Below are 72,089 nucleotides of genomic sequence, written 5' to 3'. Positions count from 1 at the left end.
AGATATCTGACTAGCCACGGTTTTTACGTTATTGGCCACACTCTAAACCGTGGCTAAATGACAACATTGTAACCAACAAGTATAGCTTTGCCACAATTTTTCCGTGGCTAATATTAGTAAGCTGGGCTTTTTTGCCACATTTTTTCTATGGCTAAACATTGTTGGGTTATTTAGCCACGATTTTTCCGTGGCTAATCATAAAAGATAAATTAAAAAAAAATATATAATAATAATAATAATAATAATAATAATAATAATAATAATAATAATAATAATAATACTTAGAACAAAATTATATCATACAAAATTAAAAAGATTAGCCATATCCATATAAGTAGTATTTTTAGTAATAAAAATATGAAATTTAAGTAACAGTGTTAAAAAGCAAATATTCTGAACTAAATGAGTTTAAGCTATTACAAAATCAAGTATCAAAATGTATCATTATTAGATCTCTAACATCTTCATTGGAATACCTGCAAAAACATTCAAATAAGATTGTGTTATCTCTTAATTCATGAAAAAAAAGTTCCAAGACATTATTTAAAATAATATTTTAATGTACTTAAAAAAAAGTAGGAATGCATACCCAATAATGCTGAGTTTTCATTTTCACACCATAAAACATCTTATTGAACTCGTCATCAATGAATATATATATTACTAGACTTGATATCCTGGTGAACAACTTTCAATTCAACTTGAGATCCCAGCATGGACAAGAGCCAAAGTTGCAGTATTGATACACGCAGATCTTGATCTAGTTCCTACACAGGAATATTGGAGAAGAGTTAGTGAATAGTAAAAAAATAGTCTTTTAAATAAAAAAAATAAAGATTCGAGAGAATATTAGATAAACATAAAAAGGGACTGCTTAGGGTTCCTTCCATTCTTCTTTGTAATTCAGGATTACTTGCAAAATCTTGATTTTTGCTATTTTGGGACCTTCTTTGGTGACTCAATGCTGAATTTACTAAAGATACAGAGAAACTGAACAATAGTATGAACCTGTGAGGGAGTTCTTCCGATTTTTTAGTGAGTGGGCTTTACTTTGATGCTGAGTGAAAATTACTTTTAAGTTTTCCGTCTAAAATTTCACTTGTATTATTGTAAAAGTTCATTTGAATTTATTTCAGTAATTGAGATTTTTAATTTAAATTAATAGTTGTTCATACACTGGCCCAATAATAAAGGTCCAGGTCCAAACGAAAGGCCTAGTCCAGAGGATTGAGCCTTGCTGAGCACCGACCTTCGTACTAAGAAGTCAGTCTTGAGTACGATTTGCTCTAAAGAAGTCGGGACAGAGAATAGTTGGCAGATTAACATCAATCCAAATGAGTAACTGCCCCTAAAATCTCTCTAACCACTTCCGGGAGCCATATCTTAACCTCCCTAAGATAAAGGGACGGTTATCACCCTAAAAGGGTGGCACTACTGCAGCGGTGGTTATGGGCTCACCACTATAAATACACTGACACTCTTCAGGTATCTCTAAGCCCAATACATTCTAAACCTGCTCACACCCTTGCTAACTTAGGCATCGGAGTGTCTTTGCAGGTACCACCCCCATTCACTCACGTACACAAGTCGGAAGGAGGTTCCAGCGTGCAAACCTACTCGGAGGCTACCATCCGCAGACGATTGGGCCGGCCAAATACAGTCCAGTCTATTAATCTTCGGTTACCCACCGTAACATTGGCGCCGTTGCTGGGGACCCGAGAGATCAGCCACCGATGGCGGACAGATCCCACGAAGAAGGTCATGTGGAGACAGATTCTGAGCAAGAGAATCTGGACACAGGCAATAACGATGCGGACTTCACCCTCCACCAGGAAATTGATAATCAACACAGGGAAGGTACCTCTGGAGTAAAAAACCCGAAGGTAAACTCCTCAGAAGGGCGCGAATCAGAAAAAGAGGGACCATCCCATGTAACTGAACTCATGGGATTAGTCCACAGTCGCCTAGAACAGTTAGAACAAGAACGGGAGCGACAAAAGGAAACCGAAAAGAGCCTAAAAGAGGAGATGGAACGACGAAAAGAGTTAGAAAGAAAACTCTTAAAGTTAGAATCCTCCCTCAAAGGTCGCAACTCCCGTGACGAAAAGGAAGAGCCGCCTTTAGGTGGGGAGGATCCTTTCAGCGAAGACATAATGAGGGCAAAAGTTCCGAGGAACTTCAAAAGCCCTGATATGGACCTCTATGTTGGAACCACGGATCCAAAGCATCACCTGAGCAACTTCAAAAGTCGGATGTACCTAGTTAATGCTTCCGACGCTACGCGATGCAAAGCCTTCCCGACCACTCTATCGAAAGCAGCGATGAAGTGGTTCGATAGCCTCCCCCCGAGGTCGGTTACCAGCTTTGAAGACCTCTCAAGTTTTTGATGAGGTTCTCTATCCAGGAAGACAAAGTGAAACATGCACCGAGCCTCCTGGGAATAAAACAGGAGGTCGGAGAATCTTTACGAGCCTATATAGAAAGGTTCAACAAAGCATGTTTGGAGATTCAAGACCTGCCCACCGAGGCAGTAATAATGGGGTTAGTCAATGGGCCTAGAGAAGGTCCCTTCTCGCAGTCCATATCCAAAAGACACCCCATCTCCTTGAGTAATGTGTAGGAAAGAGCTTAAAAGTACATCAACATGGAGGAAAATGCTAAGCTGAGAGACCTAAGTTGGCGACCTGGGCACCCTCCCTCAATAAAAGAGAGGGAGAGGGAGACCAAGAAGAAGGAAGAACTCGGTCTCGACAGACCAAGGAAGTACCGCTCTTATACTCCTCTAAAAGTTTCAATAGTGGATGTGTACAGAGAAATATGCAACACTGAAAGGCTGCCACCCCTAGACCCATCAAAAATAAAAAGGGGGGAAGCCGCAGCGACTACTGTGAGTACCATAAAATATATGGTCACTCCACGAACGATTGTTACGACCTTAAAAATGTGATAGAAAAGTTGGCTAGAAAAGGTCGGCTTGACAGATATCTCATAGAAAGGTCAGACAGTCATGGGAAGAGGAAGCGAGATGATATCGACAGAAGAGACCCACCACCGTCGACTCCTGAGAGACATATCCATATGATCTCAGGGGGGTTCGCGGGAGGGGGACTCACAAAATCCTCTCGCAAAAGGCACCTCAAGAGAGTCTATCAGGTCGGAGGAGAGTCATCCGATCTCCCCACCATCTCGTTCACTAAAGAAGATGGGCAAGGAATAACCCCTGGCATGATGATCCAGTAGTAATAACTATGATCCTAGCCAATGCCCACCTCCACAGAACCCTAGTAGACCAAGGAAGCTCAGCGGACATCCTTTTTAAGCCCGCTTTTGACAAGCTAGGGTTGGATGAGAAAGAATTAAGAGCCTACCCTGACACCCTATACGGATTAGGGGACACGCCAATAAAACCACTGGGATTTTTGCCCCTCCACACCACTTTTGGAAAAGGGGAAAAATCAAAGACTCTGAGTATAGACTTCATAGTCATTGATGTCGAGTCAGCATATAATGCTTTAATCGGCAGAGCTACCCTTAATCGACTCGGAGCAGTGGTATCCACTCCCCACCTCTGCATGAAATTCCCGACCTCAGTGGGAATAGCAACGGTAAGGGGAGACCAAAAATTGGCGAGGAAATGCTACAATGAAAGCCTAAATCTGAGAGGAAAGGGCAGAGAAGTTCACACAATAGAGCTCGGTGGTGCAAGGGCCAGAGAAGAGCTGCGACCACAACCGGGAGGAAAAACCGAGGAGATACAGGTCGGCAAAGAGGAAGGGAAAAATACTCACATAGGAGCCAACCTAGGGGAGACCCTAAAACAAGAATTGACTAAGCTCCTAAGAGATAACTCCGACCTCTTCGCCTGGAAGGCCTCTGACATGCCTGGGATAGACCCCGAGCTCATGTCCCACAAGCTCTCGGTTTATCCGGGATCCCGACCTGTACAACAAAGAAGACGCAAGCTCGGCCCAGAACGAGCCCTAATAGTAGAAGAACAAGTACAGGCGCTCCTGGAAGCTGGCTTCATCAGATAAGTCAAGTACCCAACATGGCTAGCCAATGTAGTGCTAGTCAAAAAACAGAATGGCAAATGGAGAATGTGTGTCGACTATACCGACTTAAATAAGGCATGTCCCAAGGACCCTTATCCACTGCCAAGTATTGACACCCTAGTGGACTCCAGCTCGGGGTATCAATACTTATCATTTATGGACGCCTACTCGGGATATAATCAAATCCTAATGTATGAGCCAGACCAGGAGAAAACATCATTCATCACACCCAGAGCTAATTTCTGCTACGTGGTCATGCCATTCGAATTGAAGAATGCAGGAGCCACATATCAAAGGTTGATGAATAAAGTGTTTTCCCCTCACCTGGGGAGTCTAATGGAAGTATACGTCGACGATATGCTGGTAAAGACCAAGAAAGAAGTCGACCTCTTGTCAGACTTCTCACAAGTCTTTGACACCATAAGGCTGCACGGGATGAGACTAAATCCCGCAAAGTGCGCCTTCGCGGTGGAGGCAGGGAAATTTCTAGGATTTATGCTAACACAAAGAGGGATCGAAGCCAACCCCGATAAGTGTAGAGCCATCCTAGAAATGAAAAGTCCGACTTGTTTGAGAGAAGTCCAGCAGCTGAATGGCCGACTTGCAGCCCTCTCCAGATTTTTGGCAGGATCGGCACTAAAATCCCTTCCACTATTCTCCTTATTAAGAAAGGGATGCCAGTTCGAATGGACTCCTGAATGCGAGGAGGCGTTCCAGGAGTTCAAAAAGTTTTTAAGCCAACCTCCTATTCTGACCCGACCAGTATCTGGAAAAGACCTCGTCTTGTACTTATCCGTAGCGGACAAGGCTGTCTCATCAGCCCTGATAAGAGAAAATGAGGTCGGACAACATCCAGTTTATTTCATCAGTAAAGTTCTACAAGGCCCTGAGCTAAGATACCACAAACTAGAAAAGTTTGCCTACTCCTTAGTAATAGCCTCACGAAGGCTACGACCTTACTTTCAGGCTCACACAATAAGAGTCCGTACGAACCAACCCATGAAGTGAATCCTCCAAAAAACGGATGTTGCAGGGAGAATGATTCAATGGGCAATAGAGCTCTCTGAGTTTGACTTAAGATATGAAACTCGGACGGCGATCAAAGTCCAATGCCTCGCCGACTTCGTTGCAGAATACGCAGGGGATCAGGAGGAAAAACCAACTACATGGGAACTCTATGTAGACGGATCTTCCAACAAAATAGGAAGCGGCGTAGGCATAATATTAGTAGATGAAAGAGGAACCCAGATAGAGGTTTCCCTAAAATTTGAATTTCCAGCTTCAAATAATCAGGCAGAGTGTGAAGCCTTGATTGCTGGATTAAAGCTGGCAGAAGAAGTCGGTGCTACAAAGGTGATGATATACAGCGACTCACAAGTGGTGACCTCCCAGATAAGCGGAGAGTATCAGGCAAAGGACCCAAATATGAAGAGGTACTTGGAGAAAACTCTGGAGCACCTTGGACGCTTTGCAGAAACAGAGGTTAAACACATAACTCGGGATCTAAACAGCAGAGCGGACGCCCTATCCAAGTTAGCAAGCACCAAACCGGGAGGGAACAACAAAAGCCTGATCCAAGAAATCCTCCAAGAACCCTCAGTAGTAAAAATAGAAGACAAACAAGAAGTACTTGAGGTAGTCGGTTTAAACCTCGGATGGATGAACCCCTTGGTCGAATACATGAAATTCGACATCCTCCCTAAAGAGGAGAAAGAGGCTAAAAAGATCCGAAGGGAAGCACAACACTACACCTTGGTGAGAAATATTCTCTACAGAAGGGGGATATCAACACCACTATTAAAGTGCGTACCGACCTCAAGAACCGCCGAGGTATTAGAGGAAGTACATAGTGGGATCTGCGGAAACCATCTCGGAGCAAGGTCACTAGCCAGGAAAGTAATCCGAGCTGGATTCTACTGGCCGACCTTGCAGAAAGATGCCACAGAATTTGTGAAAAAGTGCCAACCATGTCAGATGCATGCAAATTTCCACGTGGCTCCACCAGAAGAGCTCATCAGTATCACTTCTTCATGGCCCTTTGCAAAATGGGGAATGGATTTGTTAGGTCCTTTTCCCCAAGCGCCAGGACAAGTCAAGTACCTGATCGTGGGAATAGATTACTTCACAAAGTGGATAGAAGCAGAACCATTGGCCATTATCACCGCTCAAAGAAGTCGGAAGTTCCTCTACAAAAACATCATCACAAGATATGGGATACCTTATTCCATCACTACAGATAATGGAACCCAATTCACCGACTCTACCTTCAGAAGCTTAGTAGCCAGTATGAGAATCAAACACCAGTTCACCTCGGTAGAGCACCCGCAAGCCAATGGGCAAGCCGAGGCAGCCAACAAAGTTATACTGGCAGGGCTAAAGAAAAGATTACAAGAAGCAAAAGGAGCTTGGGCTGAAGAGCTCCCCCATGTGCTATGGGCTTACAGGACAACACCCCAATCCGCCACTGGAGAAACACCCTTCCGACTAGTCTATGGCGTAGAAGCAATGATACCAATAGAAATCAATGAACAAAGCCCAAGGGTAATTCTCCATGACGAGATCGAAAACATACAGGGGCACAAAGAGGAGCTCGACTTGCTCCCCGAAGTCCGAGAAGATGCCCAGATAAGAGAAGCAGCGTTGAAGCAAAAGATGACTACAAGGTACAACAAAAAAGTCATTCGAAGAACATTTGCCCCGAACGACTTGGTCTTGATTAGAAACGACATTGGAGTCAACAAATCAGGGGAAGGAAAACTTGCTGCTAATTGGAAGGGACCATACAAAGTCAATGAAGTTTTAGGAAAAGGTTATTATAAAGTAACCAACCTGAGCGGCACTGAGTTCCCAAGGTCGTGGCATGCTTGTAATATGAAAAGGTACTACAGTTAAAAGCGAACTCTACTCCCTGATGTACTCTTTTCCCAACTTCATGATTTTTTTCCAAAATCAAAGGATTTTTTCTGGAGAAGGGTTTTTAACGAGGCATCATAGTAGAGGCTAAGGGAAAAAAGGCTATTAAAAACCCTTAGTAGCAAGAAGGTACCTCCCCCATCAATAAAAGATCTTTTTTCGTTCACAATATCTCTTATAAACTCCTTTCTATTTTCTAAGTCTTTCTACGAAACGCGCCGACTTAAGCTCGGCAAAACGTGAAAATCCCATGAACCGATCTAGATGGTCGTCAGGATAAAACGACGAGATACAAGTCGGTGTAAAGAGGTTATATGAGTTGATCGTAAAAAACTCGGGAACAATCCGACTCATAAGTCGAAATGAAAATCCGAGTAGAAAAGCTCGGAAATACTACGACCCGTAAATCGGAGTGAAGAACCGAGTAGAAGAAAAACGCATCGCAAAAATAACCTAAGTCATAAGAACTCACTAAAGCAAAGTTGAGTATAAGGAATAATAAAAAAGAGATTGAAAAACCTAGAAAAAAGTTTAAAGGCTGTCCTAAAGTCCTTAAACAAAAGGCTCAGAAAAACAGACAAGTCAAAGGGAAAGGTTTTCAGAAAAAGATCAAGGGGACTTCGAGAAATCAAAATCAGAAAAGCATACACGCATAAGGTAACCTAAACCCTTATCCAAAAAAGGGTATTTATTTTGTTAATTTAAAACCCTTATTAAAAAGGGTATTTTTTAATATTTTGCTTACGGCCTTGAAAGGACAAAAGAAATTGTTCAAACAAACACCACCAACCAAAAGTAAATAAAAGAGTTTAAAAATAGGGGACCCATAGACCGAGCCCCCAAATAGTCCACAATCATTTTTTAGGAAGAAGAGTAGACGGATCACCACCACCGGAGTCAGGAGGAGCGCCACCAGGACCATGAAGAGAGGCATCCATAGGAGATGAAGAGGAAATAGGAGGAACTGCTGAAGAACTCGGAACATCCTTTCCACGAGGAGGAGACTCAATGATCCTCTGCCCTCGAGTCTTCAACTCTGATTCAGAAACGATCACAGGGACAAGGGGATCAACTATGGCCCCGTCAATAACAACTTTGTCAGGATGTAAAGGAGAAAGATCCAAGTCGGGAGCAATAACTCTGACTTGCTCCAGGAAAATCCTCCAAGACTCCTCGGCGTCATCAGCAATAGAGTCCTCCAACTCATCATATGCCTTCCGAGAATTCAGCAGATCATTCTTCACAGACACAAGATCATTGAATAAACTTTGATAGCTGGCCTGTGCTGTTTTCCTCAAATCCATCTCCATGTTGCATTGGGCTTGCAAAACCTTCCCCCTCTCCCGGAGGGCATCTCTCTCCTCCTTCAACTCCCTCTCATGCTCTTGGTATGAGCGAAGCCTTCCTTCCAGCTCCTCGACCCTCGAGGCATCCCTAAAGAGCTGAGAGGAGCCTTCTCAAAAATATCCAAGAGTTTGCTGCAAACCCCCGCCACCTTGAGACTCTCCTCAACCATAGTGGTAAGGTGGCTCTGAACGGACATATCATCCATGCTTATATGAGCATGGGGGTAGATGTTCTTTCGGACGAACGCAAGAGCATCCGCCTTAACCTCACCAGAAGAGCCAAACTCTAAGGTCTTGCGCTTCTTCTTCTCTGGCTCAGGGGAGGGTCGGACGACGGGGAGCGGTTGAGAGGAAGCTGAAGAAGAAATTACAATGGGCTTGGAAAGAGTCCCAACGTTCCGAGGAGGAGGAGGAGGAGAGATAACCCTGGTACCACCAATCCTGGCGCGAGACTTTGCTTTGGCCTCCTGGACCCTCTGGTAAGATTCCTGAGCATTCGTCTTCGCCATTTCTGAAAAATAAAACAATAGCTAAGGAATTAAACAAGTCGGAAAGTTCAGTTAACGAGTCAGGAATCTAACAAACAAATGAAAGCTACCTAGCTGTGCATGGATAAAGGTCGGAGACCCTTGGAGAAACTTTTTAGTGTCCAAATATGGGGCCCTCCCCCACACTTCTCGGAGGAACCCCACAATGGCGGCCTCTACTTCATCCAGGTCATCCAGACCATATTTCTCACAAGGAGAGGCCTCCAGCCAGTATAAAGGGAAGCGAGGAGAAGAATTATCATCCAGGAAAAAGGGGTGGTGACCCTCTACAGCTTGCACTTTGAAAAAATAATTTTTAAAGTCGTGGAAGGATTCGTCAAAAAGGGTGAAGATTCTCCGACCTTGTATGGCTCGGAAGGAAACCCATTGTTGTTTATTGTTTAGCCCACTGAAGGGTTTGGTCATATGGAAAAGATGGAAAAAGATTTTCAGAGAGGTCGGGAACTCCAAAGCTAATAAATTGATAAATTTTCAAAAAACCCCAAGAGTTGGGGTGAAGCTGGGTAGGGGCAACCCGACATTGTTGCAAAACAGACATCTCAAAGTCTGAAAAAGGTAGAAAAACGCCCAGACGGGTGATCATGCATTCATACATAAAGAAGAAATGAGGGGCCGTTCCGTTGGCCCTCCCATGGCAAACTCGGTCCTCTGAACTTGGGATAAGCAATTCATACTTAGGCTCGTTCTCATCCGAGGTACAGAGCCGGTGGTGAGTACGAAGATGGGTAATAAACTCAACATCAACCAACGGCTCCTCCCCTAGGACAGTAACGTCAACCCAATCTACGGAGGCCATTTTCTTTTCCTAAAGAAGATGAGGAAACCTACAAAGGGAAAAAGAAAAGAAAAAATCAAAAACAAAGGTCTCTAGAGGGGAGAAAAAGGAACCAAGCAAAAATCTACAAACCTACTTATCTACAAAATAAAGGCATACGAAAAATATGAAAGAGAAAAAGAAACTAACCACTCTCTGAAGACGAAGGCTGCAGGAAGTAAAAGCTTCGAGATACAGAAATGTGACACGAACGAATGAAGAACGAACGAGGAAAAAATTAGAAAAATCGCAGAAAGAAGATAATGAAAGAGAGGAAAAAGTATTTATAAATACTCTAGGGGCATAATGGTAAAAACGGGGCAGTCATTAATAAAAGTGCACCGTTACCAAAGCCATTAATCCCTAGGTGCATCCCTAACGGACACGACGCTTGAATAGACGTAACTGTCAGAAACAAAAGGTCGCGAAAATCACGTCGGTTTAAAAACCCGTGCCTCCTCCAAGAAAGTCGGCTACGAACCCGAGTAAAATACTCGAACCCAAGTCTTAGAGAGATCTTGGGCTCAAATAGGGGCACTGTTCATACCCTGGCCCAATAATAAAGGCCCAGGTCCAAACGAAAGGCTTAGTCCAGAGGATTGAGCCTTGCTGAGCACCGACCTTCGTACTAAGAAGTCGGTCTTGACTACGATTTGCTCTAAAGAAGTCGGGACAGAGAATAGTTGGCAGATTAACATCAATCCAAATGAGTAACTGCCCCTAAAATCTCTCTAACCACTTCCGGGAGCCATATCATAACCTCCCTAAGATAAAGGGACGGTTATCACCCTAAAAGGGTGGCACTACTGCAGCGGTGGTTATGGGCTCACCACTATAAATACACTGACACTCTTCAGGTATCTCTAAGCCCAATACATTCTAAACCTGCTCACACCCTTGCTAACTTAGGCATCAGAGTGACTTTGCAGGTACCACCCCCATTCACGTACACAAGTCGGAAGGAGGTTCCAGCGTGCAAACCTACTCGGAGGCTACCATCCGCAGACGATTGGGCCGGCCAAATACAGTCCAGTCTATTAATCTCCGGTGGGTAACCGTAACAATAGTTAACTATAAAAAAATATAAATTATAATATATACCATATTTCAAAGACGGTACATACTACTTACTGTTTCAAAAATAAACTTACGTTAATTTATGTTGGATATTTTTTTTATTAAATTGATAAAAAGATAATAAAAAAATAAAAAATAAAATTTAGGAAAACTAATGCATATTGTGAATTAGAGACAAAAAAAAAGAGTACTCTTTTTTATCATGAATTTTATATATACTTTTAACATTTATTCTCAATTAATTAAAGCAATAAATATGTACTCTTTTTATACTATTTCAACTAATGCATCTTCCGGTCACAAAAAATTAATGCATCTTCGGTTACTCAATGCTAAATTTACTAAGGATACGAAAAACTGAACAATAGTCTGAACATGTGGAAGAGTTCTTCCGATTTTCTATTGAGTGGGGCTTTACTTTAGTGCTAAGTGAAAGTTATTTTTTTCGGCCCAAAATTTCACTTGTGTTATTGTAAACGTTCATTTGAATTTATTTCAGTCACGTAATTGAAATTTTTAATTTAAATTAATAGTTAACTATAATAAAAAAATATAAAATTATAATTATATATCATATTTTAAAGACGGTATATACTAATTAGAATTATGAATTTTGACTCGGATTTAAAAAAATAAAAAAATTTCCGGAGAAAAAAAAATTAAAATTTTGTAACTATTTCAAAAATAAACCTACGTTAACTTATGTCGGATATTTTTTTATTAAATTAATTAAAAAAATAAAAAAATAGAAAAATAAAATTTTAAAAATTAATACATATTGTGAATTAGGGACAAAAAAAAAATACTTTTTTTATCATGAATTTTATACTTTTATCATTCATTTTCAATTAATTAGAGTTATAAGTATGTACTCTTTTTATATTATTCCAACTAATGCATATCTTATCAATTGAAAATGACTGGAAATGAGAGAGAAAAAATCATCGACAAACTAGATAAGTTTGCACCCTTAAAAATTGAAATTTATTATTAAGGTTTAAATTTGGAAAAAGGAGGAACTGCATATAAAATTTTTGAAAGGGATGGAAGGAAACACTAGAAGCGCGTAATTTGAAAGTAAACATCGTTTGATTTCGCCACGGTGAGCATTGATTTTGTGGCAATTGAGAGAATCCAATTCAAATTAGCCACAGATAAACAAAAACGTGGGAAACATTCGCACAATTTAACCACGGAAAAACAAAACGTTGCAAGTGATTACGATGATCATAGAGATTTGCCACTATTTTTTGTTCGTGAATATTTTTTCGTGATAAACTACCGTGTTTCTGGTAGTGCGTATATTAATAGTTTTTCATTGTATAGATTCTTAATTAGTTTGGTTATTGTTTTGGTTTTCGTCCCGTTATTGATGATAAAATAATGAAGTAAAAAAATAAAATATATTTAATAGAGGTTTTTTTAATTATTGAAAATTAAAAATTAAAATATCAATATTAGAATTTAAATTTAAATATATTTTTTCTCATCAATAAATTTATTATTAATCTAATCTTATCGATCTTTTAAGTTTGTTTGATATACAATTATTAGAATCATTTTCTTTATATTTAATAAAATTGATAATATATAACTCGTTTAATATGTTTTCATGATATATTTTTTGTTAAGAAGGAAAACCTGCAAAGTAGTTGTTGTGTTTTACGTAAGAAAACATTTTATTCATATAATTAGTCATACAACACTTAAATTTCTAATATTTTATATATTAAACTATAAATTAAAAATAAGTCTAATATTCAATTTTAAAAGATTTTAATAAGTAAAAACAGACAAACAAATCTAATAAGCTTCTATAATTTCTAAGGTGAATTCTACTCAATCTTTTTTAAATTAGAGAGTAAATTATCCCTTGTGATATATTATTTTATTATTAAATAAAATAAATTGACTTATTATAGTTAATTTTAATTTTTAATCTAACCTAAATCTTGTTAATTTAATTAATTCATCATGATATAACTTTTTTTGTAAATTATAAAAATCATTAAAAAAGTTTAATTTTGAAATTTTATATTTTTCTTAAATTATACATTGATTAATCAATTTTAATCACAAAATATAAAAAATTTTGAAAGACAAAGAATAAATAAAAAAATTCAAGAGCTACACAAAATTTAAAATTTTCAAGATTTTTTCTCTTTTGCTTTCTAATTTAAAAAAAAAATAAAATATAAAATAAAACTTCTCTAATGATTTTTAACTGTGATATAACTCTTCTTAATCTAACCTAAATTTTGTTAACCTAATCAACTAATTATGGTATAACTTTTTTATAAATTATAAAAATGATTACAGAAGTTCTATCTTATATTTTATTATTTTTTTCAAAAAATTTAAGAAATCAAGAGAGATAAAATTTTAAATTTTTTGTGCCTCTTGAGTTTTTTTATTTGTTCTTTGTTTTTTGATAATTTTTTATTTTGGATTGAAATTGATTAATAAGTGTATAATTTGAGAAAAAATAAAAAATTATAAAATTAAAATTTTGAATAATTGTTATTAGTTGAAAAAAAAAGTTACATCGTGATTAATTAATTAAATTAACAAAATTTAAGTTAGAATAAAATTAAAATTAATTATAATAAATTCATTAATTTTATTTCAGTTAATAATAAAAAAACATGTCACAAAAAATAATTTATCCTTTAATTTAGAAAAAGATTGGATAGTATTCACCAATTTCTAAATATATACAAAAACTATTATATTCATTTTTTCTCTTCACTTAAATCTATCCCCTTCTCTAATGTGAAAATATTTCCATGACAAAAGAAACAAACCTTAATATATATTTATTTTAAATTTATTTGACAAATTTGTATTACTATATCTAAATTTGACTATGTTATGTGTATATTAAAATCAGTTATTAAAATTAATAATTAATATAAAATATATATTAAAATATAAATATATATTAAAAATAAATTAAATTATATATATATTAATAATTAATTTTAATGATTAATTTTAGTGTATAAATAATAATATTTTTGACCTAAATGAACCCTAAAGAAAGAAAAATAAAACACCAGAAAAGGATAGACCCTCAAATAAAGTAGTTAATGCTCAATAGTGTGAAAGCTTGTAAAAATGGAAGGGGGAGGTGGGAGAAAACGTAAACGTGAAACACGGTTTGAATATGAATATAATTAATTATTATGAATTTATGATGCATGTGGCATGTCGCGTAATATAAGTTTGTGCTTTGAGTGCAAAGTACACTACTCCTACCTCATACTGCTCCCATATGCCTTTAATTCTTTCTTACAGTAAAGTATAGAAAAGTTTTTAGGTATTGAAAAAATATGGAATATGATAATAATTTTAGTCATTAATTTCAACCATAAAATTTAAATATAATATATGACTGAAATTAATAACTAAAATGACTAAAATATATAAATATTATTTAAATATTTGAAACTTGAAAGTAGGGATGCAATACAATTACTATATAGACTAAGAACAACGCATTTCACTACTAATTTGCTATCAACGGTTAAATTAGAACAAATTATATAAATAAATAAATAAATAAAGTATAATTCAAAATTACTTAATTATAACATTACTAAAATAATTAACATTTTGATTTTATACTTATTCTATATAAATAATTACAAAATGTAGGAATTTTAAATTTATACATAAACTACCGTTATAGAAGATAGAGATTTATATAAAAATTGACTAAGGTCATAAATCGTTAATTAGGGTTAATATAATTGATTAAATAAAATTTTATTTATATAACATTTATTCTAGTCAAATTAAAAAATTAATATAATTGATTAATTATGGTTAATATAGTGAAATAAAATATTAAATAATTTAATATTTATTTCAAACAAATCAAATAAATAATTATTTATTACATTTTTAAAAATTATTAATCAAAATATATAAGATGAAAAACTTAATGTAAATTAAAAACAAAATTAATTAATTTATTTTAGTCAAATCAAATAATTAATTAGTTAAGTAGCGTTTGAAAATAGGGATTGGGAATTATAATTCAATATTGTGTTTGTTAGTTAGAGATAATAACTAAAATTTTAGTCTTAAGATATAAAATTTCAGATTTTCAGTCCTTTCACTACCTCTAAAAAGTAGGAATACATGCAATTGAATTTTTTAAAGATAAAAACTGAAATTTTAGTAACATTTATTTTTAAAATTAACTACATTCAACTTTTTAAATTCTAAATCTAATTCTACTTTTCTTTTTTCAATAAAATATTAAGACATAACTCAATTCTAAATATTTTATACTAGATACAATACAAAGATTTAGTTTAGTCTATATGTTTTAATTTATGTCTTTTAGTTTTTCTTCTAAACACAGTTTTATAGCTTAGTTATTGAAATCAAACAAAATATTCAATAATTAATACTTATCTCAATTAAATTAATTAATTAATTAATTAATTAAAATATATTTAAATGAATCAAATAAAATAAATCAATAAATACTTTTAAAAATATACTACGTCAACTATATTATTAATTGAAAAAAATCTAATTTTAATAACATATAATAGATAATAGATAAAATTTATCTATTTTATGTTCTAAATTTATAAATTAAAAATTTTATATTAAAAATATAAAAAATTAAATTTATAATATATTTATTCTGTATTTATTAAAAAATTAAAACATTTTATTAATAATAAATTTATTATGCGTCTTATAGAAATATGTTAACTAAACTCTAATGGAGAATAGAAGGCTTTTAAATAAAGTTTTCTCTGATGAATTAATTGATTGAATTAAGAAGTGTTCGAATACTCATTTTAATTTAAATTTCACAATTAAAAAAATTACAATATTATCAAGAGATTATTATTTGCATTCAGATTATATACATGGACATTTCTTTTCCTAAAACTCTCCATTTATTAATTTCTTGTTCTTCCCATATTTTGATGGCCACGATTGTGGTAATCTACAAGTTTTCTTCAACATCATATGAACTTTTTCATTGATTCGTTAAAATGACTGAAAATGGCACCATTATGGAGTATGTGGTCAGAGAATTTAAAATTGAAAGTGAAATATGAGGCACATATATCTAGTAAATTATGTTTACATGCATATAGCTAGTTATTAAAAAAAGGCTTTCTAAGTCAATGTCACTATAAAAACTATAAATATAGTTATGAGTAGTATATTTTTTGTTTTTAAATTATTAAAAATTTAAAAAATATTTTTAAATTTTATTTTATTTTATTTTATTTTTGTTCTAAAATTTTTTATTTGTATTAAATATATTTTTACAGTTAATTTTTAGAAAATTTAATATTAATTTAATAATAATACATGAAAATTATACTTTATTTATTTGTTTTGAGAGTTGTTCTTATAAAATTATTGTTGTTGAATTGGTCTTAAATTTTTTAAAAAATTAGTCACATGGATATATTTGATGCAAATCAAAAATTTTTCGAACAAAATTAATACAAAATAAAACTTAAGAATATTTTTAAAATTTTTACCAAATTTCAAGAATAAAAAAAATATTTTTTACTCTATAATTTTATATTTGCATTTAATGATGTAATGTTATATTAATAAAAATAAAAACAAAAAATATAATTAAATAACTATATGAAACTTTTTGCATTATTCATTCCTGCCTATATATTATGTTTTGTTATCGCTATACCCACTTGAGAATATAAACAAAATTAGTGCACAATCATTTTTTTTAAAATACCCTTGTAAAAAAATTTATTTTTCCAATTTCATCAGTAAATTCATAATATTTTAGTTTTAATATAACATATTTATCATCTTAACTAATATTAAATTTATTATTATTCATATTTAATTTATAAAAAGTAAATTAATAACGTATTAATTCCTATAATGCACTACTTTACATAATTCAAATCAAATTCTATTAGAAGATCAAAATGCATACAAAAATATATTCTCTCTGCTTTATAATATATATTCCAAAACAAAAATAAAATAAAAGAAAAAACAATATCTTAAAAATAAAAATAGTAGAAAATTACACGAGTAGAAGAAATTCATATCATATAAAAAATAAATTTTAGTTTTTATTACACTTACTTTATATATTCAGCAATGATATAGTTTACTACCTTTTTTTTAGAAAAGAAAAATCGATTTTTTACCTATCAAATATGTCACATGTTAAATTTGCTTAAATTTTTATGTTTATTTTAAAAAATTTAATTTTGATGTACCGACAATGTAAAATAAATTTTATATAGTCAAATAATCACATTTATCTTTTATGATTATTCATATAATTATTATAATTAATATAAAAATAATTATTTTTATCGACGTGACATTATATAATTAGATATATATATATATATATAATTATTTTATAATTTTAATGTATCAAAATTAATTATATTTAAAAAAATATAAAAAATAATGACATTATTTTCTTACTTCCTTTTTCTTAGAAAAAGAAACTAATCTGCCAACCTTACCACGTGTCAGAAACATAACCTGCCAACACAGGGAAGAGTACAATACAACATGTTACACAGTAACAGTACTAGTATCTGACACTTGTCTCCCACAAAATGAAATTACAATAATACCCTCAACACCATCTGAAAATTACACTTATACGCCACTTAGTACATTATGCTCCGTATCTTGTACGTTTTTGGATAAGGAAACAACGCAACACAACAAACACAAGCCAAGCACCAACCCTTTTAGCTTTAAGCTCGCTTTAACCTTCAAAAACCTCTCCAAATTTTTCACCTTTCTCTCTGTGTCGGTGTGCAGGATCAAAACACGCTTATATTATAATTCTCTGTTAGTACTGTGTCTCAAGTTTCCATCTTTCACCTCTCAACAACCTCAAAAAGTGTTCTTGTTGTGGCTTTGGTGTTCCAGAGCTTCGATCCTTTTCTGGGGTGAGTGAAAGTTTTCCAAAAATGAGAGCTTTTTTGTTGCAAGGTTGGAGCTTCATTACTTCATGATCAAGGGTTGTTGTGGTGGCTATTGGTTCTGTGATTTTGTGAGCTTTGTGCTGGAATTGGAGTGCATGTGGGGTCTCATTTGGATTCTATGTTCGTTGAGGGATTTGGGGAAGAGAATAGTGAGTTCGGATTGTGGTCTTGTGATTCGAAGTAGGGGTAGGTGGGGCAAATGTGGCTGAATTCTCTCTGAGGAAACAACATTTTTTTTCAGAAGCTTTGTGTTTTTCGTTCTATAGGGTCATCCTTTTTTGGAATTGGAAGCTTTTGTAGGTGTTCCCACTTGCCATATAAGAATGCAGCAAGATCAAAGAAAAAAGGTGGATTTTTTACAAGTTTTTATTACATATTTGAGTGAATGATGAACAATCAAGATAGCTTTTTATTGTTTTGATTAGTTGAATTATTTAGAGGATGATGAATTATTTGTTTGTGATTGTGTTTGATGTGAATTTTAAGTACCTTGGAGTATGTGGTTGAGGTTTAGGAACATGTTTCTATATATGCTGAGCTGGTTCAATGTAGGGGCCATGTTATCTCTTTTTTTCTGATATTAAGTTTAAGTACATACAACACGTGATGTAATTTTTCTGTCCCCAAAGTGTTTGTTACTGTAGTAGGATAACGGCATGTTTGGCAAATCTTATATTTCACCATCGTTATTTTTGTTAGAAATTACCATCTATGTATGGTGTTCATAGGAGGTTGTTCTTTCAACTTCAATCTATCTACCCCTTTTGCTTTTCTTTTTTTCTACGTCTTGTGTTATGCACTTATGTGCTGTACACGCTTGAGCTGCATTATCATCATCATCATCAATTCAGCATACATGTTTGACTCTCCAAAAATCAGATTGTAGAATGAGTGAAATGAGAAGAACCGGTTGATTGTAGAAAGAGAAAAAGCTTTTGGCTTTTTGAAGTTAGAGATTGGTTTGTGATATATATTTAGTGGTTCTAATATTCTATGTGCTAAAGTTTGTGCTTCTTTTATGGGTTGTTATGTTAATATAGTTAGTACATTGGAGTGAGGAGTTGTATTGAGACAATTTTTCTCTTTATGTTTATTATTTACATTGTTTATTAGTTTGTTTAAGTTATTCAATTCTATCATTCTATGCTTGACATGATCTTGTTCCTGCATATGTAAATTTTAACAAACTTACAGATTTGTATTATGTCTATTAACTTTAATGGCGAGTCCTGAGATATCTCCAATATAAATTTTCTGGACAGCCAAGAATACTTACAGTTTTCGTTTTAATTTCTATTCATCGCTTATGAAAATTTGCAATTGCTTTGTTGCTGTAGCTTGATTGGAATCAATTTTGGATTTGCCTGATTTTGATTTGTGGAAGAACTTGATTATCTTTGCTACAGAGTTCAATGGAGATGGAGTTTTTCTCTGATTATGGGGATGCCAGCCGGTACAAAATTCAAGAAGTCATCGGGAAAGGAAGTTATGGTGTTGTATGTTCAGCTATTGACACTCATACCGGTGAAAAAGTTGCAATAAAAAAGATTCATGATATATTTGAGCATATATCGGATGCTGCACGCATTCTCCGGGAGATAAAGTTGCTTAGACTTCTTCGACATCCTGATATTGTTGAAATCAAACATGTCATGATGCCTCCTTCTAGGAGGGAATTTAAGGACATTTATGTTGTTTTCGAGCTCATGGAGTCGGATCTACATCAAGTCATTAAAGCCAATGATGACTTGACAAAGGAGCACTATCAATTTTTCCTTTACCAGTTACTTCGAGCATTGAAGTATATTCACACCGGTATATTTTAATATCTTTTAATATCTAATAGTTACTTCTTCATGACTGATCTTATCTAAATGCACATCGTGTTGTTAATGTATCATTGCTCAGGCACTTGTCTTAAGAAAGATGTTAGGAATGTGCAAAATATGGTTTCTATCTGCAGTTGATGATGCTTTGCTTTTTCTACAAGTTTCTGCCTGATGTCAAAATTGCTCATCTAACACTTGTGTACTCAATGCAGCAAATGTCTATCATCGAGACTTGAAGCCAAAGAATATACTGGCCAATGCAAACTGTAAACTTAAAATCTGTGATTTTGGGTTAGCAAGAGTCGCTTTCACCGACACACCAACGACAGTATTTTGGACGGTATTGCACTTTCCACATGATCTCTGTTCACTTTCTACCTTTATTTATACCTATACCTTGTTGGAGAAATTTTTTTCATTTTTCATATAAAAATTCCTGGGGAAGTATGGATGATATTTTCTAACTTTATTCACATCTATAGGATTACGTTGCGACAAGGTGGTATAGAGCACCGGAGCTTTGTGGATCATTTTACTCAAAGGTATGACTTTCTCAAGGATCCTTTTTGATTGTGTATAAGTCGGAGAGAAAGTACATATGTGTAGTCTTGTTTCGTTATGCCGGCATTCATACTCATTAGCTTTGTGTGTAGAAATTGCAATTGCTTATCAACCCATGATTCATGCTTTCTGTTGTCTTCTTTTCCATCATTAGCTAAATGTAAGCCCTGAGATCAATCTATTATTAATGGATAATCTACTAGCTCTATCTGTTTCTGTTAGTTTTTTATCGCATAATGAGCTAACATATTGCGTGCAGTATACTCCGGCAATCGACATATGGAGTATAGGTTGCATCTTCGCAGAAGTATTATTAGGAAAGCCACTTTTCCCTGGAAAAAATGTTGTCCATCAGTTGGATCTGATGACCGATCTGCTTGGAACTCCTTCGCTGGATACTATATCCCGAGTAATTCTCCCTCCATAAAAGGACCTCTGAATTTCTAATTGTATTGCTTATTTGTTTCCACTAACAGTATTGTTCTGCTCGTGATTCTGTTGGATGTAGGTACGCAATGATAAGGCTAGGAGATACCTAACTAGTATGCGGAAGAAGCAGCCTGTGCCATTTGCACAGAAGTTTCCTAATGCAGATCCTTTAGCACTACGACTACTTGAAAGATTACTTGCCTTTGACCCGAAAGACAGGCCTACTGCTCAAGAGGTTTGTTATATTGTGCTCCATTTCTTGTGTGTATGTTGAAAACGAATTTAGTTTGATAATCGACTGCTTCATGATTTTCTTTTGAAACTCTAGAAGTTATGAGAGTGATGTAGAGCATCCACATTCATAGAATTATGTTGACTAGCTTGCTTAAGATTTTTAAAGTCTTTTGGTTTTTTCAGGCATTAGCTGATCCTTACTTCAAGGGATTAGCAAAGGTGGAGAGGGAACCATCCTGTCATCCTATCACGAAAATGGAGTTTGAATTTGAAAGGCGAAGAGTCACAAAGGAAGAAATCCGAGAGCTAATTTTTCGTGAGATTTTAGAGTACCATCCCCAACTTTTGAAAGACTACATAAATGGAACGGAGAGGGCTAATTTCCTTTATCCAAGGTTAGTTTATGTTACCATTTTTCATTGGTAATTTGGTATTCATATTTGATACTTCCTTCCCGAATATTTTCTCGTTAACCTTCATTTGGTATAATATATCCTACAGTGCTGTTGATCAATTCAAAAAGCAGTTTGCTCATCTTGAGGAAAATAGTGGCAAAAGTAGTCCAGTTATGCCACTTGAACGAAAACATGTATCGCTTCCAAGGTGATTTGTTAATGCAGTATCTCATTTGAGTTTTACTGCTTATTTGTTTGCAACAATTAATTGTCAACACAATGTTACTTTAGTTGAGCAGTATCTACTGTGATAAATTTTAAGATGACTAGATTAGATTCTTGTGCATATGCAACAGGAAACCAGTCTAGAGCATCTCATTCTAACTATGCAATTTAGCTCTAATTCAATCGAATCCGGATGCTGTTACATAGCAGTACATAGTGTCATAGTATTGTTTATACCTTATGGGACATTGCTGTTTTTTCTATGTAGATGTTGATGCACTTTTCTAAGATTAAGTAAATACAAAATGACAACCATGGTGAGCGAGCGAGTTGTGACATGCGATAGTTGTGCATGTTCCCTGTCTGCCAATGTTTGTTTAAGAAGCTAGGTTTTATACATGGTATGGAGGGACAATATCATTCATAGGAGGACCTAAATTATCCCTCATTCTCTTAATGCCGTCTCATGATAACTGTTCTCATTCAATTCATAAGGATCATAACTTGATAGTTACTTGTTCATACTTAGGTGACTTCATTTGATTTTACCATTGATAGGTCAACGGTTGTTCATTCGAATACGGTAGCCCAAAAAGAGCAATCAAACAATGCTTCGAGCAAAACCCGGCAACCAGCCGAGGAATATAATAACAATCAAAGAATTCCACCAGGTATGTGATTGCTATCATCATAGTTTATAACTTTCTCCGTCCCTCTCACTATATATATATCCAGAGATACATTGATCTGAGGATATACCAAAAATGACGGCGAAACCATCAGTAATATAATCACTATTCTCGACGTTTTTATCTTCAGCAAAACCCGGGAAAGTAGTTGGTCCCGTTGTCCCGTATGAGTATGGTAGTATCGTCAAGGACTCTTTCGATCCGAGGACATTCATCAGAGGTTCTTTTGTTCCTTCTCAAACCGTTCCTCCCACGTACTATTACCAAAGATCAACCACCGGACACCAAGACACCGAAAAGGGGGTGCCTTTGAAACCAAAACATGGCCCTCAGCAATGTGGAGTAAATGCGAAAATAGCACCAGACATAGCCATCAACATTGATACTAACCCTTTTTTCATGACAAGGGCAATAGGAGTGAACAAGATAGAACAAAATGATAATAATAATAACCATAGAATAGCCATTGACACGAACTTGCTTCAAACAAAAGCTCATCAATATGGCGGCATTGGTGCTGCGGCCACGGCCGCAACCGGTGCCACTGCTCATAGAAAGGTTGGACCTGTTCAGTATGGCATGACAAGGATGTTCTAAAAGAAAGGTTTGTGTTGTGAATATTGTGGCTCTTTGTGTAGAGAAAAGAAAAAGGTTTCTTGTTAATGTAGTAACTACAATATTTGGTGGTGTTTTCTCCTTTCTTGCTTCTTTCTTTCTGTGTAAAAAATGATATGAGTTAGTGCCTTCCCTAGAAAGCAAAGCTTTTTTTCTTCCCTAGAAATGATGTAAACTTTGGTTACAACAATCTGAATAAATTGGGATGTTTTCATCACTTCACACTGCATACTAAGCACATCTAATGTGTTCTTTGGGAATATTAATGACTTAATTTGTTGCTTATGTGTATTTTTGAAGTATTATTATATAGAATTTAATTTTGATGCACTCAGTATAGAACCGTTTTATACGTGCATCTAATCACATAACGTCATATTAGCAAAAATAATTATCTTTCATATTGACGGTGTAAATGGTCATCCAGGAGGACGGTTGTGATTGCACGATTGTATAAAACATTTTATACTGTCAGGACATCAAAATTAAACTTTTATTATATAGTAAAAATAGTGATTGTGAATGATTTTGGAAGTGTTAGTTTTTTCTTAGGAAAATAGACAAAATAAGCTTGAGTGTGAAGTCAACACAGGAAAATTTATTCTTTTCATCATGGCATAAGGAAAAATCTTGAATAGACTTCTTTTTTCTGCCTAGAATTGACATATTTTGTTCTTGTTGGGATATTTGGATCTTGTGGCTGATAAGAAAAGTCAGCTATCTCCAAATGAGTTGAAAAATGGTACATTTATTCTAATAAAACTAAATAGAGATTGAATAACATTGTTAAAACAAAGTAGACGCCTAATAAAACCAATAAACCATGTACATTCCAAAACAAAATCTCTAATAATAAATAAATTTTAATTTACTATTATTATTTTTTAAAATGGCTCAAATTATACTAAATTTTCTCACTTACCTATAAATATATTTATCCTTGAAATTGGTTTGGTATATGCTTATGCAACACTATCTTTAATAATAATAATAATAAAAGAGAAAACTCTTGAAAACAGTCATTTTTAGTATTTTTTCATTATTTGGTCAATATAAATACTAAATTATCTTTAACAAATAAATTTTATTAATTCATATGTACAAATTTTGAAAAACGTGAATGTAAATTGTATTGATTTATGTGTACAAAATTTTAGTAAATATAAGTGTAAATTATATATTTTTTCTGTACAAAATGTCTCTAAGTATAAATAATAATAATAATAATAATAATAATAATAATAATAATAATTTACTTAGAGTTGTTAAGTGCATACATTGCTGATATTTGATCAAAATTTACAATTATATGAAAATTTTATTTGCATTTATTTTTGAAAACTATATATCCCCTCTTTTCAGCAGAAAACAAATTAAAGAATGTCAAACAAATAAATAAAAAATAAAAGAAAAAATGAAAGAGAGTTATTTGAATGTGGATACATTTTGGCATTTACTTCATATGCAATGGAAGCACCATTGCTGCAAACTGCAGACAGCGGGACCTCACAGATTAAAGTCTGAGTGAGTTCATGTGCTCATCATTAATTAAGAGATTAATTAAACTGCTTCAAATTAAAATCCTCATTCCTACTTTCTTTATTTTTTGCACTGAATTTTTATTATTAATATTAACTGCTATTATTGTAGTAGGTTTTGTTCTATTGATTAATTAATGTTACTTGTTTAACTTCTCTAATCTTGTTTTAAACGTTTTTGTGGTGTTCTTCTTTATGCACAAACAGATTGTTCTTAGATTTAAATAAGGTCATTAATTCAATATCAATATGTTCCATATATATATAAGATATGGTATCATATCATCATCATTATTTTGTTTTTTTACGGGGCAAATTTGAGTTCTATTTAAGAGTTTATTATTGGCGAATGAATTACTGCATGGACAAAATTCGGTTTAAATGAACTAACAACTTAATTACTAGACCAATCCAAGTTGATTCATATTATCATCATTTTAATCGTGCTTAAACATGCATGTCAAATAATAATTAGTTTTTCAAGAGTTTAATTTTGTGTACCAAGTTACTAACAATGTAAAAAATTTTATAAGCATCTAATTAAATTTATATATTTAAATTTTTTTAAGTAATGAATTTTAATATTGGTAACTTTTGCAGATGTGATAATATATAATTAAATGATTATTGTATACAATTTTTAACCTTTCTTCTCTTTAAACATCAACTGGACAAAATAAATAGAAAAAAAATATATTTTTGTTTTGCCTCTTTTAAAAGAAATAAATACTTTTTTTTTTTATTTTGTAATTGACCCTAAATGTATGGATGCATGTATAAACAATAATCTTTAATTAAAAAATAATGAACACCAACAGTGAAATGTAATATATAAATGTATGGATGTATAAATTATAACCTTTAATTGAAGCAAAAATTAGACATATATATTATTCCATTTTAAAAAATTTAAGAATAAAATTTTGGCCCCACTATAGTTTGTGTCTAGCTTCGCCCTAGCCTTCTATGTAATAGTCGGAGGAAAAAAAAAAAGGAAAAAAAAAAAGAAGAGTATTTCATGATGCTCCACTAGAGGCCTACCATGTGAAAGACTTTGATTTCCTTCATAAAGATGATTTTGGGCATCTTTAATTTCTTACAAACAATGGTAAGTAAGAATGAATAATAGATAGATATAAGCCATAAATCTTATTCAAACATAACCATCATTACATCATATGATGCTACATTAATAAAATTTATACACTATTTTTCATAAAAAGAAAACTAATATGTGAGTTTGAAATAGATGATGATAGCTATATGTTAAGAAAAAAAATAAATAAATAAAACAAACAAACAAACACTGGTCCAATAAGTTAACATACAGACAAACTCACTTGAATATCCACACATTTTTTATTTCAATAAGATTATTATTAGACACAAAGTAGATATATGTATGTATGTGATATTAATTGAATTATAAATGCATGGCTCTCTGATCAGAATAACATTTTTCGTACAAAGAATAATGGGAGGTACGGATCCTCATTAGCACCAAGGAAAGAAGAAAAGATCGAGTATTACAATGGAAAAACAAAAATAATGTAAATATAAAATAATTTTATTATTTCAAAATTACCTAAATTTATAAATTTAACAAAATAATTATATAGCAGAAACTCTAAGAAGTCAGTAGTTTTTAATAATTTTAACAATTATTTAGCCAGTATAAATATTAAATTATCTTTAACAAATAAATTTTACTAATTTATATGTATAAATTGTATTGTCTCATGTGTATAAATTTTGATAAATATAAATATAAATTATATGTCATTTGTATACAAATATTTATAAATATAAATATAAATTATTATTAATTAAATATAGACTCAAAATAATAATATTTACTAGTCACATAATATTACGTAGTATTATTAATTATATAATTTTTTATAATATATATAAGAGTAAAATAACAAAAAAATCTTTAAAATTTACACTTTAATCAGATAAATTTCTAAAAAAATATATTAATAAAATTTTTTAAAATTAGTAACACTACTTTTAAATTACTTTCTAATCATTAGGATAAAAGATCTTAACTAAAACTACTTTATACATGTTTATTATTTTAAAAGACTTTATTAATATATTTTTTAAAAAACTAATCTATTTAAAATATAAATATTTTAAAATTTATTTATATTTTATTCTATATAAAATAAAAAAAAGAGGGTAATGGTGTAGTGTGTGAATGTGACAAGAAGAAAGGGATAGGAGTGGGAGTGAAGCACATGGAGTCCCATATGGCCAACACAAAAATGAAATTTGATATCTCTAAATGCAAAAAATATCAATCACCCAATCCATCCTCTGGTTTCCTTCTTGGAAACATCACCACCTCCCTCTTCTGCCTTCTCCACTACCACATGTTCTTCCATACATGACAGAAAATTAAATTGTTAAATTATAAATTTTATAAAATTAATTAACTCATTTAAAATTATAATATTAAAAAATTTTAAAATTTAAATCAAGATTTTAGCTATTATGATACATATATACAATTTTAATTTTTTTTAATATTTCCATAAATTCATAAATATAAAATAAAAGGTTCATTAATGTTATTCATCAAAATATATTTGTATAAATTATTGGATCTATCTCACAAATTTTTCGTGACTGTATATATATAAAAAAGATTTTGCTAACTAGGATGTTAAAGATATATATTAGATAAGGTTATTTATTTTAAAAAGATTTTATAATCTCTCATATTTTTTGTACAACTTAATACTTTAGCATACTTATTAAATAGTGTAAATATTGTATCCCTCTGCAATCTGTATACAACAACCATCATGTTAAGTATATGTTAAAAATCGACTATTAAATTAATTACTCATATAAAAATATATTAAAAATAAATTAAATATATATTTATACAAAATACATAATAATTAATTTAATAACTTATTTTTTTATACATAAAATTTTTATATAAGAATTCCCCAACCTTTATTACACACTATAGGCTTATAAACAAACATCAATCATCTTTTCACTAATACATCTTAATTAGTATATATTAGTGTCTTTTTCTTTCCTTTTTTTACATTTGTATCTTAGTATTTAGTTTATTTATTTATTCATTAATATTTTTCCCCTATTTAATCAAATCTTTATATTATTAAAGCAAACCTACTCAGACCTTTTTATTGTAACAATTTCTAGTATTCCGCTTATATTTGTTATTTTCTGTAAATTTTTTAAATGCTTTTTATAATTGATTCTTAATCCTTTGAAGGAACGAAAGATAATAAGAAAAGAAAAACTTCATCATTTGAAAATATATAATCTTAACATTTTTTTTTATTTTTGTTGGGGTGTGTGTTTTAAAGCTAATATATATACACTTTCATATCATTATCCTATGTCTTTGGTTTAGCAACATTTTTTTTTGTTTAAATTCCGTTTATTGTATTGATTATGTTTGATTTGTCACATGTATGTGTAACAGTTCTATCATCAATTAAGGCAATTGAATTGATATCAATATCATCCATTTAGTATGTCTGATTTGGTGCAATAATTACGTACGTGTCTTTTTAGATTATTTGATTTTAATTTTTCTTTTATTGTAAAAGGATTTTAATTTTGATCACAATAATAACAAAAAAATTATTTATTCTTTTAATAAAAATAATACAAAAATATCTTTGTTCTTTTATAAATTTTTTTAAAGATTTCGTTATTATATATTTTAATATAATATTTTTTAAAAATAAATAAAAACAAATAATTGATCGAAATATTCCAATTGTCATGTTTTTATTCATCCATATATTTTATTATATCAGTATGTTTATAAATTAATTAGCGTATCAAAGTATGCACAATAATATAAATAATAATTAACAAGTACAATGCACTATACGAATTTTTAAAATTTAATTTGTTTTACGTACTTACATAAATCCATTCAATTTATATTTATATATATAGTCTATTTTATTGTGTAAATAATTTTGAATTTTATATATATATGAAATTCGTATATGATTTAATTTATATAAATAGCCACTATGTGTGAATCTATTATTCCATAAAAGCAAGTTGCATGTCTGACATATCTCGTGCGAAAAATACTTATAGAATTAATGTAAATTCTAATTACAATCGTAATTACTAATTACCCATATTTTTATATAAATTTTCAGTAGAATAATGTTAGGCAATCTAATTTTTTTCAGCCAACTTTAATTAAATTTTATAAATTATTTTGTTTATCTTCAGTTTTATATCAAAATATTAGCTTAATTATTCTGTTAGTTTTTATAGTTTTACAAAATTTTTAATTAGATTTTTATATTTTTTTTCTTTTAATTGGGCCTCTGTATCAAATTTTTTTCTCAATTAGGTCCTGCTTGATAGTAATTGGTTTCATTGTATAGGGATCTAACTAAAAAAAATTGGTGCAGAAATTTAAATAAAAAAAAACATAGAGACTCAATTGAAAAAAATTTAGTATAGAGATTCAATTAAAAAAAATATAGGAATCTAATTAAAAATTTTGTAAAATTATAAAGATTAACAGAGTAATTAAACTTAAAATATTATAATCATAAAATTTAAATTATATATTAAATTCTAAAGTTAGTTAATTTGAATTAATTAATATTAATTTCCTATATTTATTTAAGTATTGTAGATATGATTTATGATTATAATTAGTTTAAAAACTAAAAAGACACATGCACGTTAAAACATTGAATAATTTAAAGCAAATGAAAAAGGTTAATGAGATATTAGTATTGGGATTGATAAGAATAAAAATTGATTAAGAAGCGGCTAATAATAATAGGGGAAGGGTTTTGTGGGGCTCAAGGGTGGGGTCAGTGGAAAGCATACACGTGGCATTCATGCGAAGATTCATATGAAAGAGAATGGAGAGGCACATGGGTGAGTCTTAGCTTCAAGGATTCCATGTGAGCACATGTGCTTTCTTCCCCTTCTTTTCTGTCTTCTCGGACTAGTGGGACCATTTTTTTTAACTGCTTATTTATAATCAAATATTTTTATATATAAATATAATAATTTAATTTTGATGTATCGAAAATATAAAATATTTTACTAATAAACTATAGTTTAAATGTCCTTTTATATTTATTTAGAGGTAAATTCGGGTCTTATTTTTAATTTAAAAAAATATAAAATATTTTATACACATATAAAACAATTAATATTAAATAATAAAAATAATAGTTAAAGTGTATATATATTATTTTAAATATTTTAATTAATGAATTTTTATTTTTCACTCATATTTACACTTTTTTTGTATATGTGTGTGCTTCTAATTATTTATACCTCTTAAATAAATATAGAAAAATTATATTATTTGAACTATAACATATTGGTAAGATATTAGTAAAAATACTTACATTATTACAATAAAAAATTAAAAATATTATCTATATAAATCACTAAAATTTGTTTACTTTTTAATTTAGATATGAAAAAAAAATAGTATAAAACACAGTTATAAAATATATGAGTACTTTACGTAATTGTAGTGTTAAAAGTAAATTAAACTTTTCGATTTGTATTTAAAAAAGTAAAAAAATTGCAATACACAAATTGAACTGTCTGATTTATGTTTTAGATAATTAAAAAAAATTAATATTAAAATTGGACCATCTGATTTTTATTTTTAAAATTAAAAAAATAAAAAATACAAATCAGATCCTCCAATTTTTTCTTTCACACAAATCCGATTCGAATTGTGTTTTTAATTCTTTTAATAAAAAAATTAGACAGTCTGTTTTTTTTATTTCATAATTAAAAAAAAAACTGTTTCCATATTCATATTTAGTACTATCCACTTCTATAATTATGCATAATACACACAATTTACATATCAAAAAAAAGGGTAAAAAACCATATTAAGCCAAATGAGTCAAAAAATAACGTAAATACGCCAAAGCAAAAATCGTTTCAGCAATAAGCCAGAAGCTATTTTTATATAATTCGAACCAGCTTGGTTCGAACTCCATTTCTACATAATTCGAACCAGCTTGGTTCGAATTATATACAAACACATACACACACATAATTCGAACCAGCTTGGTTCGAATTACACATAATTCGAACCAGCTTGGTTCGAATTACACACAAACACACGCACACACTAATTCGAACTTGGTTCGAATTACACACAGTAATTCATGGTATAATTCGAATTATGCTGTTAAAAAATTAATAATTTATTAAAAAAATTTATTAAAAAATTTATTAAAAAATTAATAATTAAAAAATTAAAAAATATATTTTTATTTCATACGTTAAAAAAAAGTTAACAAAATATTTAATTACGAGACTTCTTTAAAATATTAATGAGCTATCAATTTGAATTCCATACAATACTTTTCTGTCCATTTTTAATAGTTCATGAATATTTTTTAATAAATTTTTTTAAATTATACTACAAAAAATATTTTATCATATGCAAAACAATTTAAAAAAATGGCTTAAAAATGTTAGGAGTACTATAAAAATTTGTAATGTTATAATAACTTAGGTAAATACATGCATGTACTCAAATTTTAAATAAAATACTCTACATAGTCAATAATAATTTAAAAATGAAAGAAAATATTTTATTCCATACAAAATAATTAAAAAATATATTTTATTCTATACAAAATAATTTTAAAAAATGGCTTAAAAGATGTTATGAGTACTATAAAAGTTTGTAATATTCTAGTGATTTAGGTAAATACATGATAAAAATATTTTTCTTTAATTTCTAAATTATTAGTGACTATGTGGAGTATTTCTTTAATGTCCTAAGTCATTAGGACATTACAAATTTTTATAGTACTTCTAACAGCTTTTAAGCCATTTTTTAAATTATTTTGCATAGAATAAAATATTTTTTGTGGTATAATTTAAATAAATTTATTAAAAAATATTCATGATAATTTTTAATAAAATTATTTAAATTATATGGTGAGATATTACATGATTCGAATTACGCATAGGGAAGTTCGAATTACTCTGATTCAAATTATATGGTGACCAATTCGAATTCTATACATACTCTTCTGCCCATTCTTGATAGTTCATAAATATTTTTAATAAATTTATTTAAATTATACCACAAAAAAATATTTTATTCTATGCAAAATAATTTAAAAAATGGCTTAAAAGCTGTTAGAAGTACTATAAAAATTTGTAATGTCCTAATGACTTAGGACATTAAAGAAATACTCCACATAGTCACTAATAATTTAGAAATTAAAGAAAAAATATTTTTATCATGTATTTACCTAAATCACTAGAATATTACAAATTTTTATAGTACTCATAACATCTTTTAAGCCATTTTTTAAAATTATTTTGTATAGAATAAAATATATTTTTTAATTATTTTGTATGGAATAAAATATTTTCTTTCATTTTTAAATTATTGACTATGTAGAGTATTTTATTTAAAATTTGAGTATATGCATGTATTTACCTAAGTTATTATAACATTACAAATTTTTATAGTACTCCTAACATTTTTAAGCCATTTTTTTTTAAATTGTTTTGCATAGGATAAAATATTTTTTGTAGTATAATTTAAAAAAATTTATTAAAAAATATTCATGAACTATTAAAAATGGACAGAAAAGTATTGTATGGAATTCAAATTGATAGCTCATTAATATTTTAAAGAAGTCTCGTAATTAAATATTTTGTTAACTTTTTTTTAACGTATGAAATAAAAATATATATTTTTTAATTTTTTAATTATTAAATTTTTTAATAAATTTTTTAATAAATTTTTTTAATAAATTATTAATTTTTTAACAGCATAATTCGAATTATACCATGAATTACTGTGTGTAATTCGAACCAAGCTGGTTCGAATTAGTGTGTGCGTGTGTTTGTGTGTAATTCGAACCAAGCTGGTTCGAATTATGTGTAATTCGAACCAAGCTGGTTCGAATTATGTGTGTGTATATGTTTGTATATAATTCGAACCAAGCTGGTTCGAATTACGTAGAAATGAAGTTCGAACCAAGCTGGTTCGAATTATATAAAAATAGCTTCTGGCTTATTGCTGAAACGATTTTTGCTTTGGCGTATTTACGTGATTTTTTGACTCATTTGGCTTAATATGGTTTTTTACCCCAAAAAAAATGGACCAAATTTATAATATATATTTTATATTTTAACACGTATGTTACGCCAATAACTAATTTTAGTGCACAAAAATCTTAGTAGCTATACGAATCCTTGCAAGTACAATGGAGTAATGTGAATACATATATTGATTATATTCTCACTCCAACTAAATTATATAGCTCATACTTTATAAGAGTATCTTCATATTAAATAGAAATCGTTCAGATGTCGTCTTTGAAGATCAGGCACGTATTTAGGATACAATTAGTGAATCTTTTCAGGTTTATCGCATGCACTCAATACTATATATATATATAAGGAGTAATACTTTGCTTTTAAAATATGACATTTTAATCTTAATTCTTATATTTCTTAAACACAAATTAACTTAAGTATCCAAGTCTTTTATAAATATCTCACATCAATCGATCAAAATCCAGAGTTTTAAAAAAAATTCATGTCTCCCTCGTAGAAGAGTTCGATCAGATAGATAACCCCTGACTAAACACTTTCAAATTAAATGCAATATATATCATGCATACATGTCTAAATATGATATGATTTAATTTATTGTTAAATATAATAATTAATTTTCACTATTTAGCATTTTAGCTTGTCCACAGCTGCTAAAGACAAACCACGTAAATATAAATACAATAACGTAACATCACACATAATTAAAAGAGAGTTACTTAGATAAAGACATTTAAAACGTTTTTTTTAAAAGATATTTTTTAGTAATTAAATTTTAACACATATAATCGATTAAATTATGTTATTTTTGTAAAAGTTAGGTCAGATAAATTAATTTGATCAAAAAAATTGTGAATCAAATATTGAATTAGTCTAAATTAATATTATTCTTTATAGAAAATAACTACAATACCCTTATTATAAAAAATGACTAAAATACTCTTATTATATATATTAATTTTGAGAATCCTAAATTATAGTTCTTTACTTCTCTGTCATTATATATATATAATAGGAGTATTTTAGTCATTTTCTATAATAAGAATAGTATAGTCATTTTTTATAAAAAAATAATATTAATTTATATTAGTTTAAGATTTGATTTACCATTTTTTCGATTAAAATAATTTATCTAACCTAATTTTGACAAAAATAATACAACTTAATCAATTATATGTGTTAAATTTTAATTAATAAAAAACATCTTTAAAAAAACGTTTTAGACATCTTTATCTGAGTGGCTCCCTAATTAAAAATGTAATAAACATTTGTAATATATTTGTTATAGTAATTACAGTTATTACAGTAGTTATAATATTTAAAAAAATATATTAAAATTATTAAAATTAAAATAATATTTTTATTATTTAATAATATTTTTAAACAATATTATTGAAAAATATTATCAATTTTGTTTGAAAAAAAAGGAAGTTGTTTATGGAATATTAAGTTCTTTCCAATTCCCATGGTTAGCCATTGAATTATATATATATATTATTTATTTATTTATCTTATTTTCATGATATTCTTCAGTTGATAGACAATGCATGATTAATTTATGGTAGATTGAAATTTTATTTAAAAAAAAAAATACATACTCAAAATATGATTCAAAATTTGAAGAGTTTATTGGAGCTAGGTAACAAGTATCATGGATTACTGGAAATAATGGAAAAAATTTTCAGAGGGCAAATATAAAAAACCCCAGTGGCTAGTGGGACCATGGCTTCGTTGTCAATTTGTAATTGATTGAAATTTTTAATTATTATTTAATTCCCATTCTATCCCTCTTCTTCTAATTCCCTCTCTTCTCATAATAAACACACACACACACTCTCTTACACTCACAAGAACAATGGGAGAAGGCGAAGACAACGCAGAAGAACCACAGATAATCTCGATCACCATGCCACCACCATTTCACCACCACGACAAGAAGCAGGCCGCATTGCATGTTCTACGGCGAGGCCGGAGGCGGCGGAGGGAAGAAGAAAAAGAAGAAGAAGAAGACGACCATGACGATGTGAAGAAAGAGGAAGAAGAAGAAGAGGAGAGAGAAGAGGTAGAGAGAAAGATTGAAGCATTGAAGAAGATAGTGCCAGGTGGCGAGTCAGTAGAAGGAGTTGAGAAGCTCTTCGATGAAACCGCCGGTTACATACTCTCTCTTCGCTGCCAACTCAACACTCTTAGGGCTCTTGCTGCTTTCTTTCACAATCTCCACCAAAACACCAATTAACCTTAACTTCGAGGTTAATTAATTCTCCTTAATCATCATCAATCAATGGCTCATTAGTTAGATTCTTAGTTTTTTTTTTTTTTTTTTTTTTGTTTCTGTACTTTGGTTGGGATCAAGAAAAATATTTCCCTTCTTCTTAATTAGATTTATTTATTTAACTTTGTACCTGTTTTTTTGGGGGACGGTTACTAGTTATATATTATGTTATTTACTATTTAGTATAAACTCAAGTTTGGTTAAATTCATCGTAAAGTTGATAGTCGAGAGTTGTTACATGATAATTTAATCGAACTTGTTAAATTATTCAATGATTTTTAAATATTAGTTTCATATAAAGTTAACTACATCTCAATTTTTACTTTCTACCGTGTTATTCTATCAGAGAAAGTTTAGGAGGCCAACACTTTTATTAAAATATGGTCCGCACTTTACCATAAAAAAGAAAACGATTAATCTTACACCATTAGATGTCATCTCACACTATTAAAAATATTAATAATAGCTAATTAATATCTAAACATCACAAATTCTGCTGATCCTTACCACTCTTCTTTTATCTAAATGCTATATAATATCTTGAGGAGAGAGGTCTTATGCTGAGTAAATGGCTATTACTCATCGTCAGGATCTTATTTGGTTATTTTTGGTGTACGTACTCACCTTAAATTGATGAGAAATGTTAGATTTTTTTTCATTTATCTTTATCTTATATTTGGAGCTAATTATTTATTTTTTAAAATATTTTATTAAATTTATTTTGATGAAATAAAATGTGATTAATGGAAAGTAAGTGTAAGTCCATTTTAAGAAAAATGTGAATGTGTCATACATCTGGTTTCAGTTGATGATATCTGAGGTAAAGTTAGAATGAATGGGTGAAAGCTTATGAGACATGTGATGTTCCTTCTCATGTGTAAGTGGGCTATAATATTGCAGGGTTTTCCACCTTGGTCCAGTGGGCCACTCTATTTTGTCCAAAAATCTGGATGGGAATCACATTATTATTATTATTATTATTATTATTATTATTATTATTATTATTATTACAAAAGTGAAAAATAGAACATACACATGTTGTCATTGGCCACTTTTTCTCTTCTTTTCATCTTTTATTTTGGAAAGGTTTTTTATTTTGAGAATTTTGAAAAAAGAATGTCATATACACCACTTTTAATATATTTTCTATTTTTTTATATCAAAGTGTAATTAATAAGAAATTAAAAAAATTTGTCATTTATATCATAATAAATATTTATTTAACAATGTATTACAAAGTAGTATGAATATAATTTTTTTTAGAACAGGATTGTTTGACTTTTTAGTGTTTTAGCTATTAACTTAGAATCGAAATGCATTGCATTATAAATATACTGAAAAAGATAGAGGATTCAAGTTGTAGGGCTAAAGAATTCACATGGCTTATCTTATTATCCGAGGTGGAAAAATGTAAAATAAAATTACATGGTTGGTGACTTATATCATTATAACATGCATGTGAAAAAAATTAGTATTAAAAGATAATTATCTCTTTTATAAGATTTTGACTTAAAAAAATAGTCCATTTTATAGGACATATCTTCAAATGTGAAATTAATAAATTAAATAGTTAAGTGCAAATTTCAATTTTTAGTATTGAGTTTGTAACATAATTCATTTGGAGAATTGGAGTTGCATTTCAATCCTGCTGGAGCAACTTTTGTTAGGTACATTTTAAAACCCAAGTTAAAGTGCTTTTTAGTTATATTCTTCTTTTAAGTGACAAAAAAAACTTTTTTTTTTCTAAAAAGCTAACACTCTTTAGCTTAAAAAAAAAGAAAATTTGTTCATAATAAATTTGCTATATTTCACAAGTTTATCCATATTCCGAGTATAATGTGTCTCCATACTTAGGGTCGGAGCCAAGTCTAATTTTAATTTTTTACATTCAAATTATATGTAAATTTCAGTTTAATTTTTTTTTTAAATTTTATTTTAATTTTAGTTTATTAGATAAATATTTTTTATCTCTTCTAATATTTTATCTAGTTCTACCCTATCATATTTGATGATGCCTAAATATAAAACAGACAAACTATAAAAAAACTAAACGAAGTATCTCATTAATTGCCATATATATTAGTAAGTGTGACGACGTTAAGAACTTAATCTAACATATAAAAAAAAAATAATTTAAAAGATGAAAATTCATAAATTTATATTTTTATTTTGTGTCTCTTATTTAGTTTTCTTTTTAAAGTATTTTTGGTAGTCAATATAGCATTTTACGAGAATTTAACGATATTTATATATATATACAAAAATATTATATATAGATTAAAATGAGTTATTATATATTTATATATAAATATATAATTTATTTTAGAGTAAAATATTATTTTTGTTCTCAACGTTTGGGATAAGTCTTAAAGTTGTCCCTAATGTTTCAATCGTCCTATTTAAATTCCTAACGGTTTAAAACTGACTCAATATTGTTCTACCGTTAGGAATCTATTAACAGAATTGACGGGGGCACAAAATTGAGACAATTTTGAAACGTTAGAAACTTAAATAGGACGAAAATGTTGGGGACAAAAATGATACATAGAAATAAATTTTAATTTTATCCTTCAATAATATCAATTTTTTACTATACATGGTATTCAATTATTTTTTAATCACATCTAAATAAATTACACTTAATCATATTACTTTAATTTTAAATAATTTTTTTTATAATTTTACTCTTAACGATTTTTACTTATCATGAAATATTTGTAGAATGACTAGTATATAAACTTGCAGAAAAGAAAAAAATAATATATATATATATATACAATAAAATATAAAAAATAATATTTTGTCTTTAATGTATCAAAATTCTTTAAAATTATAAAAAATAAATTTATTTAAAATAAAAATAATGTGATTAAGTGTAATTTATTTAGATGTAATTAAAAAATAATTGAATATTATGTATAGTAAAAAATTAATATTATTGAAAGATAAAATTAAATTAAAATTTCTTTTATGTATCGTTTTTGTCTCTAACGTTTTCTTCCTATTTAAATCCCTAACGTTTCAAAATCGTCTAAATTTTGTCTCGCCGTCAATTCTGTTAATGAATCCCTAACGGCAGGACAACATAGAGTCAGTTTTAAAACATTAGAAACTTAAATAGGACGATTGAAATGTTAGGGACAACTTTAGGACTTACTCCAAATATTAGGGACAAAAACGATAATTTAATTTTTTTATTTTAAATATATTTTATATTTTAATATATATTTTATATTAATAACTAATTTTAATGATTAATTTGATATATTTAATATGATTCATATATATACAAATATACGAAAAACCCATAAATTTAATGTTTTAAAGTTTTGAGTAGTAAGCGAGGTCTTAAATAAGATATGGCGAGATCCAAAAAAGATGAGAGGTAGACCATGCCCTGGCATTCTATTTTAGCAGCATAGTTTGTGGAAAACCCATGTTGTTCACACTTGACACATTATAACAACCAAAGTCTTAGGGACAGTCACATTCACACCAAGCTAGCCTCCGTCTTTTCTGGAGAATTATGAATTTATGCTTCATGACTAGACTGTAATGCCACCACCTTATCAAATGTTTTTGTAATTTAATTTATTTTTAATATATATTTTATACTTTGATATATATTTTATATTAATAATTAATTTTAATTATTAGTTTTAATGTATGCCTAATATAATTATATACTTATTTATGAAACTAGTGTTTTTTGCAAAAATTTATTACTGACGGAGAATTTATTACGTCATGGACAACCTTGATTAGTTTAAAAAAGTTATGCGTTAAATTGAGTTTTTAAGAGAAAAATAATCTAAAATTTGGAAGAAGTTAAATGTGTGACATAAAATAAGTCTGAAAAGTTATTACTTTTATTAAAATTTGGCCACTAAATAATTTCACATTATTGAATAAAATTTTACATTATTAAAAATATTAATAATAACTAATTAATGACAAATCACAAAATTTATTGATCTTCTATCACTAATTTTTGAAAAAAATATAATTTATAAGAAAAAAAAATTTATACAACAGAATCAGCATAAAGTCATGAATTCCTCTCTCTAGTTTCTTGACTTGTTAACCATCTAATCAATCTGCATAGGTATGTAGGCTATGTCGATAAATAATCACTGATTAATTGACTTTATTACTCATTATAATCACCATGTATACAACAACAACGAAGCCACGAAGGTTTAATTTTACATAGTCCTATAATTATATTTATTTTTTTATAATTATTTACATAATTAATATAAAAAATAATTATTTTTATTTACGTAACATTAGATAATTAAATACATGTGTAAAATTATACTCGCAGTTAATGAATAACCAACATAAAAAGTTGTCATATTTGTATTTTAAATTATTAATTATGTTTATTCATAGGTCAACCACTTAATTTTTCTGCTCTGGTCAGAGGGGTTAACCACCTAATCAAGATTTTTCTTTCCTTTTTTTTTTTCCGCTTAGGGTCAACAAGAAATCATAAATGAAAATGATTGCTAAAGAATGAGTTGAGGCCTTCCTTTTTTGGGCCAAAAGTCCACACACTTGATATGATAGTTCCCACACTGAATTGAATACTAATGTGCAAAAAAAAAAATAAAATTGAATACTAATTATTTGATGTGACCATTGACCAAAAACAATTTTAATAACCCAGAAAATATTGACAAAAATGATGAGTAAAAGGGCTCAATATTCGTCCAAATCCAATACGTGGATGCATGATTCTTTAAAAATAAAAATTCACTTAATCAAATTAGGTTGGTCTAATAGTTAGTTCATTAGTCTACTTAAACAAGTATCAGAAGTTTGAATCTTGCCTTGTGTATGCAGCAACTTATTAACCAACAACAAACTTTTAAATGAAACTCAGTACTGCGACGAATTAGTCCTTGACTCCCCGAATTGGGGAATACCGTAAAAAACCAAATAAAAAAAAGTCACTTATCATCATACAAAATTAATAATTAAAAGTTATTAAATAATAATTTAATCAATTATCTAATATATTTTAGTTATTAATTTTACAGAAAAATATCTACAAATGAATTTTTATTTTTTCTAAAAGATGTCAAGAGTGCAACTATTCAATTTGATTACTCATCTAGGCAAAAAATAAAAACTAAAAACATAAAGTTTAATAATTAATAAAACACAGAATAAAAAATTTTAGTATGATTGGTTAATAAGTAAAATCTCTATAAATTGAAATTTAAATGTTATTTGGATGCAATTTTAATTATGAATTCCACTTTTTCTCTTGTGCAGTTTTGTAATTCTTCACTTTTAATATTGAGCGCTTAATTAGAAAAAAAAGAAAAAAAAAAAAGAAGCAAAATCGAATTGAAGCACTAAAAAAGAGTAACATGTATGAAGAAGAGCTGTACATGACATTGACCCCACATTCAATGGAGCATTTCGTTCTAATATATCAGCCGTTCATTATTTCATTTATGCTCTCACTTGAAAAAGAAATTATAAATAATTCAATCAAATTAATTTCATTATTTTTAGTCAAATGAAAAAAAAAAACCCAAAAAATTACTATCTATGAGATCTTTGACCCCATAATAGTTGCCAAAGTTTAAATAAACATCAACAATGTATTATTAAAAATAAAAAATTACTCTTTCAATACATAAATAAAAATAAATTATTCGTGATAAGCCTCTTCCCCTTTTATGAGATTCTATTCCTTGTTTCCCTTTCAATTTCAATTTTTGCAGGAACTTTTTTTTTTTTATTTGAAAAGTGAAAAGGATAAAGCGAAGATATTTTGAAACAGACTCAGTCACTAACCACCCCAAACCCTAAACCACACTATTACACTCTGCACTCTGCGCTCTATTTTGTCGCTTTCCTGGAAAATCATTCCCATTTTTCCCGGAAAATTCGTTCCCCAATCTCTTCTGACCGCACACTCCAAGGTTCTACTCCATCTTCAACAATTCTCAGTTCCGCTGTTTGCTTGCTCAGTAAATTTTTGAAAACAAAATTCTTCGATCGTTTCTTGATTTTTCTTTTATCAATAACTTCAAGTTACTTTACTTCAATGCTTTTGCTCAGTTTTAAATTTTCTCGGCGGCCAAACAGCACCGTCGTATTTTCAATTTGTTCTGCTTTGCGCTGTTGGTTTATATTTTCTTCTTTTTACTTTTTCGATTTTTGTTTCTGCAGAGTTAGAGCGTGGAAACGATGGCGGAAGATAACTTTTCGAATGGTGTCGATGAACGGTCGAGGATCGAGGCTTTGGAGAGGGAGAGGGATGAGCTTGCAAGCGAGAGCGCGGAGAGGAAGGAGCAGATCAAGAAGCTCACGATGGAGATCGAAGGACTCCGCAGCGATGGCGATGAGATGAGGGAGAAGGTTCTCGCGATGGAGAAGGAGTTGGAGCAGTTGCGCGATGTAATTAAGCCCTCAAGTGCGAGGGCCGCGAGGCTGGCGGAGCTGGAGACAGAGATGTCGAGGCTCCATCGTGACGCCATATCGAATATGAACGCCGCCGTGGAGTTGGCGGATGAGACCGCTGAGGTCAGCAAGCTGCTACGGAAGAACAAATCCAAGGTGGAATTGCTGAAGAAGGACAAATCTGAGAATGAAGAGAAAATTAGGGATTCGGAGAAGAAAATTGGGGCTCTGGAGAAAAAAGATGTTGATGAGAGGAACAAGCGGACTAGGGTTGAGGAGGAGTTGAGGGAGAAGATTCAAGAGAAGGAAAAGGAGGTTTTGGAATTAGGGCAGAAGATTAAGGAAGTGGAGAGCTTTGCAAATTCGAAGAGCTCGGATATGGAGGAGTGGGTTAAGGAGAAACTGAGCTTGCAGGAGGCACTGAAGAAGTCTGAGGAGAGAGAAAAGAGCTTGGAATTGTTTGTTGCTCGGTTGAAGGAAGAAGCAGGGGTGGCTGAGAATGTGATCAGAGGACTGAACCAGAAGGTTGATACTGTGAATGGTGGAGTCAATGGAAATGGGGTTATTGCTAGGGATGGGAAAGGGGTGAAGGGTTTGAATGTTCAGTGGCCTGTGGTGGCAGCTGGTTCTACTGTTGTTGCAGCTGCTGCTGTGATCTGTGTCTTCTTTGGAAAACGTAGGTGAGAAGAAATAGGATTAGAATTTGAAGGATGCGGGAGGGTTCTATAGGTTAGGTTTTATGTTACTAGGGTTTATGTTTACAAAAAAAATATGTTTCAATTTTGGTTGATCCATGAAAATAGTGACGATGATGGTTTCTTATATGGCTGATATGTTTATCAAGCCTGTGAATTTTGATTTCTTGTTGAAAACTTGGAATACTTGTTGGTTGTTAGCAATTTCTTCTGAGGAATTAAAACAGAATTTTGTGTGTTGAGCAATGCTCTGTTAAATGCAGATGCTAGGTTTTGTTTTTTTGTACTGATTATGAGTCTAATATAGTTCATTTTGAAGTTTGGCTCTAATATGTCAATGGCAGAGTTGAGTTGAGATTACGTTTTATTTATTTATTTTTTTTTCTCTTGGTAGTTATGTCATTTTTGTTTGTGTGTATGATAATAGATATTTCACAAGTTTCTCTTGCCAATGTCACAAGTTTCTAGAATTGATCTCTTTGAAAGTCTATTCCATAGTGATATGAATAAAACGTCAACTTCGTAAGTGAAAATTCTCTAAATTGGTTATGAAAAGATTCTTTTAATCAAATTTGACTTTCAAGTATATTAAGTTGATTACACTAGTTTTTTTGGTATTTTCATGTTGATGACATCAAAATTTGTTGATATAATATATTAAGTGACATTATAATATACATCTAAAACATATTAAGTGGCATCATAATATACACTTAATAGTTTTAATTGGTTAATAATATGATAAATTCATAAAATTAGATCAAATTTTTTTCGATTTAGAGTTAGTTTAATCTAATTTTATAAATTTATCATATTAGCAGCTAATTAAAAATGTTAATTATGTGTTACAATCAGTATGATATTACTTAACGCGTTATATTAGTAAACTTTTATGTTATCAGTTTTGATTAAAAAATATTTTAAAAATTAATTTAAAAAACGAATATTTTTTTAGGACAAATTTGACTATTTAATGACAGGGAAATTCGCAGAACATGTGCCTTAAAACATAGAATGTGCTGCCGCATATCATATCTGCTTTTGATGCTGCCACATATTAATGTAGTAATTGTAAAGCAATTTTCACATCATAGAGAGAAAAAGAAAAGGTGCAATTTTCTGGTGATAATTTAAAAGATGAGAGATTCATAAATTTACATTTTTAAATTGTTCTCTTATTTAATTTTTTAAAAGTATTTTTGGTAGTCGATATAACATAATTTAACGATATATATATATATATATATATATATATATATATTAAAATGAGTTATATATTTATATGTTAAATTAAATTTACTTAAAGTTAATAACTAAAAGTCGTTAGATAAAAATTTAGTTAAATAAGTCAAATCATCTAACGGTGTTAGTTATCAACTTCATATAAAGTCGACTGGATATGAATTTTTACCATCTAAAATTTGAAAGAAATTAAGTGTGTAACATAAAATAAGAGAAAGTCTAAAAAGTTAGCATTTCTATTAAAATTTAGCTACTAAGTAATTCCACACTATTGAATGAAATCTCACATTATTAAAAATACCAATAATAATTAATTAATGACAAAACATAAAATTTATTAGCCCTCTAACACTAATTTTTGAAAAAAATATAATTTATAAAAAAAAATAGCTTTTATATAACAGAAACAGCATAAAGTCATGAATTTCTCTCTCTAGTTTCTTGACTCGTTAACCATCTAATCAATCTGCATAGGTATGTAGGCTACGTTGATAAATAATCACTGATTAATTAACTTTATTACTCATTATAATCATTAATCACCATGTATACGACAACAACAATAAAGGTTTAATTTTACACAATTATATAATTATATTTGTTTTTTTAGATAACTATTCACATAACTAATATAAAAAAATAATTATTTTTGTTTACGTGGTATTAGATAATTAAATGTACGTATAAAATTATTTTTACCCTGGCAATTAATGAATAACCAACATGAAAAGTTGTCGTATTTGTATTTTAAATTATTAATTATGTTTATTCATAGGTCAACCACTTAATTTCTCTGGTCAGAGGGGTTAACCACCTAATCAAGATTTTGCTTTCCTCTTTTTTTTTTCGGTTAGGGTCAACAAGAAATCATAAACGAAAATGATTGTTAAAGAATGAGTTGAGGCCTTCCTTTTTTGGGCCAAAGTCCACACACTTGATATGATAGTTCCCACACTGAATTGAATACTAATGTGTAGAAAAAAAGAAAAACATTGAATACTAAATATTTGATGTGACCATTAACCAAAAACAATTTTAATAACCCAGAAAATATTTACAAAAATGATGAGTAAAAGGGCTCAATATTCGTCCAAATCCAATACGTGGATGCATGATTCTCTAAAAATAAAAATTCACTTATCATGATGTAAAATTAATAATTAAAAGTTATTAAATAATAATTTAGTCAAATTATTTAATATATTTTAGTTATTAATTTTATACAAAAATATCTGCAAATGAATTTTTATTTTTTCTAAAAGATGTCAAGGGTGCAACTATTCAATATGATTACTCATCTAGGCAAAAAATAAAAATAAAAAAATGAAGTTTAATAATTAATAAAACACAGAATAAATTTTTTTAGTATGATTGGTTAATAAGTAAAATCTCTATAAATTGAAATTTAAATGTTATTTGGATGTTATTTTTATTATGAATTCCACTTTTTCTCTTGTGCAGTTTTGTAATTCTTCACTTTTAATATTGAGCGCTTAATTTGAAAAAAAGAAAGAAAAAAAAAAAAGAAGCAAAATCGAGTTGAAGCACTGAAAAAGAGTAACATGTATGAAGAGCTGTACATGACATTATCCCCACATTCAATGGAGCATTTCATTCTAATATATCAGCCGTTCATTATTTCATTTATTATGCTCTCACTTGAAAAAGAAATTATAAATAATTCAATCAAATTAATTTCATTATTTTTAGTCAAATGAAAAAAAAAACCCAAAAAATTACTATTTATGAGATCTTTGACCCATAATAGTTGCCAAAGTTTAAAAAACACATCAACAATGTATTATGAGATGTGCTAGTTCAGCAGATTTTGTAGTTTATAGTCATCAATTAAATATTAATAACATTTTTAATAGTGCATATAAGATTTTAGGGCAAAAAACATAAACAAGCTAAAGGGGGTTCAATTTGACACAAATAAGCCAAAGCAAATTCCGTTTCAGCAATCAACCAAATGACATATCTATATAGTTCGAACCAATTAGGTTCGAACTCACTTTGAACATAATTCGAACCAAATAGGTTCGAATTACACGTACAGGCCAAATCTACATAAATCGAACCAAATTGGTTCGAACCATAATTTCATTATTCGAACCTATTAGGTTCAAATTACACTGAGCATAAATCGAACCAGAGCGGTTCGAATTAGTGAGGACCAGAGCTGTATATATATGGTCTGAACGTGAGTTGCTATCATTAGAGGTGGTTTACATAGCTAGTGAGGAGAGTTTCGCAGTGTTGGTTCACCACAAAGGGTCCATTAAGAAGAAAACTCGTTCTGGTGTGAAGTTCACTGATAAGGATCCTCTCTGTATTATCGTGACGCCTACGACAAGGTATGAGGACCTTGTTAGCTCTGTACTGCTGAAACTTGGTCTAGAAGGTGTGAAACGGGTTAAGAAGTTTTTTTTATCGATTTCCAATCACGGTGCTCTAGAACACCGTAACGTACGATTGTTTCACGATCGGGAGTGATGAGGACTTGCAGGTCATGTTTCATTGTCGCCGGCAGTTTCCAGAGGTGAGGACACCAGAGCTGTTGGCGAAGTTGGTTGACGTGGTGTCCAGCTCGGGAGGTTCGAACCGGAATACCACCACTTTAGCCACGGTTTCCGGTTCTAGCTCCAGACCTGCCGTTGCGTCTTCCTCCGTCCCTGCGTACGAGCCACCCCTCCAACCTGTTGCATCCCCTTTGTTCGCTGTTGATCTACACGGCAGTGTAGGCGACGAGGTCGGACAAGGGGAGTATCTGCCGACATCTTTACAGTGTGCTGCACCGGCTGGGGTTGGAGATGGATTCTTGGATGATCCAGAGGACGATGATGTCGAGTCGGACACGATTGCTGATGACAATGGGGATGATGTTGGAGCAGGTGAGCCTGCTGGGGTAGGCGGTGGTTCTAGCTCTGCACGCAGCAGTACCCCTCGTATTTTTCCTCTTTGGACTTGGATGCCATGAGGCAGGAGAGGGTTGCTGGGTAGCCGGCTGGATTTGGCGCTAGAGATGCTGAAGGGTCTGCAGGTCTGATAGAGTTTCAGGTTGGTCAGCAATTTCCGGATAAAGAAGAGGCCCTGTTAAGTGTCAAGACTTACAGCATACGGCGAGGGGTACAGTACAAGGTGGTGGAGTCCGACTATCGCCGGTATGTGGGCAAGTGTTCTGAGTTCGGCAATGGGTGCACATGGTTGATTCAGCTCAGTCTCCGACAGCGCAAGGGGATTTGGGAGGTCAAACGTTACAACGGACCGCATACTTGTCTCGCGACCTCCATCTCCAGCGACCACAGGAGTTTGGATTACCATGTGATCTCGGCATTTGTTATGCCAATGGTTAGGGCTGATGCATCCGTCAGCATCAAGGTGCTCCTAAATGCCACCGCCGCACACTTTGGGTTTAGGCCGACTTATAGGAGGGTCTGGTTGGCGAAGCAGAAGGCTGTTTCCCTCATCTATGGTGACTGGGATGAGTCGTACAACGAGCTCCCAAGGTGGGTGTTAGGAGTCCAGTTGACGATGCCTGGTACTGTTGCAGTGCTGAGGACGAGCCATGTTCGTGTCGGTGGATAGTTAGACAAGTCTCGAGCTTATTTTCACAGACTATTCTGGACCTGTCCAGCATGCATCGAGGCATTCCGTCATTGCAAGCCCCTAGTTAGTATTGACGGCACCCATCTGTATGGCAAATATGGGGAACATTGCTTGTCGCGATTGCACAGGACGGGAACTCCAACATACTCCCGGTTGCCTTCGCATTAGTCGAGAGTGAGAATGCTGAGTCGTGGTCCTTCTTTCTCTCCCACCTGCGTGAGCATGTGACACCGCAGCCGGGTTTGCTGGTTATCTCAGACAGGCATAACGGCATCAAGGCCGCCCTTGAGGATCCTGACGGAGGCTGGTTACCTCCGTCTGTATACCGGGCATTCTGCATTCGACATGTTGCAGCAAATTTCGCCCTTACCTTCAAGGGCAAAGATGCAAGGAGGCTACTCGTGAATGCGGTGTACGCTAAGACCGAGGTCGAGTTCCAATATTGGTTTGATATTCTTAGGTCCGAAGACCCGGCGATGTGTGACTGGGCAAACCGGATTGAGTATTCCTTGTGGACACAACATTGTGATAAGGGGCGTAGATTCGGACACATGACGACGAATATATCTGAGTGTGTGAACTCGATCCTCAAGGGTGTCAGAAACCTTCCTGTGTGCTCGCTAGTGAAGGCAACATACGGAAGGTTGGCCGAATTATTTGTTCGCAAAGGGAGGGAGGCTGAGGCGCAGATGGAAACCGGACAACAATTTAGTCAGCACTTGGTGAAGTGTATAGAGGCCAACTTGAAGACGGCTAGGTGCTTCACAGTTACTGTGTATGACAGGGATAACTCCGAGTTCACCGTCGCAGAGACAACTCCGACTGGTTCTTTCTCACTGGGTACCTACAGAGTCTCGCTTGCATCTCGCACATGTGACTGCGGATACTTTCAGGCACTTCATTTCCCGTGTCCCCATGCACTGGCATGCTGTGCCTACTCACGGCTTACATGGGAGCCTTACGTCCACCAGGTGTATCGTCTTAGTTCGGTTTTCAGTGTGTATCAGATGGGTTTCACACCTCCCATTCCAGAGGGTTTCTGGCCACCATATGACGGGCCGACTGTCATCCCTGACCCCAATAAGAGGCGTGCGAGAGAGGGTCGTCCCAGGTCTACTCGGATACGGACCAATATGGACGAGGCAGATTCGAACCGGCCAAAGAGATGTGGGCTTTGTCGGAAGCCCGGCCACACACGTCAGAGTTGCCCATAGCTCGGAGGCGCAGAGCACACACGGGGACATGATTAGGTGTATTAGTGGCTTTGGTACTTTTGTTATTTCAATTTCGCTTTTTAGATTCCGCTATTTTCAGTTTTCTTACTTGTAGTTGGTGACTGATAAAATTTGTTAACGTCACTGCGATGTACCTCGAATGGATTTTTAGTTAATGAATATGTTCTGTCACCGCAGTTTTAAACGAAATGTATGTCTAATGCACACCGGCAAAAATAACTGTACGAGTCTTATTAAAACATGATGCGAAAACTATGTTCATAACTTAAGTTCCTTGCTGGAACGAATTCATAGTAATTCGAACCATCCTATTTCGAATTACTTTGGAAATTTATGCTCAGTGTAATAGGTTCGAATTATGAAATTATGGTTCGAACCAATTTGGTTCGATTTATGTAGATTTGGCCTGTATGTATAATTCGAACCTATTTGGTTCGAATTATGTTCAAAGTGAGTTCGAACCTAATTGGTTCAAACTATATAAATATGTCATTTGGTTGATTGCTAAAACGGAATTTGCTTTGGCTTATTTGTGTCAAATTGAACCCCCTTTGACTTGTTTAGGCTTTTTAATATTAAAAAAATTATTCATTTTTTTATTAACTAAATACTAACTAAATTTTAATAAAAATATTAGTCTCTTAATTTTTTTATGTATTATTAAAAATAAAAATTTACTCTTCCAATACACAAATAAAAATAAATTATTCGTGATAATCCTCTTCCCCTTTTATCAGATTCTATTCCTTGTTTCCCTTTCCATTTCAATTTTTGCAGGAACTCTTTTTTTTTTTTTAAAAGTGAAAAGGATAAAGCGAAGATATTTTGAAACACACACACTCACTCACTAACCACCCCAAACCCTAAACCACTCTCTTACACTCTGCACTCTTTTTTGTCGCTTTCCTGGAAAATCATTCCCATTTTTCCCGGAAAATTCGTTCCCCAATCTCTTCTTACCGCACACTCCAAGGTTCGACTCCATCTTCAACAATTCTCAGTTCCGCTGTTTGCTTGCTCAGTAAATTTTTGAAAACAAAAATCTTCGATCGTTTCTTGATTTTTCTTTTATCAATAACTTCAAGTTACTTTACTTCAATGCTTTTGCCCAGTTTTAAATTTTCTCGGCGGCCAAACAGCACCGTCGTATTTTCAATTTGTTCTGCTTTGCGCTGTTGATTTAGATTCTCTTCTTTTTACTTCTTCAATTTTTGTTTCTGCAGAGTTAGAGCGTGGAAACGATGGCGGAAGATAACTTTTCGAATGGTGTCGATGAACGGTCGAGGATCGAGGCTTTGGAGAGGGAGAGGGATGAGCTTGCAAGCGAGAGCGCGGAGAGGAAGGAGCAGATCAAGAAGCTCACGATGGAGATCGAAGGACTCCGCAGCGATGGCGATGAGATGAGGGAGAAGGTTCTCGCGATGGAGAAGGAGTTGGAGCAGTCGCGCGATGCACCTAAGGTCGCAAGTGCGATCGCCGCGAGGGCGGCGGAGCTGGAGACAGAGTTGGCGAGGCTCCAACATGACACCATATCGGAAATTAGCGCCGCCGAGGAGCTCAGGAAGCTGCTATCGGAGAACGAATCCAAGGTGGAATTGCTGGAGCGAGAAGTTGAATTCCTGAAGAAGGACAAATCTGAGAGTGAAGAGAAAATTAGGGATTTGGAGAAGAAAATTGGGGCTCTGGAGAAAAAAGATGTTGATGAGAGGAACAAGCGGACTAGGGTTGAGGAGGAGTTGAGGGAGAAGATTCAAGAGAAGGAAAAGGAGGTTTTGGAATTAGGGCAGAAGATTAAGGAAGTGGAGAGCTTTGCAAATTCGAAGAGCTCGGATATGGAGGAGTGGGTTAAGGAGAAATTGAGCTTGCAGGAGGCACTGAAGAAGTCTGAGGAGAGAGAAAAGAGCTTGGAATTGTTTGTTGCTCGGTTGAAGGAAGAAGCAGGGGTGGCTGAGAATGTGATCAGAGGACTGAACCAGAAGGTTGATACTGTGAATGGTGGAGTGAATGGAAATGGGGTTATTGTTAGGGATGGGAAAGGGGTGAAGGGTTTGAATGTTCAGTGGCCTGTGGTGGCAGCTGGCTCTACTGCTGTTGCAGCTGCTGCTGTGATCTGTGTCTTCTATGGAAAACGTAGGTGAGAAGAAAAAGGATTAGAATTTGAATGATGCGGGAGGGTTCTAGAGGTTAGGTTTTATGTTACTAGGGTTTATGTTTACAAAAAAAAATGTTTCAATTTTGGTTGATCCATGAAAATAATGACGATGATGGTTTCTTCTTATATGGCTTAATGTTTATCAAGCCTGTGAATTTTGATTTCTTGTTGAAAAGTTGGAATACTTGTTTGTTGTTAGCACTTTCTTCTGAGGAATTAAAACAGAATTTTGTGTGTTGAGCAATGCTCTGTTAAATGCAGATGCTAGGTTTTGTTTTTTTGTACTGATTATGAGTCTAATATAGTTCATTTTGAAGTTTGGATCTAATATGTCAATGGCAGAGTTGAGTTGAGATTACGTTTTATTTTTTTTTGTTTCTCTTGGTAGTTATGTCATTTTTGTTTAGATATTTCACAAGTTTCTCTTGCCAATGTCACAAGTTTCTAAAATTGATCTCTTTTGAAAGTCTATTCCATAGTGATATGAATAAAACGTCAAATTCGTAAGTGAAAATTCTCTAAATTTGTTATGAAAAGATTCTTTTAATCAAATTTGACTTTCAAATATATTAAGTTGATTACACTACTTTTTTTTGTCATTTTCTATGTTGATGGTATCAGAATTTGTTTATATCACATATTAAGTGATATTATAATATACACCTAATAATTTTAATTGGTTATTAATATATACTTAATAGTTTTAATTGGTTAGTAATATGATAAATTTATAAAATTAGATCAAATCTTCTCTAATTTAAAGTTAGTTTGATTTAATTTTATAAATTTATTATATTAGCAACTAATTAGGAATGGTAATTATATTAGCAAACTTTTTAGTTATCAGTGATAGAAAGACTGATGTAATTAGTTTAAAATCTTTTAACAACAATTTTGATTAAAAAAATATTTCAAAAACTAATTTAAAAAATGAGTAATTTTTTAGGACAAATTTAACTATTTAATCACGGAAAAATTCGCAAATCATGTGCCTTAAAAGATAGAATGTGCTGCCGCATATCATATCTGCTTTGGCTCGTTTATTTTGATGCTGCCACATATATTAATGTAGTAATTGTAAAGCAATTTTCACATCATAGAGGGAAAAAGAAAAGGTGCAATTTTCTGGTGATAATTGCCACTCGGAAATTTAGGATATAGTACAAACACCTGAAATGTATACTGCATAGTCTATATTAATATTTTTGGTCTTTGAAATGAAACAATGGAATGTAACCACGCTGGAGGCAAGCAATTAAAGCAAACAGATACAATGTCTGAGAACTTGGTATACACACAACTGATTTTAATTTAGTCTCCTTTGGTCTTTGGAAGGTACTATGACAGTCAATGATTGAGCGAACCCTCAGGTTTCAACCTTCTAAGAAGTTCCCCGCTACAACATTCAAAAATCAAATTTTCTGGTTAGAAAATGGTTCCAAAATAATGTTACAAGAAGAGCTTTGTTTGAACTTTTAACCTTGTTTAGTATGAAACCTTGGAAATTATTAACACAGAATATAATTAATGATCACATTAATGATTACACTAAAGCATGAAACATTCCTATTTCTTACTCATCAATCTAGTTAAGTAATTGGTATCACTAACTACAATATAGAAAACCCTTAAGCAAAATCTAGACTATGATGATCTTTACTATAAAAGGCAAAATCTAGCTTCAAAATTAGAAAGGAAAATGGATATATAATCTGCATAGACAATTGGACTCTACTCAAACAGATCAAACAAATGGTGATAGTTAAAAGATCCAAGTATAGAACTATCTGCATAATTTGTCAGCCAATTATGATAACATAACATTAACTATGATTTTCTCACCTTGGATCAATCATCTATCACCACCACCCCTTAAAACCTCAAAGATTCCACAGCAACTGCTCCAAGAAGTGTGCTGCCTTGGAGCTACAGAGACAATGCCCTTTCAAACAAAAATAAAGAACAATATCATTACATAAACTCTAACCAAAGTGCACACATAAATTTCAAATTGCAGCAAGAATCTTTGCACGAAATCGTTTAAGTATGAAGTTAAATACCTGATTTTGAGTATTACTAGGCACTTGAATCTCCCTTTGCACAGTGACAGTGGTGGTTTCAGCATTAAGAACATTTGGCAATGGTTGAAAAGACTCCTCCTTAGAACTTTCATAGGGTGGAACCAAAGATCTGTCACTTCCCTTTGCTGTTTCTTCATCATCTTCTTGTTTAGTTGGAGTTGAAATTGGAACTGGAGGAGAAACCTTGTTATCATTCTCATCTTTTTCCTCTGAAGAAACCACATCTTCTGTAACATTTGAATGCATAACATTCTCTTCCTTCTCTTCAAGAACCTTCACATCCTTAATAAGTGTTTCAACTACTTCTTCTTCAGGCTTTCTTGAATCATCATTCTCCGAAAACGAAGATGGATCATTGATGTACTCAAAAGCTTCCTCTTGTTCTTCTTTCAGTTCCAATTCCAATTCTACAGTTTCTGAGGTCAATCCATTGTTGTTGTCATCAAATTGAGCCTCTTTTGTTGCACCATTGAATTCATCATTAGGTGAAGAAGACACAACATGCTCAAAACATTCATCAGAAACATCTTCTGAATTCTCCTCTTTTAGTACTATTTCTTGTTCATCTTTGATGTCACTTTCACCACCATCATCAGCAGAAACAACAACCACTTCCTCCTTTTCTTCTTTAGTCAAAGATTCTTCCACATTTTGATGAGTCTCTTCCTCCTTCAAATCCCCATTGAGATATACTTCCATTGTGCTATTAAGATATGAACTCTGGTGTTCAACTACCACAAAGGGTTCCAAATAACCTTGCTCTTCTTCCTTAAGGGGTTTGAGATCACAAGAGCCTAAAGCAAGAAATAACAAAAGCATATAGAATTGAAATGGTTGATGATGAGATGATAAAGAGAGATAAGAAACATGCATACATACCTTGGAATGGTTGAACAGTAGGAGAAGAATGGTGGTTGGTTTTGGTCAAAGTTGAGTTTTTCTTGAACTTGTTAGGCTTTTTTCTTCTTGAAGTAGCAGAAGGCATGGCTGAATGGTAGATGGTTTGATTCAATCTTCAAAGGAGAAATTGGATTGGTGGTTAGACAAACTATGAATAAAATGAATGGTGTTGTTGCTTTCAATGTTTGTGTATGCTTACATAAATATGTGTATATGTATGTATTTATATGTAAATGTGATGTGGTTTCAAATTGAAATTGGGTGTGGAGGGAAGTGAGGTTATGCCTTTAAGGCTTTACAGCTAATGTCTAAAGTTCACAACAATCATTGCCACTCAGAAAAAAACAAAGATAGGAATTTTTTTTTTTTGTCATGGAACACAGTTCATTTTCAAGTGTAGATATTTATTTAGTTTTTGGTTCTTGGATTTAGTTTGGTTACATATTTTTTTTTCACTAGTATTCACAAACACAAGAAGCTCACAGAGAAAACCAGAATTATTATTTTAAAACAAAAGGTAAGTACCAAACTGGGAATCATGATTCTCAGTCTGACCCAAAAAAACAAGCTGTATGGGCCCAAAAGGAAAAGACTAAAGATGTGATGTTAAATAAATATTTTTCCTTTTTTTTCATACCAAAAAAAAAATCTTTTAGTTTACTGTAATGCTACGAAGCATGGACACGAATAAGAACATAAAATACTTGAAGATGTTGGTGCAAAGACAAAAAAAAAAAAAAAAAACACTTGAATATGCAGCTTAGGCTTTGATTGTGCACTCTATTCGACATAAAACATTTTTTAAAATATTTTATTTTAATTTTGATATTTTATTAACATTAAAGTACAAGCTAATATTATCAAATATTTTTAATATTTTTTAATTATATAAAGTATTTAAAATAATTTTTTATTTTAATAAAAATAATATATACTATTTCAAAACTCATTCTAAAAATATAAGTTAAGAATAATGTTGAATATGCAGACTCATGATGATATTTAGATGTGTATAAATATATTTGGAAAAGTTTTTTTTATTGAGATACAATTAAACATAAAAAACACAATATTCGAAATATATTTGACAAATAAATATAATAATTCAATGAAGTGTCCGTAATTCATAGTTATAATAATTTTATATATTATTTATACGAAATTTCTTTGTTGCATAATTGAACCGAATAAAAAGTGAATATTATAGCTAAATTTGTGATGAAAATGTGCATTACCTATTATTCGTGCGTGTATAACTGTTTCCAAAGTATAGCTTGTCTCACTGGTATTCCACCTCGCTTTCTTTGAATTAAGGAAAAGGAATAACGTTGTCTTCTTATAAAAATGGCGGCGTCATATACCTGCAAATGAACTCCAATACTCAAGTAAGTAAAAGTATGAGATTATTTAAATAAATCTAGAAACTAGAATGAATTATGTACTTTTGATTGAATGAGTCACTTGTATATATTTAAATTTTTCTGTTATTTACATCTTTGTTATTGGTTTGAGAGATTCTTGAAATCTTAATGGTTTTGGTTAGAGAGATTCTCGGAGAAATTATCACTTTTAGTGGAATTCGATTCCGAAATTATTGCGGTGGGACAGTGTTTAGGTAACGGATCACACATAATTTTTTTTACTGTAAAAAATTTAAAGTATCTTTTAAAAGTGATCATTTAACTTTTTATTATAATAATTTAAAAAAACTAAAACAAATACATTTAGATAGATTTAGTATCTTTTTAAAATTAAATATACATTTAAAATACAAACTAAATAAAATAAAAATTTAAAATTTAAAATTTAAAATTTAAAATTTTTATTTCAGTTTTACTATTTTTAATTATTAATAGATTATCATTTAAATACACATTCAAAAATTAAATGCAATAAAATTGAAGATTTTTATTTTAAAATTCAAAAAATAAATCTTAAGGGTTTTATTTATTAACCTACACATCTAAAACTCCCTAAAAGAGATCATATTTCAAATTAATATGTTAGATATAATTTTATCGAATAAGATCTAAAAAAACTTAGTTTAATTATTCATTTTAATAATTTTAAAAATGTTAATAAAAAATAAGAAATATTAGATGCATTTTTATAAAAAAATTAGTTTTATTTTTTACGTTTAAATAAATTAAATTTTAGATTTATGATTTTAAATGTGTTTCAAACATCTTTTGTATATAAGTCAATAATTTTAGATGTGTAATAATTAAAAAAATAACTAATTTTTATAAGCATATATTTTAATAATTTTAAAAGCGTTAATGTTCAAATAAATAACGATAAAATCTAACAAATAATAAAAAATAAAAAATATTAGATGAGTTTTTATCGAATTGAGATATAAAAAAATTAATTTTATATTTAACGTTTAAATTTAATTTTCTTTTTTATAATTTTAGATGTGTTTCAAAAATATTTTGTGTATCACTTAATAGTGTTAGATGTGTTATAATTGAAAAAAAAAAACAATTTTTTACGAACATACATTTTAATAATTTTAAAAACATTAATATTCAAATAAGTAACGAAAAATCTAACTATTAAAAAAAAGAGAAATATTAGATGAGTTTTTATTGAATAAGATATAAAAAATTAATTTCAATTTTAATATTTAAATTTAAATTTTATATTTATGATTTTGGATATGTTTTAAAAATATTTTTTTGTATAACTTAATAATTTTAGATGTGTTACAACTTATAATTGAAAAAAAAATTAATTTTTACGCACATGAATTTTAATAATTTTAAAAGCGTTAATGTTCAAATAAGTAATGAAAAATCTAACTAATAATAAAAAATTGTTGAAAACTATAAACCTTTATTAAATTTTTATTTGTTATTTTTTTTCTCCCGAATACCTGCAATTACTCTTTTATTTATTTTTAATTCGGTCTAATTATTTTATATTGGTAGTATTCTCTAATCATTCTAGAAATAAAGATTAAAAAAATGAAAGAAAGAAAAAAAAAGAAAGGGAATAAGAAAAGAATATTGATACATAGACTGATAATTCATTTATTGTTTAATTCAAATGTTCATATAATTTTATTAAAATTTCATTCGATGATGAATGAATTTTGAGTTAGCATGCAAGTCACTCGAAATATGAATAAAATAGCATGATTCGTCTAATAATAAAATATTAAATATGAAATAGTAAATTTACCTGTAGAAAAGTGATACTCTTCTATGGAGATTTTTACGAAGAACGTGAGAGAGAAGAAGAAAAGAACGTGCGAGAAAGAGAGGAACGTACAAATAAAATAGAAAAATAATAAATAATCACTTTATAAAGTGGGTAGGAAGTTAGAGAAATTTTAGTATTTAAATTTTAAATTAATTTTAATTACTAACATGTTAACTACAAATTAAAAATATGTTTTAAGTAAATTTAATTAAATAATATTATTTAAATTTTAGAGACTCACCAAAAACTGAATTTTATTATACAAGATTTATGAAACAGGATCAAAATAATGGTTCTACTAGAAAACCAACTTTTTGTATAATTTATAGAAAAAGAGTTATATATAAACATTTAACTAAAACTCATCAAATAGGAAATAAAGGGTTTTCTCTATCTCAACATAATTGTAAGTTTAAAACAAAATTTTTATTTACATAACATTACTTGATGGAATGACACACTTCACAAAATTAATTAAACTTGAAAAAAAAATTTATTTGATTATATTAAATATAGGTAGGGATAGGGAGGTTGAATTTGGTGTAGGTTTTTAGGAAGACCAAGATTCCCCTTTTTTGGTCACAATGGCATGGAGGATGCATAATGCATGCATATTTTCAGTTATATTAATGAATAATGTATGTGGTAAATTACATGAACTTTATATATATGTCGGTGCCATCCTCAAAGCTCAATATCTTCAGCCATGTATTAAGAGCAAATTGCAGGTACTAATATATATAAATAATTATTTGCATGATTATTTGTTTTTTTTTTGGACGGACATGCTTCTTTGTTTGTGTATGTACGTGAGCATGCATGGGTTTGAACTTTGAATTTGAAATTTGAATAGCCACTAACTATTTCAATGATAAACAAATTATTCAATTCTCCTTTATTATTATTTTTATTGTCAACTGTCAAGTGTGTTTTCTACGCAAGAGAGAAGCAATAAATATCCATTTTGGCTTTTTTTTCTCTTTTTTTTTCCTCTTGCTATGTTTTTAACATGGTTACTAGAATATGGTCGAATCGATCAATTGATTTGATTCGACCAAATTAATTAAAAATTAGTCATTAAATCAGTTAAATTCAAATAAAAAAATTAGCTATTCACAAATGAGTCAAAAAATTAAAAAACTCAATCAAAGAATTAATTACTGGTGAAAACTCAGGTGAAGTCGGCTTCACGTGAGGTTGATATCTAAGAGCCATTAGATGAAAATTTAGTCAAATCAGTCAAATCATCTAACGACTTTTAGGTATCAACTTCACGTGAAGTTGACCGCACTTGAGTTTCCACTTTAATTATTCTGTCAAACCGTTGCAGTTTTTTGCGGTTAATCAATTTAAAATAATAAAAAAAATTTACTTTTTTAAAATAATATATTTTTTACATAAATATATTATTTTATTATATTAATCTCGATTAAACCTCTATTGAACTTTTAAATTTTTGAATTTTTAACTCTACCAATTCAATGGTTGATTTAGTTTTCGGAAACTTAATTTTTAAAGCCTTTTTAAGTGATTTATATACATTTTAACGTCATTAGTATATATATAGAACATTATTTCTGTTTCTCCGAAATTATTTTCTTTCTATAGTTTTTTGTTATGATCACAAACTCAACATCTCAACTTTAAATAGACCAATGAAATAAATTATGATCGCGCATTAAAATATAAATAAAAAAATTGTACTATTGAGGCCACAAAAAGTGAAAAATGTCATGAAAGGGGTTCAATTCAAGACAAGAAAGGAGAATTATTGAATAATCATTGTGTTAAAGGCAAGTAAGGGGCATGATCAAAATTATTATTCTATATTAATATTTTTGAAAATGTGGGACTAAAAGCTTATGATTTAAGTTGTGAATCTCTCATTTGGTATTGGATTTAATGTTAGTTGATAAAATCAAGTTTTAGATCGAAATTTTGGGAGAAGAATTAGAGAAGAAGAAGAAGAGAGAATAGTTTCTGTGTATTGATTCACCAAGAAAAATGGAGTAAAATAAGTTACAAATTATCTATTATTTATATTACTAACTTATCTCTAATTTTTAATTTAATTTAAAGCAATTAACTAATTAAGATAATTATACGCTTACTTAGCAATACTAATTTCTAACAGAATTTGTTATACAAATTTTGTTATACAATTAATTTCAATTTACCATCATAACTAAATGTATTTTTATCTCCATCGTCGTTAGTTTTAGCTTGTACCAAATAATCATATATATGCAAATATAAATAAGAGAAGGTTTAATTAACATCTTTAATCTTTTCTTTAGTTTAATGTCCTTTTTCTCTAGCTCGTTTTTCCTTCGTATTTATAGAGACGAAATACATAAATAATATAGTATGATTTAAATATATGATTATATTGAAAAAAAAAAAGTAAATGTACATAATAATATCACTAAAATATACTATGTACATTTTTAAAGAGACATTGATATCTCTATTTTTAATGTTTTTTTAGTATTTTATCTCACTATATTAGTATATTCCTCTATTTAAACGTACTCCTAAATTTTTTCGCCACTAATATCACACTCTTGGTTGATCATAAAAATATCACTCTACAAATGAAAACAAGTGTACAAAAACGGGGTGCGGTGTATACAAATGGAAAGAAAGAGATAGATAAAAGGAGTTATTAATAATAATTTTGTTAGGTATATATAAAAAATAACTATTAAAATTAGTCATTAAAATAGAATATATATTAAAAATAAAATATAATTATATATATTTATATATAAATATATAATAATTAAATTTAATAATTAATTTTAGTATATAAATATTATTTTTTTAATTAATAATAACGTGCAATGCTGTCAAGTATTTACTATTTAGTGAATAATAATGGTGCCCAGCTGGTGAGACCTTCTTAACTTATATCACGCTCAAATACTGATTACTTTGTCACTTTCAAATAAACATTAATGTTATGAGAATTCATTTATAAATCAACAGTTTTTTTATATCAATCTGCCTACGTACATCCGTATTTTTTTTTGCATCTATGGTATTTTTCAACTTAACTAATATATGAATTGTTAGATGTATAAAACAGGATTTAAATTTTCAATACTTATTTAAATAGATGAATAAGTTAACTATTAAAAAATAATTACAAAATTAAACTCTAAATTTTTTTTATGTTTACTGAATTATTATATATACTATTTAAAATTTATTTATGTAAATGAGTGAGTTGATCACTTTATATTCATTTAACATCAAATTGGGTTAACTTTTTCTTTGTTTAATTTCTAATTAAATTTAGTTGACGTTCTCATCAAATTTTTTTTTTAATAAAAATTGATACCATCCTAAAAAAGAGAAAAAATGAAAAAAAAAAAGGAAAGAGAGGCATCAAACTCATAAATACATGTTCATGTATTATTATTGCTGATTTATTGCAGTGAAAATAGTCAAAATAAACATGAAAAACACAATTTTTGTGAAGTCTCAAATCCTCCTCAGACCCACATCAAATAAACATAGCTAGAGACCCATCAGAAATATATTACAACTAATTCTTACCCTGTCGGCAGTTTAATTTCATAAAGGAAAAAAAATGGCACAAAAAAATATATCTATTTAATTAATTAGTATTTAGATGAAATTTTAAATTTAAGAAGAAAGAAAATAAAAAATATGTTCAGTTTAATAATAATAATAATAATAATAATAATAATAATAATAATAATAATAATAATAATAATAGCATCTAAATTAATGTTATTATTTTCATTATATATATATTTTCGAGAAAATTTTTCTCTCCTCCCCTCTCCTATGAGATGCTAAAATGACATTTTTCTCCCCTCTATTTTATAAATATACATTCTCCTCTTTTCTAACTCTTAAAAGACCTCCTTTATAACCCATTTTAAACTTTTTGTATAAATTAATGTTAACTTTATCTAATTTTTTAAGAAAAAATAATTTAAATAAAAATACCCATTAAACAAAATTTTATTTTTTTTTATCACCCTTTAATAAATTATTCTTTTATTGATTAAATTATATTTTTAAAAAAATTTAATAATTATATTTTTTTTAAATATCCTTCAATAATTTTTTAATTATTAAATTATAATTCTACCAAAATTTTTGTTATTAATTTTTTTATATTTTACTATTAATTTTTTGATATCTATATATATTATTTTAACATTAAATAAAATATTTTAATAAGATTACTTTTCAATATATATCAATATATATTAATTGTTATACATATTAATAGTGGTAAGATTTTTTTATTTAATGTTAAGATAATATATATTGATGTCGAAAAATTAATAGTAAAATATAAAATAGTTGTTAACAAAAATTTTGGTAAAATCATAATTTAATAATTAAAAAATTATTGAAGGGTAGGTATCTTAAAAAAAATAATTTAATTATTAATTTTTTTAAAAGTATTTTGGTAAAAATACAATTTAATCAATAAAAAAATTATTAAAGAATATTTTGGTAAGTAAAATTTAATGATAAAAAATAAAATTTTTGTTAATGAGTATTTTTTCAAAAAATAATTTATTTTTTCTTAAAAAATAGATAAAGTTAATATTAGTTAACACAAAAAATTTAAAATGAATTAAAGAGGAGATTTTTTAAAAATTAGAAGAGAAAAATATACATTTATAAAATAGAAGGAAAAAAATATCATTTTAACATCTCACAGAAAAAAAAAAATTTCTCAAATTTTCCTCGAACCCACAATTAAATTAACTAAAATAAAAGATATATAGGAACTTGTCTAGATATGCTATATTTATTTTACATCACTACATGCATGAACAATCACATATTGATTTTCATTATACTTTCAATAGGTTGATCTAATTAATTAAGTATATATACAATATACCAATTATTGTGGAATAATTATATTAGGTCATTTTAACAACCTAGGGTGCTTTACATTCCAAACTAAATGCTTAGCTATATGTGTACTTTAATTTATACAAACACACGTGCATTTTTACTATTGTGGATTATTTTTTGTTCTTATTATTACTTGTGAGAAGATTAATAATCATAACTATTAAACTACTCTTTTATCTTAACCCATGATAATAATAAAGATGTTTCACGACTCATAAATTTAGTCCAACATAATATATAAATTCAATTATAATTTTAGTCTTTATTATTTTATTTTATCTTATCTTATCTTTATTTGCTTTTATTTTTTATATGCCAATGCTCTATATATACTTAATTTTACCTTCATAGTTTACAATTTTCAATCGATCAACAATCAATAATTTTTTTTATTTTTTCTTTTCTTTCATTATTCTTTCACAATTTTATTATCTTTGCGTACTACTCTTTTCATTTTATTATGGTACCAGAGCTCCTCTTGAACTTTGCTGACATCCATGAATAAACCAACCAATTCAGATCTTAAAACTCCTTCAACTTTCCCTCTTACTATGAATAATCAACCTTTTTTACTCTGTTCTAGGTCAAGGAGAAAGAGCACACCAGCAAGCAACTTCATCTGGAGCCTCTTTTGAACCTGGTACTTCCTTCCAATAAAGAAGCTCGCCCTTCAAACTAACTTGAGCTTTGTCTAACTACTCATTATCTTTGTTCTTTCAATACTTTTTCTATTATTAACAATTTCTCAAATCGAGATTCATTTTTAAACACTTGGATCATTGATTCTGGTACACAGATCACATTGCACTAAGTTTATGTTGGTTTATTTCTTACACACAAATTTCTTCTATTATTGTTCATTTACCAAATGGTTCTCAAATTACTATTTCTTATAAAGGTATTGTTCAATTTTCACCATTCTTGATTCTTCATTATGTTCTTTATTTACCTCATTTCAACTTCAATATTATCTTCATCTCAAAAATTACTTCAGCACTCATATGTGAACTCACTTTTTTATCTTCTTCTTGCACTCTACAGAACAACAATTTGGGGACGGTTGATTTGGACAGAATGAAAATGGGATTATATGTCTTTGAACTCAATTTTGGTAAAAATCGATCCATTACACATTCCATAAATTTCATCCAATCCCCACCTATTACACCTTCAAATATATGGCATTTTCATTTAGGACACTTTTCTGGACAAAGACTTAGTGTGTGTTTAGATTTCAGTTTGTAAATGAGAGTTTGTGTAAAATTGATTTTGCAAACTTGATTTTGATGAAAAGTAAGTTTGTATTAAAGTGTTTGGTAATCTTTATATTAAAATAGATTATAGTAAAGTAAATATTGTTTGGATTACACTACTCAAAATTACTTTTAGATAAAAAATTACTAAAATAGACATCAATTTAAATAAACTTTTTATATTATTCTATCATTTTAATTTAGATATTTAAATAGATATTGTTATTTAATTTTATAATAAAATTAATATTTACTTACTAAAATAAAAATAATATATAAAAATTGACAAAATATATTTTTATATCAAAAGCAAAAATAATATATAAAAAATATATCAAAATATATTTTATTAAATTATATTACTTATAATTTTTTTAATACTCTCGCTATTCTTTTATTTAATACTATTTTAAACTATAAATTTTAATTATTTATGATTTTATTCTTAGTTATAATTAATTTTTTATTTACTTTGTTCTTTTTAATAGGATCAATAATTTATATTATAACAAAATTATAATAATAAATTAATATACAAGAATTACACTTACAAATTTTAACAAAGCCAAACAAAAATATATTTTTTATACAAAATTAAAAGTAAAAATTTAATAAAAAAATATAGTTATATATTTAAAATATTTGAATACTAAAGAGACTACAAGCAAGAAAGTAAATAGTAGAATTGGTAGAACAAAATAAATTCAATCCTAAACGTGATTTTCTAAAACGCAGAAGCTACAATTTCCAGCTTCTTATAAACGTACGTTACGAACCTAAAATCACGTTGGCGTTTAGGAAAAAAAAGCATCCAAACAAAAAGAGGAATCGTTCAATGCACTTAAACGTGCTTTTCTTCTTTCTAATGCAAAACCAAACACACCCTTAATCATTTACATAAACAATTTTCTTTTATCTCTATGCATCATGATGAGGCTTGTGACATTTATCATCTTTCTAAACAAAAGAAACTTTCATTTTTTCAAAATTTTAACAAAACCAATACAAATTTTGATTTATTACATTTTGATATTTAGGGTCCGTTTCGTTTCGACAAAATTCTATTTGTAATCATAAATATTTTTTTATTATTGTTGATGATTTTAGCCGCTTTACATGGGTTATTTTATTAAAATCAAAAGGAGAAGTGCAAAATCATGTAAAAAATTTTATTACTTTAGTTGAAACACAATTCAACTCTAAAGTCAAAACTATTCATTCCGATAATGGACCAGAATTTATTTTACATGATTTTTATGCTTCAAATGACATTATTCATCAACGTAGTTATGTTGAAACTCCTCAACAAAATGGAAGGGTAGAACGCAAGCATCAACATATTTTGAATATAGCTCGTGCTCTTATGTTTCAATCTAATTTACCACAATCTTTTTGGTCTTATGTTGTTAAACATGTTGTTTATTTACTTAACAGAGTTTCATCATCCGCAATTAATTTTAAAACACCATTTGAGATTTTATTCAATCATTCACCAAATTATCATAACCTTAAAGTTTTTGGATGCTTATGTTTTGTTTCTATCCTAATGGCAAATAGATCGAAATTTGATCTAAAAGCCAAAAAGGCTGTGTTTATTGGCTTTCAACATGGTTTTAAAGGATATATTGTTTATGTTTTAGAAGATAAAAGAATTGAGATTTCTAGAAACGTGATTTTTTATGAAATGATCATGCCCTTAGTTACCAAAAATATCTAATTCCATACACTCAGCCCAACATTGTCAAACAGGTCTTCTTAAAAACAAGATTCAGTTAGTCTTCCAGTTGAACCCTTACCCATACCCATTGACCCAACTCCATCTAATTATTTATTTTCTCCAACAACCTCTCCTTCTTTCTCACTGTCGTTTCTTAACCAAGTTGAATCCATAATCACCGAATCTCTCTCAAGGCACACACCCTTCTCTCTTTTCACACTAGATACCAGTCCACCATCACCTTCTCATCCCCTGTCACTTTTTTCACTACCTGAGCAACTTTATCCTCGTCATTCCAACTAGCCTCACCGACGTCCAGCATATCTCTCTGATTGCTTGTGCAATTCCTCTCTCATCTCTACAAATCAATCTCCCTCAAAGTACAAGTATCCTCTATCTTCAGTCATGTCTTTTTTCTTCTCTTTCATCTTCACATAAAAGTTTCTTTTATCTCTACATTTTGACATTGAGTCAAAATCTTTTAAGGATGCCAATCAACACTCTAATTGGCATAGTGCTATGAAAGATGAGTTGGATGCTCTTGAACTGAATAAAATTTGGCATCTTGTTAATTGCCTTGCAGAGGTTAAGCCGGTTGCCTGTAAATGGGTTTATTGCATCAAACACAAGCCTAATGGTTCAGTTGATCGATATAAAGCACGCCTTGTGGCTAAAGGGTTCACTCAAATTGAAGGTGTTGATTTCTTGAAAATTTTCTCTCCTGTTGTCAAGCCTGCCACCATCAAATTAGTTTTGGCATTGGCCTCTATGAAGTTAAATTCACTGGTGCTCAAATTTCTATCATTCTAGTCTATGTTGACGACATTGTTCTCACTGGTAATTTCATTTATGAACTTACTGCCATTAAGTCTATTTTGCACCAACACTTCCTAATTAAAGACTTGGGTCCATTAAAATATTTTTGGGTATTGAGGTTGTTCAATCAGTGAAGGAAATTTGCTTATCTTATAGAAAATATTATCTTGATCTTTTGGAGGATTCTGGTTTATTAGGTGCTAAACCTGCTTCTGTTCCAATGGATAGTATCACAAAACTATATCAAGACAAAAATTCCCTACTATCTGACCGTTTTGTGTATCACCGTTTAGTTGGCCATCTTATTTATCTCACCACTACTCGACCGGACATCATGTATGCCACTCAACAATTAAGTCAATTTATGGCCTCTCTTACTGAATCTCAAGCATGTGTTCCGATATCTGAAAACTAGTCCCGGCAAAGGACTTTTTTTCAAGAAAATACAATGTAACACCCTACCATACAGAGTCTTATGCTTAAGTCATAATTCAGAGATGGCAAGGTATTACGACCTCTAAAAATAAAAATTTAGTACGTATAGTAGTATGAATGATTGATTATAACTAGGAGCCTTTGTAGAAAAAGGGGTAAACAAAAACCGCGACCTTAAAGCGCAACACTCCGATCGATAACGTAACGAACAGGGATAACCAACGCGAGATTATATATACAAAGGAGTGTCAAAAACAGGAATATCAAGACTCAAGATCCGGCTGCGAAGATAACCGGTCCGAGCATAACAATATATACATATGATAAAATAAGAAAAACCCTAAAGGAAACCCAAAGGGACACAAATACATAAAATCTATTCTCCAAAATCTCCCATAGGAGGAGTAATCACAGTTTGTATTATTTAATGGAGATAAAAGTATCTAAGCAAAACGTATAAACCAAAACATAGCCCCGAGAACAAAGGATCTTCGCAAGTATAGAAGTCTCCAGCATGCCTCAGCGGAAAACCTCACGTCCTGCATCTGAAAACCACAAAATCCGCATGGGTGAGAACCAGAGGTCCCCAGCATGGTAACAGCTTCCACATATATAATACATAATAATGGAGGAAAGCCAAAGGCAATCCTAGAACTTCCTCCAGATAATATCAAAGCTTATAAACAAGCTAAACCATATAAGGGCATCTGTCTAAAGATTCTTCAGTCTAACTAATACTTCCCTATCCAATTCCTTCTCACCTCCCAACCACCAGCAAGAGTATATTATAGCAAGCACAGTTATATCTGACAAAGAATATACAAATAGGAGCAGTTAAGACATTTAGACAATTAGCAAGTAATATGCAGTCAAATAGGCAATCTCAAACAATTCACATAGTATGCATATGATGAATGCCTGTCCCTAGTGGCCGATGATATCATCTTGTCGGTTATAGAGCCAACCCGACAAGTCCTGGTCGCTAACCATTGGACTGTCCCTCTGTTGCGCATCCCCAACTCGAGTTATTCTCGTTATAAACTTGATCATAAACATGATCCATATCCATCACCCTCACTGGTGAATATTTCGGGGGCGAGCTCATCCGGGTCTTTCACAGTGCCCGGCCACACTTACGACATAGGGTCAACAGAGTATCAAGTCTCAACCTGGAGCACGTGGTGGCTAGCCACTGCTACTACCCAGGGAAACTCGTATCTCTGATAGTGGAAGTGCAATTCACAATTATCAATAATTCAACATAAGCATGCATGAATCCTCATCCATGGATCAACATCCATATCAGCCATTCTGGCTCACGGTTAAATCCATAACCAGCCAATATTCATAGCATACACAGCTATTCCGGCTCATGGTTCAATCCAGAACCAGCCAATTCACAAATAATCACGGCCCTTTGGCCAATGGCATAACAAGCACTTCCACCACCATCCTCCGCATCTCACATAATCATCTTGATCCTCATTGATCATTCATATTTCCCTTGCTTCACTCGCAAGTTACCTCATTCACTAGCCCCTTTTTAATAGCTAGGCATGCCATAATGATTTAAGACATAAATGGTGAGATCGGAGGCTTAGAAGTATGAGATTTGGCTTTTAAAACTCAAAAATCAACTTTGGGATGAAAACAGGGCCGCGCGTACGCGCACTCCACGCGCACGCGTGGATGGCCTCAAAAACTCATCGACGCGCAAGCGTCATGCACGCTAACGCGTGGATTAAAAATTTGCCAATCGACGCGTACGCGTCAACCACGCGTACGCGTGGGTACTCTCGTGCCCCATGCACAACACTGGCACAGTTCTGGCATAACTCTCTGGAAAATGGCTGGGCATTGGGTGCAGCACAATCGGCGCGCCCGCGCACATCACGCACACGCGTGGATGGCATTTTCGGGAAGAACGGCGCGTACGCGCCAGGTGCGCCCAGGCGCAAAGGGTCATTCTGCTAAAAATTTTCTAAGTTAAAAGCTGCAGAATTTACAAATTTAGACCCCAATCTTCCGACGGACATAACTTCCTCATTTTAAATCATTTTTCACCCGTTCTTTGAACGGCATGGACATCCCGGATCCAATTTCATTTCTAAACAGATTTGGCACAAAACAGAGATCCGTAGTCCAAGTTATGTCCCGCCAAAGTATGCCCAAAAACCATATTTTTCATAAAAATCTCAAAGTGCCATTTTTAAAACAAGCCATTTCCAACTCTTTTCAAAAATCAATCAAAACATGCCATTTTCATCCCTTTTCTTTGAAATCAATCAAAATACATCAATTTCAACATCAAGCCTCCTCAACTCACACATTGAGATTTTACCACAATATACAAAATCATTATCTCATCATTCTAACCCACTTCACCCAAGTGGCTCAACTCAACATTTTGACATATCATATACTATTCCTCATGTCAATTCTCAACAACATCAATTCCAATAAATCATTATTGTTCACAATCAACATCATACTCACCATCAACATGGTTCGACCCACAATTCAACCATAACCAATCATCAAGCATATATCACAACATGCATATTTCTCATACATCATACCACCAAGGCATCAATAATCATCATCACATATGACCACATCATATATCTCAATCATTCAACAACATCAACCATTCAATGCCTATCTTAGGGCCTCTAGCCTAAGTATTTCCTACCACATTACATATTAGATACGGGAAACCGAAACCATACCTTAGCCGATTTTCCCAAGCTCCATCGGAGCACTTCCAAACCACTTATCCACAAGCTCTCAAGGCCTCAACACCTCCAAGAACAGATTTTTCACCACCAAACCCTTTCCAAGCTTTTCAAAGTCACCAATTAAGCTCCAATATTCACATATACACAACCTAAGCCACAACCATCATACCCATACACAACATCTCAAAACCCAAACATCATAAAACAACAAAATACACTAGGGTTGAGAATCTTACCACACCCAAGGTCCAAGGAGACAAGATTAACCTTCTCCTTCAAGAGAGTTGGGTCCTATAACATCAAAGAACCCAAAATCTCAACATTTCACCCATGAAACTCGAAAATGAGGGCTGAGATTTCGAACAGTAAAGTGTGGCTTACCTCAAGATTGGTTGTATGGGTTTTGTAGAGCTCTCCGCGGTGAACGCGTGGCCGCAAACGGAGCGGCAATCGGAGCTCTAGATCAAAAGTTATGGTGGTTTGAAGATCAACCAAGGGAGAGAACTTGAGAGAGTGTTCTTCCTCCCTTTCTTTCTAATTTCAGCTTGTGTGTGTAACAAATGAGGAGAGAGAGTGCTGAAAACTAGGGTTTTTGGTTAAGTTGTATTGGGCCAAGGGCCCACTTTGGATCCAATTGGCCCGGTTTGGCCCGTTCGGTCCAATTTTGGTCCGAATCCTATAAAATTGGTACCAAAATTCTCGTTTCAGTCTCCTCTATCACATTTAGCCATAAAAATCACATTTTAGGCTTTCTAGAATAAATTCTCATTTATGGGTTAATTAGCCGTTAATTAACCGGGTTTTACATTCTACCCTCCTAATTGGGAATTTTGCCCACAAAATTCAAATGCAATTACCTGAGAATAAATGCGGATAATCCGTTCGCATCTCCGACTCAAGTTCCCAAGTGTGTTCCTCAACACTGCCTCGACTCCATGCCACTTTGACTAAGGAAACATCTTTTCCACGCAACCGTTTAATACTAGTATCATCAATTCTGACTGGAGTCACTGGAAGCGTCAAATCTTCCCTTAACTGAACCGATTCGGGTTCCAACACATGGCTAGCATCAGGAGTGTACTTCCGAAGCTGCGACACGTGAAACACGTCGTGCAGGTTCGAAAGATGAGGTGGTAGAGCCATCCGATACGCCACCGGTCCAATCCTCTCTAGGATCTGAAATGGACCAATGTATCGAGGATTCAACTTCTTTGCCTTAATCGCCCTACCTACTCCCGTAGTCGGAGTAACCTTAAGAAAAACATGGTCCCCTTCCTCAAATTCTAAGGGCTTTCGCCTTTGATCGGCGTAACTCTTTTGACGACTCTGCGCCGTAAGCATTCTATCACGGATTTTCTTGACTTGTTCAGTAGTCTCAGCTATCATTTCTGGCCCTAACAAGCTTTTCTCTCCCGCTTCATACCAACATAGCGGAGATTGACATTTCCTCCCATACAAGGCCTCATACGGAGCCATTCCAATGCTCGCATGATAACTATTATTGTATGCAAACTCCACTAATGGCATATACCGATCCCAACTCACCGGTTGGTCCAAAACACAAGCTCTCAACATATCTTCTAGTGTTTGGATCGTCCTCTCAGAGTGACCATCTGTTTGAGGATGGTAAGCCGTGCTCAAACTTAATCGGGTTCCAAAAGCTTTCTGAAATGCACCCCAAAACCTTGAAGTGAAACGAGGATCTCTATCAGAGATTATAGTAGCAGGTTGGTGCACGAAATCTTAATCCCAATATCAAAATCAAAATTTTTTATGATCTCGTACCACTAACCAGCAAGTGCACTGGGTCGTCCAAGTAATACCTTACGTGAGTAAGGGTCGATCCCACGGAGATTATTGGTTTGAAGCAATCAATGTTTATTTTATTAATCTTAGTCAGGAGGCCAATAAGATTATTTGGATTTAATTGTAAGAAGTCAAAGTGTTTAAAATTATAAGAAGAAAAAGGAAATAATAGCGTTACTTGTTGTGCAGTAATGAGAAATATGTTGGAGTTTTAGAGATGCATTGTCCTCTGACTTCAACTCTTCCTTGAAATCCTTCTCCACACGCAGAGTTTCTTCCATGGCAAGCTCTATGTAGGGTGTCACCGTTGTCAATGGCTACTTCCCATCCTCTCAGTGAAAACGTTCCTATGCTCTGTCACAGCACGGCTAATCATCTGTCGGTTCTCAATCGGGTTGGAATAGAATCCATTGATTCTTTTGCGTCTGTCACTAACGCCCAGCCTTCAGGAGTTTGAAGCCCGTCACAGTCATTCAATCCCAGAATCCTACTCGGAATACCACAGACAAGGTTTAGACTTTCCGGATTCTCATGAATGCCGCTATCAATCCGGCTTATACCACGAAGATTCTGATTAAGGAATCTAAGAGATATTCATTCAATCTGATGTAGAACGGAGGTGATTGTCAGACACACGTTCATGGATTGAGGAAGGTGATGAGTGTCACGGATCATCACCTTCTCCATAATTAAGCGCGAATAAACATCTTAGATAAGAACAAGCGTGTTTGAATGGAAAACAAAGGAATTGTATTAAATCATCGAGACGCTGCAGAGCTCCTCACCCCCAACAATGGAGTTTAGAGACTCATGCCGTCAAAAAGTATGTAATTCAGATCTGAAAATGTCATGAGGTACAAGATAAGTCTCTAAAAGTTGTTTAAATAGTAAACTAGTACCCTAGATTTACAGAATATGAGTAAACAAAGATAATTGGTGCAGAAATCCACTTCTGGGGTCCACTTGGTGTGTGCTGGGGCTGAGACTAAAGCTATCCACGAGTAGAGGCCTTTCTTGGAGTTGAACTCCAAGTTATGACGTGTTTTGGGCGTTCAACTCCGGATCATGACGTGTTTCTGGCGTTTAACTCCAGACAGCAGCATGTACTTGGCGTTCAACGCCAAGTTATGTCGTCTATTTTCGCGCAAAGTATGGACTATTATATATTGCGGGAAAGCCCTGGATGTCTACTTTCCAACGCCGTTGAGAGCGCGCCAATTGGACTCCTGTAGCTCCAGAAAGTTCATTTTGAGTGCAGGGAGGTCAGGATCCAACAGCATCAGCAGTCCTTTTTCAGCCTAAGTCAGATTTTTGCTCAGCTTCCTCAATTTCAGCCAGAAAATACCTGAAATCACAGAAAAATACACACACTCATAGTAAAGTCCAGAAATATGATTTTTGCCTAAAAACTAATAATATTTAACTAAAAACCAATTAAAACATGCTAAAAATCTACATGAAATTACCCCCAAAAAGCGTATAAAATATCCGCTCATCACAACACCAAACTTAAACTGTTGCTTGTCCTCAAGCAACTAGATGAATAAAATAGGATAACAAGAAATTAAAAAGCAATAATATTTCAGAGTTTTAAGTGAAGCTCAGATTCTAATTGGATGAGCGGGGCTAGTAGCTTTTTGCTTCTGAACAGTTTTGGCATCTCACTTTATCCTTTGAAATTCAGAATGATTGGCATCCATAGGAACTCAGAATTCAGATAGTATTATTGATTCTCCTAGTTTAGTATGTTGATTCTTGAACACAGCTACTTAATGAGTCTTGGCCGTGGCCCTAAGCACTTGGTTTTCCAGTATTACCACCGGATACATAAATGCCACAGACACATAACTGGGTGAACCTTTTCAGATTGTGACTTAGCTTTGCTCAAGTCCCCACTTAGAGGTGTCCAGAGTTCTTAAGCACACTCTTTTGCTTTGGATCACGACTTTAACCACTCAGTCTCAAGCTTTTCACTTGGACCTGCATGCCACAAGCACATGGTTAGGGATAGCTTGATTTAGCCGCTTAGGCCTGGATTTATTTCCTTGGGCCCTCCTATCCATTGATGCTCAAAGCCTTGGATCCTTTTCACCCTTGCCTTTTGGTTTAAAGGGCTATTGGCTTTTTCTACCTCTTTTGCTTTTCTCTTTTTTTTTTCTTTTTTTTTCTCTCTCTTTTTTTTTTCGCAAGAAATTTTTCACTGCTTTTTCTTGCTTCAAGAATCAATTTCATGATTTTTCAAATCATCAATA

General features: G+C 31.3%; 6 protein-coding genes across 10 annotated transcripts; 5 read left to right on the top strand and 1 right to left on the bottom strand.

Annotated features, from left to right (window-relative positions):
• Positions 1 to 17,456: 17,456 nt before the first annotated feature.
• On the top strand, positions 17,457 to 22,921 carry LOC130941681 (mitogen-activated protein kinase 20-like). Of its 2 annotated transcripts, none has more exons than XM_057870245.1 (10): positions 17,457 to 18,074; positions 19,134 to 19,542; positions 19,769 to 19,896; positions 20,039 to 20,098; positions 20,377 to 20,526; positions 20,626 to 20,781; positions 20,964 to 21,175; positions 21,282 to 21,383; positions 21,959 to 22,071; positions 22,220 to 22,921. In XM_057870245.1, the coding sequence occupies exons 1-10, from the start codon at positions 18,051 to 18,053 to the stop codon at positions 22,684 to 22,686; spliced, it is 1,821 nt and encodes a 606-aa protein (XP_057726228.1). In that variant the 5' UTR covers positions 17,457 to 18,050; the 3' UTR covers positions 22,687 to 22,921. The 2 variants fall into 2 exon arrangements, with proteins under 2 accessions (XP_057726228.1, XP_057726229.1); XM_057870246.1 differs by lacking the exon at positions 17,457 to 18,074 and adding an exon at positions 18,358 to 18,686.
• An 11,282-nt stretch (positions 22,922 to 34,203) lies between these two features.
• LOC130939203 (transcription factor PAR1-like) lies at positions 34,204 to 34,622 on the top strand. The gene has a single exon (XM_057867325.1). The coding sequence runs from the start codon at positions 34,249 to 34,251 to the stop codon at positions 34,576 to 34,578; it is 330 nt and encodes a 109-aa protein (XP_057723308.1). The 5' UTR covers positions 34,204 to 34,248; the 3' UTR covers positions 34,579 to 34,622.
• A 5,701-nt stretch (positions 34,623 to 40,323) lies between these two features.
• On the top strand, positions 40,324 to 42,095 carry LOC130940169 (peroxisomal and mitochondrial division factor 1-like). Of its 3 annotated transcripts, none has more exons than XM_057868231.1 (2): positions 40,324 to 40,556; positions 40,807 to 42,092. In XM_057868231.1, exon 2 carries the CDS (start codon positions 40,825 to 40,827, stop codon positions 41,719 to 41,721), a length of 897 nt encoding a protein of 298 aa, XP_057724214.1. In that variant the 5' UTR covers positions 40,324 to 40,556; positions 40,807 to 40,824; the 3' UTR covers positions 41,722 to 42,092. The 3 variants fall into 3 exon arrangements, with proteins under 3 accessions (XP_057724214.1, XP_057724216.1, XP_057724215.1); XM_057868233.1 differs by having other exon boundaries at positions 40,349 to 40,556; positions 40,813 to 42,095; XM_057868232.1 differs by having other exon boundaries at positions 40,408 to 40,604; positions 40,807 to 42,095.
• Positions 42,096 to 45,486: 3,391 nt separating this feature from the next.
• On the top strand, positions 45,487 to 47,797 carry LOC130939235 (uncharacterized). The gene is made up of 3 exons (XM_057867355.1): positions 45,487 to 45,922; positions 46,018 to 46,544; positions 46,712 to 47,797. The coding sequence occupies exons 1-3, from the start codon at positions 45,487 to 45,489 to the stop codon at positions 47,795 to 47,797; spliced, it is 2,049 nt and encodes a 682-aa protein (XP_057723338.1).
• Positions 47,798 to 48,584: 787 nt separating this feature from the next.
• LOC130942229 (peroxisomal and mitochondrial division factor 2-like) lies at positions 48,585 to 50,254 on the top strand. 2 transcript variants are annotated; one of them, XM_057870939.1, is made up of 2 exons: positions 48,585 to 48,791; positions 49,042 to 50,254. In XM_057870939.1, exon 2 carries the CDS (start codon positions 49,060 to 49,062, stop codon positions 49,954 to 49,956), a length of 897 nt encoding a protein of 298 aa, XP_057726922.1. In that variant the 5' UTR covers positions 48,585 to 48,791; positions 49,042 to 49,059; the 3' UTR covers positions 49,957 to 50,254. The 2 variants fall into 2 exon arrangements, with proteins under 2 accessions (XP_057726922.1, XP_057726923.1); XM_057870940.1 differs by having other exon boundaries at positions 48,645 to 48,839.
• A 741-nt stretch (positions 50,255 to 50,995) lies between these two features.
• Positions 50,996 to 53,138, bottom strand: LOC130941754 (uncharacterized). Its single transcript, XM_057870332.1, has 4 exons — positions 52,931 to 53,138; positions 52,031 to 52,845; positions 51,813 to 51,912; positions 50,996 to 51,366 (listed from the first exon to the last, which is right to left on the bottom strand). The coding sequence occupies exons 1-3, from the start codon at positions 53,034 to 53,036 to the stop codon at positions 51,823 to 51,825; spliced, it is 1,011 nt and encodes a 336-aa protein (XP_057726315.1). The 5' UTR covers positions 53,037 to 53,138; the 3' UTR covers positions 50,996 to 51,366; positions 51,813 to 51,822.
• Between the last annotated feature and the right edge of the window lie 18,951 nt (positions 53,139 to 72,089).

The sequence above is a fragment of the Arachis stenosperma genome, chromosome 7 (assembly GCF_014773155.1).
Source record: "Arachis stenosperma cultivar V10309 chromosome 7, arast.V10309.gnm1.PFL2, whole genome shotgun sequence".
In the NCBI taxonomy this organism is placed as follows: Eukaryota; Viridiplantae; Streptophyta; class Magnoliopsida; order Fabales; family Fabaceae; genus Arachis; species Arachis stenosperma.
Note: the sequence above shows the minus strand (reverse complement) of the source record. Positions and strands in the feature narration are given on the sequence as shown.

Bases quoted from the DNA above. Each gene is read 5' to 3' on its own strand.
- LOC130941681 (XM_057870245.1), top strand. From the start codon at position 18,051: ATGCAGCAAGATCAAAGAAAAAAG. The intron at 19,543-19,768 runs GTATATTTTAAT...TACTCAATGCAG, and splicing joins ATTGAAGTATATTCACACCG to CAAATGTCTATCATCGAGAC. The intron at 20,527-20,625 runs GTAATTCTCCCT...TGTTGGATGTAG, and splicing joins CGCTGGATACTATATCCCGA to GTACGCAATGATAAGGCTAG.
- LOC130939203 (XM_057867325.1), top strand. From the start codon at position 34,249: ATGCCACCACCATTTCACCACCACGACAAGAAGCAGGCCGCATTGCAT.
- LOC130940169 (XM_057868233.1), top strand. From the start codon at position 40,825: ATGGCGGAAGATAACTTTTCGAATGGTGTCGATGAACGGTCGAGGATC.
- LOC130939235 (XM_057867355.1), top strand. From the start codon at position 45,487: ATGTTTCATTGTCGCCGGCAGTTTCCAGAGGTGAGGACACCAGAGCTG. The intron at 45,923-46,017 runs GTATTTTTCCTC...AAGGGTCTGCAG, and splicing joins TGCACGCAGCAGTACCCCTC to GTCTGATAGAGTTTCAGGTT. The intron at 46,545-46,711 runs GTTCGTGTCGGT...GCGATTGCACAG, and splicing joins CAGTGCTGAGGACGAGCCAT to GACGGGAACTCCAACATACT.
- LOC130942229 (XM_057870939.1), top strand. From the start codon at position 49,060: ATGGCGGAAGATAACTTTTCGAATGGTGTCGATGAACGGTCGAGGATC.
- LOC130941754 (XM_057870332.1), bottom strand. From the start codon at position 53,036: ATGCCTTCTGCTACTTCAAGAAGAAAAAAGCCTAACAAGTTCAAGAAA. The intron at 52,846-52,930 runs GTATGTATGCAT...TTCTTGCTTTAG, and splicing joins TACTGTTCAACCATTCCAAG to GCTCTTGTGATCTCAAACCC. The intron at 51,913-52,030 runs GTATTTAACTTC...TTTGTTTGAAAG, and splicing joins CTAGTAATACTCAAAATCAG to GGCATTGTCTCTGTAGCTCC.